Here is a 72089-nt window from a genome sequence, read left to right on the forward strand (position 1 = left end):
TAAAACTGAAGCATCTCAGCCACAAACCAGAACAGTACCTGTGATAACTGCATCGGAAGCCTTAGCCCCAGGCCTGGCTGGAAGAGCATAACTTGGGGCTGGGCCCCTCCACCCTGGACTACATCTCTAGAAGGGCCTGCAGCTGGCTGGCCTCCACCTCTAGTGGTCTGAGCTCCACCTCTAGCACCTCTATCTCCAACTCTAGCACCTCTACCCCATCTCTAGCTGGTTGGGTGGGCTGTGGAACACCTGGTTCCTGAACCATAGCGCGGGAACCCTGCTACTATGATTTAGTACCCACCAATCTCGGACAAGCCCTCCGGATATGACCATACTCACCATACTCAAAACATCTACCTAAGTGTTGTGGTTGAGAAAACTGAGACTGACCCTAGCAACCTGAATGACCACCCCGAAAACTCTGGAGAGGAGGTGCACTGATAGGAGCTGGTGGTGCACTATAGGATTGCTAATCAGAATACTGCATGTGAGAACCACGACTACCTGAAGTGCCATGAGAAACCTGAAGTTCTGACTGAAAGGGCCTAGGAGGATATCCTCTACCATACGAATTCCTGCCTCCAGATGAAGCACCACTGAACCTGCCTGAATGACGAGGCCACTTATCTGACCCATGACCACCTCCCTACGAAAAAACCATCTTCACTATCCTGGCCACATTGGACGCCTCCTGGAAAAAAATCTCACTCCATGTATCCCTAGCCATCTGAAGACGAATTGGCTGAATAAGTCCATCAATAAACCTTCTCACCCTCTCTCTCTCGATGGGAAGTATAATAAGAGCATGACGAGCCAAGTCGATGAATTTGGTATCATACTGGGTAACAGTCATAGAACCCTACTGGAGACGCTCAAACTGCCTCCGATAGGCCTCTCTCTGAGTGATGGGGAGAAACTTCTCCAGAAATAGCTGAGTAAACTGCTCCCAAGTCAAAGCTGGTGATCCGGCCGGTCTATCCAAATTGTAGTCTCTCCACCAAGTTTTGGTGGACCCCGACAAGCGAAAAGTAGCAAAATCGACCCCATTAGTCTCTACTATCCCCATGTTCCTGAGAACCTCATGACAGCAGTCTAGATAATCCTGGGGATTCTTAGAAGATGCACCGCTGAAAGTAGTAGTGAAGAGCTTGGTGAACCCGTCCAATCTCCACAAGGCATTGGCAGACATAGTTGCTCTATCACCGTTCTGAGCTACCACACTCGGCTGAACTGATCCAACTGGCTGAGCCGCTGGATTCTAAAACTGGGGAGCCATCTGCTCTGGAGTGCGAGTAGCAGGAGTCTGGGCTCCTCCTCCAACCTGAGAGATGGCTGATGATATAAGAAGCAAGCCTGCCCGGGTGACACTCTCCATAAGGCCTACCAGACGGACCAGAGCATCCTGGAGTACCGGGGTAACAATAAACCCCTCTAGGACCTGAGTTGGGCCCACCGGATCTGCTGGGGCCGAAACCTCATCCTCAAAATCAACCTGAGGCCTAGCCGCTGGTGCTGCTGCTCTGGGCTGAGCTTTGCCCCTACCTCGGCCTCAGCCTCGCCCTCTACCCCTCGTGGGAGTTGCTGCTGGGGGCTCGGGCTGTTGATCGGTGGATGAGGAAGCGCGTGTTCTTTCCATCTGCGAAAGAACAGACTAGAAATTTAATTAGCATTGAGAAACCAAATCGCACGACAAGAAAGAACAATTGTGAAGTTTTCGTAACTCTATAGCCTCTGGGGATAAATACAGACGTCTCTGTACCGATCCCTCAAACTCTACTAAGCTTGTCCGTGAATTGTGAGACCTATGTAACCTAGAGCTCTGATACCAACTTGTCACGACCCGGATGTCCAACCCTCGGGAGTCGTGATGGTGCCTACTCGTAGAATCTAGGCAAGACGCACAAATGAACAATCACTAACTCTTTCATTTTACCCCTTTTCAACTATTGAGATTAACAGGTAATCAACATTAAATATTAATGATAAATAAAACAAGCGGAAGACTTAAACTGATAAAATAACCAAAGCCGGTACTACAATACCAACATATTTCTCTACCCGGAATCCGGTATCACAATATTACGGACTGTATATGAGTACTACATACAAGTGTTTGAAAAATGAAATACAGTATGTCTCGGATACAAGTGAAAACAGAGCAGATAATAAGATAGAAGAGAACGTCGGGCCTGCGGACGCCTGCAGGACTACCTCGGGATCTCTAGTTAGACTAAAGGCAACCACCCAAATGCTAGGTCCAAGAGCTGCTCCGGGATTTGCACATAGTGCAGAGTGTAGTATCAGCACAATCCGACCCCATGTGCTGGTAAGTACCTAGCCTAACCTTGGTGAAGTAGTAACGAGGCTAGGACCAGACTACCAAATAACCTATGCAGTTATATAATATACAGTGGAAAATAAAACAGAAATAAATAAGTAAAGATGGGGGGGTACATGTTGCAGGGTATACCAATATCAACAGTAAATCAAGAGTAACAGCATAAAGATAACTTAGATTTCACAGCAAAACAATAAGAAATTTGTATCCAATCTATAAACACTTTGTATCAGCAATTGTTACAGCGCGCAACCCGATCTCAATATATATCAACACAGTTGTGGTGCGCAACCCGATCCATATTATTTATCACTGTTGCGGCGTGCAACTTGATCCACATATAATATTGTTGTGGCGTGCAACCCGATCCAAATATATCATTATTGCAGCGTGCAACCCGATCCAAACATATCATTGTTGCGGCGTGCAACCTGATCCAAATATATCATTGTTGCGGCATGCAACCCGATCCAAATATATATCATTGTTGTGGTGTGCAACCCAATCCAAATATATTATTGTTGCGGCATGCAACCCGATCCACATATACGATCAATAAAAATCATAGTAAGAGTCCCGGCAAGGGATCAATAAAGAACTACACTATCCCAGCAAGGGTATCGACAGTATGAGTAACAACATCCCGGCAAGGGAGAAACAGCTATAACCAACCTTGTTCCAACATCTAACTGTGATGACCCAGCCAGTCGTCTCATGAGTTACCGCTCCATTTCCCCTATTTCTGTCTCTTTATGCTTTGTTATCCGTGTTTTGTCGTATCAGGCTGGTCGTATCGAGTCCAGAACGATTTTGGTAAGGTTTGAGACACTTAGTCTCTTTTAAGGAAGCTTAAAGTTGGAAAAAGTCAACTAGATGTTGACTTATGTGTTAGAGTACTCGAAAGTGAATTCTGATGGTTTAGTTAGCTTCGAGAGGTGATTTGTGACTTAGGAGTATGATCGGAATGAGTTTTGGAGGATCGGAGTAGATTTAGGCTTGAATTGGCGAAGTTGATATTTTGGCGATTTCCGGTCGATAGGCGAAATTTTGATATAGGGGTCCGAATGGAATTTTGAGAGTTGAAGTAATTTCATTGGGTCATTTGGGATGTGTGTGCAAATTTTCAGGTCAATCGGACGTGGTTTGGTTGGGTTTTTGATAAAAAGCGGAATTCGGAAGATTTTAGAAAGTGTAGCTTGAATCCGATGTGTTTTGGGTGATTGGATGTCATTTGAGGTGTTTTGATGATTGGAACAAGTTTGAATAAGGTTTTAGGATATGTTGGTGCCTTTGGTTGAGGTCCCGGGGGCCTCGGGTGAGTTTCGGATGGTCAATCAGACCATTTCATGCCTTGGTGATGTTGCAGAATTGCAGGTTCAACTATTGCGGAGAATCCTTCTTCGTGATCGCGTAGGGATTCATGTGATTGCGTAGAGCTTTTTGAGGGTCAGTCCATTTTGTTCTATGCATTCGCGAAGGAGGAGTTGCGATCGCATAGTGTGAGGAGATGGGTCATCGTGAACGCGGGGAGGTAGTCGCGTTCGCATAGAGTTAAGTGGACCTGGGGTCTTTGCTGGATTTTGTTCATTGCGAACGCGGTAGGAAGTCTGTGATCGCGTAGAGTTAGTTGACTAGGCATCGCGTTCGCGGGGAATTTCATGCGTTCGTATAGAGTAATTTTTGGGAGCTGAGTTTTTGTGCTTCGCAATCGCGAAGGTTTTCCCGCGATCGCGATGAAGGAATTTTGCCTAGGCAGAAGGCTTTTAAACTCGTCTTGTCCGCAATTAGGGACTTATTTCCTCCATAGTTGGTCGTTTTTGGAGCTTTTTGAAGGAGATTGAAGAGGGATTCAAGGGTAATCACTTAGAGGTAAGATTCTTGGACTTAAAACTCGATTATTATGTGAATTCCACCTAGAAAATCATGGAAATTAAGCCAAAAATTGAAGAACTGGGGCTTGAAAATTTAGACTTTTGATTGGGGATTTGAAGGGTCATTTGGGGTTGGATTTGAGAACTTTTGACATGTATGAACTCATGGGGAGATAAGGAATCTATTGATGTAAAAATTATTGAATTCCGAGACATGGGCCCGGGGGTCGAATTTTGGAAATTTTGGGATTTGTGTAGTATTTTGATTGTTTTCGCTTGGGCTTCGTTCCTTTAGCATATTTTGACATCCTCATTCTGATTTTGGTTAGATTCGACACGAGTGGAGGCCGATTCGAGGGGCAAAGGCGTCGTGACTTAGAGATTTGACCGGTTTGAGGTGAGTAATGATTGTAAATGATGTTCTGAGGGTTTGAAACCCCGGATTGCACATTGTAGTGCTATATTGAGGTGAGGCATACGCTGGATGACGAGTGTGGAGTCGTGCACTATTGGGGATTGTGACTTAGTCCATCCCGAATGACTATTTTACCGCGTATTTGACTGAAATATATTTGCTATTATCATGATTTGGGCTGAATTCCATATTTGGGCCTTGTGCCAACTATTTGAACCCTTCGGGGATTTTTACTGGTATCTCCTCACTGTTTTGACTTTTTACTGAATTCAGTCATGTTATATTTCACTGTTTTTCGCACTCAGCCATGTTTACTCTGTTTTAACTCTTACATGATCTTTTAAATGATATTTTGGGCTGAGAAACATGTTTTACTACTGCCCGAGTGGCTTGTGAGGATTTTGACTTAGTAAGGCTGAGGGCCTATTTTGTGAGGAAACATTTGATATTGATTATGAGGTCGAGGTCCTGAGATATGTACGCCACGAGGTGGCTTGATTGATATGAGGTCGAGGGCCTAGTGATGATGCCACAAGGTGACTTGATATTGCGCTTGGCCCGTAAGGGGCCCCTCTAGGAGTTTGTACACTCTAGTGAGCGCGGGTACCCATTGTGATGTGAGATTGAGCCCGAGGGGCTGGTATTGTTCTATGTGATTACCCGAGGGGCTGGTACTATTCTGAGTTGTTGCCCGAGGGGCAGATTTGTTGATATTGTGCCCGAGGGGCGAGCCTTTATGTGTTTATTTTTCATATTTGACTGCCAATTACCTGCTTAATTATTGAAAAAAGCTTTTCATGAAACTACATTGAGTTAAACGATTTTACCTACCTTTCACTGATTTACTGATTCTAAATGGTTTTACTGCTTCTTTATAGAATGCTTTGTGTCTTACATGATTTCTTGCTTTCAGTCTTTATTTACATTTGTTACTCACTGAGTTGGAGTACTCACTTTACTCCCTGCACCTTGTGTGCAGATTTAGGCGTAGCTGGTTCCGCAGTGCTGATTCCTCCAGCTTCAGGAGGACATTCGGAGTTCACGAGGTAGCTGTTGGCGTCCGCAGCCCCGTGTCTCTACTCCTTTATCACTTCTATCTCTTTTCAAGCAGTTGTACTAGTTTATTGACTTAGCGAATTTGTATTATGACTTATAGATGCTCATGACTAGCGTTCTTCCGCCTATTTATGTTATCATTTGTTATTGCGGATTTATTTTACCATGTTTAGATTGCTTCTTAAATGCTTAACCATTAATAATTGGAAAATAGGAAGTGTCGGCTGGCCTTGTCTTCACGAGAGGCACCATCACGACCGGGTCCGGGTTAGGGTCATGACACTAACTACCTCAGTTAACACCAATACTCAGTCATAATTAATTTCTACGAGAATAATCACGGTCCTTGCTCGATACAGAGAGTCATCAACTTAAGCATCCGTAGTATTATTTAAGAACACAATAAATTACAATTCAAGACTCACGGTCATGCACGACACCAACGTATAGATACTCGTCACCATGTATATACGTCGTACTCAACAAGAAACAAGTAGCAAATAGGACACAACTCCTAATCCTTCAAGCTAAGGTTAGACCAAACACTTACCTCGAACTTTCACGGCCAACTCAAGCCTCAAACACCCCTTTTCCTTTTGAATTTGGCTCCAAATCAATTGTATCTAGACATAATTGACTTAATAACATCAATACACGCTAAACAATATAATTCCAATGCTTAATTATAACTTTCCCATCATTCTTCCCAAAAAGTCAAAAATTGACCCCAGGCCCGCTTAGTCAATACACGAGGTTCGGACCAAAACCCAATCACTCATTTACCCACGAGCCCGAATATATAATTAGTTCCAAAATTTGACCCCAAAATGAGGTCTAAATCACAATTATACAAAAAGCTCTAACTCTACCCAAATCCCTAATTTTCTACCCTTAAGAACATGATTTAAGCCTAGAAATCTTATGGGTGTTAATGGAAATTGAAGAAAATGAGTCTAAGATTACATACCTATGAATTGGTGGTGAAATACCCTTTCAAAAATCGCCCAATTTGGAGTTTGGAAGAAGAAGTTATGAAATTTTGGCTAAATCCCGTTTTGGTTCTGTTTTAAAATCACTGGACAGGCCTTCATCGTGTTCGCGATGGGTCAGGCCAAATAAATCATCACATTCGCGACAAAAGGCTCGTGTTCGTGGAGCTTCAGCCCTTAGAGCCTTCGCGTTCGTGTTCGTGTGGACACATTCGCGTAGGGTAAAATACCCCTCCCCCTGCCCAGGCCCATAGCCTTCGCGTTCGCGTTACCAGGCCCGCGTTCGCGAAGGGAAAACCCTCAAAGCTTCGCATTTGTGACCTAGGTCTCACGTTCGCATAGAAGGAAATCTCCTTCAGTCTTACTAACTCATCGCATTCGCGCGGGTCCTCCCACGAACGCGAAGAAGGACATACCAGAACATCAGAAACTAAACAACCTGCAACTTTTTATGAGTTCAAAACCTTCTGAAACTCACCCGAGCCCTCGGCGCTCCAACCCAAATAGGTACACTAACTCAAAAACATCATATGAACTTATTCGTGCGATCAAATCGCCAAAATAACCCCTTAAACAACGAATTAAACCTCAAAATCAATTAAATATTTTAAAACTTCTTAAAACATCAAATTTTGCATTTAAGGTCTGAATCACGTCAAATGACATCTGATTCTTACCAAATCATATCTTATTTCATATATAAGACCAGTACTAGGTTCTGGAACCAGAATACGGGCCCGATACCATCAAATTCTAAATGCATTTCATTTCCAAAACTCATAGAAATTTCCAGAAAACAATTATCTTTCAAAATTCATTTCTCGGGCTTGGGACCTCGGAATTCGATTCCGAGCATACGCCCAAGTCCCATATTTTTCCACGGACCCTCCGGAACTGTCAAATCATGGGTTCGGGTCCGCTTACCCAAAATGTTGAGCGAAGTCAACTTAAATGCATTTTAAGTCAAAAATTTCAACATTTTCAAAAAAAATCACATAATAGCTTTCCGGCTATGCGTCCGGACTGCGCACGCAAATCGAGGTGATACCGAAAGAGGTTTTTAAGGCCTCGGAATACAGAATTCATTTTAAAAACAAGTGATGACCCCACATTCTCCACCTCTAAAACGATCGTTCATCCTCGATGGACATAAGAAGGAAGTACCTAAGTCGGGGAAAAGATGGGGATAACGGCTCCGCATATCGGACTCGGACTCCCAAGTCGATGCCTCAGCAGGCTGACCTCTCCACTGAACACGAACAGAAGGAAAACTCTTTGATCTCAACTGACGAACCTGCCAGTCTAGAATAGTTATCGGCTCCTTCTCATAAGACAAGTCATTGTCCAACTGGACAGTGCTGAAATCTAACATGTGGGATGGATCGCCGTGATACCTCCGAAGCATGGACACATGAAATACTGGATGCATGGCTGATAAGCTCGGCGGAAATGCAAGTCTATAAGCCATCTCTCCCACTCGATCAAGAATCTCAAACGGGCCAATGAACCTAGGGCTAAGCTTGCCCTTCCTCCCAAATCTCATCACGCCCTTCATAGGCGACACTCGAAGCAATACCCGCTCACCGACCATGAAAGCCAAATCTCAAACCTTGCGGTCGGCATAGCTCTTTTGCCAGGACTGAGCTGTATGAAGCCTATCTTGAATAATCCTAACCTTGTCCAAGGCATCCTGAACCAGATCCGTACCCAACAACCGAGCCTCTCCCGGCTCAAACCATCCAACTAGAGACCGACACCGCCTACCATATAAAGCCTCAAAAGGAGACATCTAAATACTCGACTGGTATCTGTTGTTGTAGGCAAACTCTGCTAAAGGCAAAAACTGATCCCATGAGCCTCCAAAGTCAATGACACAAGCTCGGAGCATATCCTCCCAAATCTGAATGGTCCGCTCGGACTGCCCGTCCGTCTGAGGATGAAATGTTATGCTCAACTCAACCCATGTGCCCAACTCTCGCTGAACTGCTCTCCAGAAATGCGAGGTAAACTGCGTACCTCGGTCCGAAATTATAGACTCGGGCACACCATGAAGACGAACAATCTCCCAGATATAGATCTCAGCTAACTTCTCGGAAGAGTAAGAGACTTCCACAGGAATGAAATGCGCTGACTTGGTTATCCTATAAACAATAACCCACACTACATCGAACTCCCTCTGAATCCGTGGGAGTCCAACAACGAAGTTCATAGTGATCCGCTCCCACTTCCACTCAGGAATCTCAATCTTCTGGAACAAACCACCAGGCCTCTGATGCTCATACTTAACCTGCTGACAATTCAAACATCGAACCACATATACAATGATATCCTACTTTATTCTCCGCCACTAATAATGTTGCCACAAATCCTAGTACATCTTTACGGCGCCCAGGTGAATAGAGTACCTGGAGCTATGGGCCTCCTCTAAAATCAACTCTCGAAAACCATCCATATTAGGCACACAAATTCGACCCTGCAATCTCAAGACTCCATCATCACCTAAGGTAACCTACTTGGCACCTCCGTGTTGTACCGTGTCTCTAAGGACACACAAATGGGGATCATCATACTGCCGATCACGGATACGCTCCAATAAAGAAGAACAAGCGACCATGCAAGCCAACACATGACTGGGCTCAGAAACATCCAATCTCACGAACTGATTGGCCAAAGCCTGAACATCCAAAGCAAGCGGCCTCTCACCGACCGGAATATAAGCAAGACTGCCCATACTGGTTGACTTTCTACTCAAAGCATCGGCCACCACATTGTCCTTTCCTAGATGATATAAAATGGTGATATCATAGTCCTTTAATAGCTCCAACCACCTTCTCTGCGTCAAATTCAACTCTTTCAACTTGAATAAATACTATAGACTCTTGTGATCCGTGAATACCTCACATGCCACGCCATACAGATAATGTCTCCAAATCTTCAACGCGTGAACAATGGCTGCTAACTCCAAATCATGAACCGGATAATTCTTCTCATGAATCTTCAACTGCCGCGAAGCATAAGCAATGACATTGTCATCCTGCATCAACACCGCACCAAGCCCAATACGAGATGTATCACAGTAAACTGTATATGTCCCTGAACCTGTGGGTAAAACCAACACCGGTGCCCTGTCTTGAGCTTTTGAAAGCTCACCTCATATTCGTCCGACCACTTGAACTGACCACCCTTCTGGGTCAACCTGGTCATCGGGGCTGCTATGGATGAAAACCACTCCACAAACTGACGATAATAGCTTGCCAATCCCAAGAAACTCCGAATCTCCATAGCTGATGCTAGTCTAGGCCAATTCTTGACTACCTCAATCTTCTTTGGATCAACTTGAATACCCTCTGCTAATACAACATGACCCAGGAATGCAACTAAACTCAACCAGAACTCACACTTCAAAAACTTAGCATACAACTGATTATCCCTCAGAGACTAAAGAACCACCCTAAGGTACTACTTGTGCTACTCCCGACTGCGGGAGTATATCGAGATATCATCAATGAAGACCATCACGAACGAATCCAAGTAAGGCCTAAACACCCGATTCCTCAAATCTATAAAAGTTGCTTGGGTATTTGTCAACCCGAATGACATCATCAAAAACTCATAATGCACGTACCGAGTGCGAAAAGCTATATTAGGGACATGAGATGCCCTAATCCTCAACTGATGGTAGCCAGATCTCAAGTCAATCTTCGAAAATACCTTAGCACCCTGAAGTTGATCAAACAAATCATCAATCCTTGGCACCGGATACTTATTCTTGATTTTAACCTTGTTCAGTTGCCAGTAATCTATACACATTCGCATCGATCCATCCTTCTTCTTAACAAACAACACTGGCGCACCCCAAGGCAAAACACTGGGTCTAATGAAACCCTTCTCAAGCAAGTTTTGCAATTGCTCCTTCAACTCTTTCAACTCAGGCAGGGCCATACGATACGGCGGAATAGAAATGGGCTGAGTGCCCGGAGCCAAATCAATGCAAAAGTCAATATCCCTGTCGGGTGGCATACCTGGCAAGTCTGAAGGAAATACCTCAGGGAACTCACGAACAACAGGCACAGAATCAATAGAAGGAACCTTGGCACTAGAATCACGAACATATGCCAAATAGGTCAAACACCCCTTCTTGACCATACATCGAGCCTTCACATAAGAGATGACACTACGGGTAGAATGACTAGGAGTCCCTCTCCACTCTAAACGAGGCAAACCCGGCAAGGCTAAGGTCACAGTCTTGGCATGACAATCAAAGATAGCGTGGTAAGGTGATAACCAGTCCATCCCCAATATGACATCGAAATCAACCATGTTTAGAAGCAACAAATCTACACGAGTCTCAAGACCCCCAATCACAACTATATAAGAGCAATGGACTCGATCTACCACAATAGAATCACCCACCGGTGTAGACACATATGCAGGGGCACTCAAGGAATCACTATGCATGACTAGATACGGTGCAAAATAAGATGACACATAGGAGTATGTAGACCCTGGATCAAATAAAACTGAAGCATCTCGGCCATAAACCAGAACAGTACCTATGATAACTGCATCGGAAACCTCAGTCTCAGGCCTGGATGAAAGAGCATAACATTGGGATTGGGCCCCTCCACCCTGGACTACATCACTGGGATGGCCTGCAGCTGGCTGGCCTCCACCTTTAGAGGTCTGAACTCCACCTCTAGCACATCTACCTCCACCTCTAGCACATCTACCCCCACCTCTAGCTGGTTGGGCGGGCTGTGGAACACATGGTGCCTGAACCATAGCACGGGAACCCTGCTGCTGCGATTGAGTACCCACCAATATCGGACAAGCCCTCCGGATAAGACCATACTTACCATACTCAAAACATCCACCTGAGTGTTGTGGCTGAGGAAACTGAGACTGACCTTGGCGACCTAAATGACCACCCCAAAAACTCTGCAGTGGCAGTGCACTGATAGGAGCTGGTGGTGCACTATAGGACTGCTGATCAGAATACTGTATGTGAGATCCACGACCACCTGAAGTGCTGTGAGAAACCTGAAGTGCTGACTGATAGGGCCTAGGAGGATTGCCTCTACCATACGAATCCCTGCCTCCAGACGAGGCACCACTGAACCTCCTGAATGATTAGGCCTCTTATCCGACCCATGACCACCTCCCTGCGACAGAACTATCTCCACTCTCCTAGCCACATTGTCCGCCTCCTGGAAAGAAATCTCACTCCCTGTCTCACTAACCATCTGAAGACGAATCGGCTGAATAAGTCCATCAATAAACCTCTCTACCCTCTCTCTCTCGATGGGAAGTATGATAAGAGCTTGACGAGCCAAGTCGATGAATCTTGTCTCATACTGGGTAACAGTCATACGAATTCTTGCCTTCAGACGAGGCACCACTGAACCTGCCTGAATGACGAGGCCTCTTATCCAACCCATGACCACCTCTCTGCGACAGAACCATCTCCACTCTCCTGGCCACATTGGCTGCCTCCTGGAAAGAAATCTCACTCCCTGTCTCCCTAGCCATCTGAAGACGAATCGGCTGAATAAGTCCATTAATAAACCTCCCCACCCTCTCTCTCGGTGGGAAGTATGATAAGAGCATGATGAGCCAAGTCAATGAATCTGGTCTCATACTAGGTAACAGTCATAGAACCCTGCTGGAGACGCTCAAACTGCCTCCAATAGGCCTCTCCCTAAGTGATGGGGAGAAACTTCTCCAGAAATAGCTGAGTAAATTGCTCCCAAGTCGATGGTGATCCGGTTGGTCTAGCCAAAAAGTAGTCTCTCCACCAAGTCTTGGCGGATCCCGACAAGCGAAAAGTAGCAAAATTGACCCCATTGGTCTCTACTATCCCCATGTTCCTGAGAACCTCAAGACAGTTGCCTAGATAATCTTGGGGATCCTTAGAAGAAGCACCGCTGAAAGTAGTAGTGAAGATCTTGGTAAACCTGTCCAATCTCCACAAGGCATCGACAGACATAGCTGCTCCATCACCGGTCTGAGCTACCACACCCGGCTGAACTGCTCCAACTGGCTGAGCCGCTGGACTCTGAAACTGGGGAGCCATCTGCTCCGGAGTGTGAGTAGCAGGAGTCTGGGCTCCTCCTTCAGCCTGAGAGATGACTGGTGCTACAGGAAGCAAGCCTGCCCGGGTGACACTCTCCATAAGGCTCAGTAGACGGACCAGAGCATCCTAGAGTACCGGGGTAGCAATAAACCCCTCTGGGACCTGAGATGGGCCCACCGGAACTACTGGGGTCGGAACCTCATCATCAAAATCAACTTGAGGCCCCGCCGCTGGTGCTACTACTCTAGACTGAGCTCTTCCCCTGCCTCGGCCTTGCTCTCTGCCCCTCGTGGGAGCTACTGTTGGGGGCTCGGGCTGCTAATCGATGGATGAGGAAGCATGTGTTCTCACCATCTGCGAAAGAACAGAGTAGAAATTCAATTAGCATTGAGAAACCAAACCGCACGACAAAAAAGAACAATTGTGAAGTTTTCCTAACTCTGTAGCCTCTGGGGATAAATACAGACGTCTCCATACCGATCCCTCAGACTGTACTAAACTTGTCCATGAATTGTGAGACCTATGTAACCTAGAGCTCTGATGTCAACTTGTCATGACCCGGATTTCCCACCCTCGGGAGTCGTGATGGAGCCTACTCGTAGAAGCTAGGCAAGCCGCGCAAATGAAGAAGCATTAACCCTTTCATTTCACCTCTTTTTAACAATTGATATTAATAGGTAATCAACATTGAATATTAATGATAAATAAAACAAGCGGAAGACTTAAACTGATAAAATAACCAAAGTTGGTACTACAATGCCAACATATGTCTCTACCCGGAATCTAGTGTCACAATATCATGGACTGTATATGAGTACTATATACAAGTGTCTGAAAAAGGAAATATGGTCTATCTTGGATACAAGTGAAAACAGAACACATAATAAGATAGATAAAAACCGGGCATGTGGACGCCTGCAGGACTACCTCGAGATCTCTAGCTGGACTGAAGGCAGCCACCCAAATGCTATAGTCCAAGAGCTGCTCCGGGATCTGTACATAGTGTAGAGTGTAGTATCAGCACAATCCAACCCCATGTGCTGGTAAGTGCCTAACCTAACCTTGGCGAAGTAGTGACAAGGTTAGGACCAGACTACCAAATAACTTGTGCAGTTATATAACATACAACGGAAAATAAAACCGAAATAAACAAGTAAAGATGGTAGGGGGTACATGATGCGGGGTATACCAATATCAATAGTAAATCAAGAGTAACAGGATAAGGACAACTTAGATTTCACAGCAAAACAATAAGAAATTTGTATCCAATCTATAAACACTTTGTATCAGTAATTGTTGCGGCACGCAACCAGATCCCAATATATATCAACACTGTTGCGGCGCGCAACCTGATCCATATCATTTATCACTGTTGCGGCATGCAACCCGATCCACATATAATATTGTTGCGGCGTGCAACCCGATCCAAATATATCATTGTTGCGGCGTGCAACCCAATCCAAATATATCATTGTTGCGGCATGCAACCTAATCCAAATATATCATTGTTGTGGCATGCAACCCGATCCACATATACGATCAACAACAATCATAGAAAGAGTCCTGGCAAGGGATCAATACATGCTAAATAATCCAATTCAAATGCTTAATTATAACTTTCCCATCATTCTTCCCAAAAAGTCAAAAATTGACCCCGGGCCCGCTTGGTCAAAACACGAGGTTCGGACCAAAACCCGATCACTCATTCACCCACGAGCATGAATATATAATTAGTTCCAAAATTTGACCCCAAAACGAGGTCTAAATCACAATTATACAAAAAGCCCTAACTCTACCCAAATCCCTAATTTTCTACCCTTAAGAACATGATTTAAGCCTAGAAATCTAATGGGTGTTAATGGAAATTGAAGAAAATGAGTCTAAGATTATATACCTATGAATTGGTGGTGAAATACCATTTCAAAAATTGCCCAATTTGGAGTTTGGAAGAAGAAGTTATGAAATTTTGGCTAAATCCCGTTTTGGTTCTGTTTTAAAATCATTGGACAGGCCTTCATCGCGTTCGCGATAGGCCTGTCGCGTTGGCGATGGGTCAGGCCAAATAAACCATCGCGTTCGTGGAGCTTCAGCCCCTAGAGCCTTCGCGTTCGCGTTAGTGTGGACGCGTTCGCATTCGTGTGGACGCGTTCGGGTAGGGTAAAATACCCCTCTCCCTGCCCAGGCCCATAAGCCTTCGTGTTCGCGAAGGGAAAACCCTCAAAGTTTCGCGTTCGCGACCTGGGTCTCGCGTTCGCGTAGAAGGAAATCTCCTTCAGCCTGACTAACTCATCGCGTTCGCAAGGGTCCTCCCGCGAACGCGAAGGACATACCAGAACATCAGAAACTGAACAACCTGCAACTTTTTATGAGTTTAAAATCTTCTGAAACCCATCTGAAATTCACCTGAGCCCTCGGGGCTCCAACCCAAACAGGTACACTAACTCAAAAACATCATATGAACTTATTCGTGCGATCAAATCGCCAAAATAACCCCTTAAACAATGAATTACACCTCAAAATCAATGAAATAATTCAAAACTTCTTAAAACATCAAATTTTGCATTTAAGGTCCGAATCACGTCAAATGACATCCGTTTCTTACCAAATTTCACAGACTTATCTTATTTCACATACAAGACCTGTACCGGGCTTCGGAACCAGAATACAGGCCCGATACCATCAAATTCTAAATGCATTTCATTTCCAAAACTCATAGAAATTTCCAGAAAATAATTTTCTTTAAAAATTTATTTTCTCGGGCTTGGGACCTCGGAATTCGATTTCGAGCATATGCCCAAGTCTCATATTTTTCCATGGACCCTCCGGGATAGTCAAATTATGGGTCTGGGTCCTCTTACCCAAAATGTTGACCGAAGTCAACTTAAATGCATTTTAAGTCAAAAATTTCAACATTTTCACAGATTTTCACATAATAGCTTTCCGACTACGCGCCCGGACTGCGCACGCAAATTGAGGTGATGTCAAAAGAGGTTTTTAAGGCCTCGGAATGTAGAATTCATCTTAAAAATAAGTGATGGCTTTTTGGGTCATCACAGTCTTAGGTCATGACTAAACCAAGTGACATGTGGTTACTACTAATGGAAGTCTCCCACGCACTAGGTGTAATTCCAATTCTTATTTCCCTCCCTCTTCCCCAATCTTCTAACATAATGGGGAGGAAAACTTTGTTTGATATAGGGTGTGTTTGGTACGAAGGAAGATGTTTTTCATGGAAATGAGAGGATTTATCACTTATTTTCTCTTATTTAGTTGGTGAATGAAAAATTTATTTTCTAGTATTTAGTTAGAGAGTATAAAATATTTTTAGGAAAATAATTTTTTATCCTACTCTCCTCAACTCACCTTCCCCAAATCCCCATTTTTCATGTACTCCTTCACCCCACCCCCACCCTATCCTCTCTCTGTGACTCTATTTTCTTCAAGAATTTAATTACTCTTTTGAAAATTCACACAAACCCAAAAGAACTAATGTGCTACTTTACTTTTTCACACAATGTTAAAATTTGAGCTCGATAACTAAAAAAATACTTTATTTTGTTGAAAAAGAAAGTATCTTTTCTACAATAAGAAATTACTCATTGTCACGACCCTAAACCCAACCCGGTCGTGATGGCGCGACTCACTTCCAATCCACTTTAAGCAATTAAAATAATAACTACTAAGTCTTTAATCAAAAATAAAATCCCAAAATAAGCATTTAACAGTACAATTTGCGGAAATAAAAGCCAACACAGCCCGACATTGGGGTGTCACCAGTCATGAGCATCCAAAACAATACTACCAGTCTGAAAGTCTACTCCACTACAAAATAACTGAATTAGAAAAGAATAAGATAGAGGGAGGTTGCACTGGCCTGCGAATCGCCAAGCAGCTACCTAGTAAACCTCTAAAGATCTGTTGGGACTGTCAACCCTCAGTAGCAGGACCTGTAGCGCCCGAATCTACACACAGAGGTGCAGGGAGTAAAGTGAGTACTTCCAACTCAGTGAGTAATAAGAATAATTGAATACTGAACGATATAAAATCACGTTAAACACAACATTTAGCTATCAGAGGCATAACAAAATCAGTAACACAATTTAATGATGAAATCTCATAAAAACACCTTTTTAAGCAGTCAACAATAGATAGGAAAAACAACTAGGAATGGTAAACACATAAGAACTGCCCCTCGGGCATAATAACATCAAATCAGCCCCTCGGTCTATATCTCATGTCATAAAGGGTACCCGCGCTCACTAGGGTGTGAAGACTCTTGGAGGGGCCCCTTACGGCCCAAGCGCAATATCAAGTCATCTAGTGGCATCATAAACAGGCTCTTGGCCTCATATCAATATCAATCCACCTCGTGGCGTACAATCTCACGCCATCGGCCTCATTATTATAATCAGTGTATCACTGCTGCAACGTGTAGCCCGATCCAAAAGTATCCTCACAATACAAGACCTCGGTCTTACTCAGTCAGAATCTCATAAGCTCTTCGGGTAATAGTAAAAATATGCAACTCAGCTCAAAATATCTTTAAAACATCATTTAAGGTTTCTAAAATAGATTAACATAGCTGAGTTTTGAAAACATAGAAAGATCTGGCATGACTGAGCACAAGTATGAAATCAAACAGTGAGTAAAATATCATTAACGATCCCCTAAGGGTTCAAACAGTTGGCACGAAGCCCAAATATGGCATTTAGCCCAAAGTATAATAATATCAAACAATTAGCTATCAAATATACAGAAAAATAGTCATTCGGGATGGACTAAGTCACAATCCCCAATGGTGCACGACCCCACGCTCGTCATCTAGCATGTGTGTCACCTCAACACAATCGAACGTTGTATAATATGGGGTTTCATACCCTCATAACAGCATTTAAAATCATTACTCACCTCGAACTAGCCCGAAAAGCTACTCTGCAACACGCTTACATCTAGAACCAACTTCCGAGTGCTCCAAATCTACAAAGTTCAGATTTTTATCATCAAATTATGCTAAACGAATGAATTCCAATTGAAAAATATCATTTTAAGCACAAAACCCGAAATCAGTCAAAACACGATTCTCGGGCCCGCATTCTGGAACTGGACAAACTTTATACCAAAATATTCTCCATCGTCTCATGAGTCTGTACATATAAAGAACTCGAAAAACGGAGTTCGTTTGGCCCCTCAAATCATCCCTAGAAGGTCTCATAATCTCAAGCCCTAACTCCACCTTTTTCTACTGATTTTCATGAATTAAACACTGATATTGTGTTCCTTAATCACAAATAATCGAATTTTAGGGTCCAAAATCCTTACCTCAATGAAGAACAATGATTTCCTCTCTTCAAAATCGCTACAAAGCTCTTTTCCCGTTCAAAAATGGTGTAGAAAGGTTTAATGGTCGCAGAGGGTTTATTTAAATAGTGCTCACGCGTTTTACTGTTCACCCGAGTACAGTTCACCCGAGTTACTGTTCATGCTGCTGTGAAAAAATGCAGCAGCTTTTTTTCTAGTCTAAATTGATCTGTTAACCTTTCGAGATCCACCCGAGGCCCTCGAAAATCTCAACAAATATACCAGCACGTCCCATAACATCATTCGAACTTAGTCGAGCCTTCGAAACACCAAAAACAACATCAAAACACCAAAATCACATCAAATTCAAGCCTATGAACTTTGAAATTCCTAAATTCCACCAACGACGCCGAAAATATCTAAAACAACTCCGATTGACCTGAAATTTTGCAAACATATCCAAAATGACATTACGAACCTGTTCCAACTGCCCGATAGCCTATTTTCCACTGCCGACCGGAAATCGCCAAAAACTAACTTCGCCAATTCAAGCCTAATTCTACATCGGACATCCCAAAAATGTTCCGGACACACTCCTAAGTCCCAAATCACCTAACGAAGCTATTCGAGCCATAAAATCTGCATTCCGAGGTCGTTTACCAATAAGCCAACTTCGCTTGACTTTTCTAACTCTAAAGCTACTTTTAGAGACTAAGTGTCTCAAACCTTACCAAAACCATTCCGGATTCGATCCGACCAACCCAATACCACATAACAAGGATAAACAAAGCATAAAGAAGCAGAAATGGGAAAAACGGAGCAGTAACTCATGAGACGACTGGCCGGTCGTCATATCCTCCCCAACTTAAACAAACGTTCGTCCTCGAACGAGTCAAGAAACATACCTGAAGCCTCAAACAGGTGAGGATATCTGCTCCGTATCTCCCGCTCGGTCTCCCAGGTAGCCTCCTCTACGGGCCGACCTCTCCACTGCACTTTCACTAAAGCTATATCCTTTGACCTCAACTTTCGAACCTGACGCTCCAAAATAGTTTTTGGCTCCACATCATAAGTCAAGTCACCATCCAGCTGAACCGTGTTGAAATCTAGAACATGAGATGGATCTACAATATACTTCCAGAGCATAGAAATATGAAATACCGGATGCACACTCGACAAGTTGGGTGGAAAAGCAAGCTCATAAACCACCTCCCCAATCATCCTAAGCACCTCGAAAGGCCCAATGAACCAAGGACTCAATTTACCCTTCTTCCCAAATCTCATAACACCCTTCATGGGTGAAACCTTCAACAGAACCTTCTCACCAACCACACATCCCGAACCTTCCTCTCAGCATACCTCTTTTGTCTCGACTACGTTGTACGAAGCCTCTCCTGAATCACCTTCACCTTGTCTAAAGCATCCTGCACCAAGTCTGTCCCCAATAGCCTAGCCTCACCGGGCTTGAACTAACCAACTAGAAATCTACACTGTCTCCCATACAAAGCTTCATATGAAGCTATCTGAATACTCAACTAGTAGCTGTTGTTGTAAGCAAACTCTGCAAGCGGTAGAAACTGATCCCATGACCCTCAAAAATCAATGACACAAGCACGCAACATGTCCTCCAATATATAAATAGTAAGCTCGGACTGCCCGTCCATCTGAGGGTGAAAAGTTATGCTCAACTCAACCTGAGTGCCCAACTCTCGCTGCACAGACCTCCAAAATTGTGAAGTGAACTGAGTGCCCCTATCTGAAATGATGGAAACTGGGACACCATGCAACCGAACAATCTCCCGAATATAGATCTTTGCCAACTGCTCTGAAGAATAGGTAGTACACACAGGAATGAAGTGCGCGGACTTGGTCAGCCGATCCACAATCACCCAAATAGTATCGAACTTCGTCAAAGTCCGTGGAAGTCCAACTACAAAGTCCATAGTGATCCTCTCCCACTTCCACTCTAGAATATCCATCCGCTGAAGCAAGCCACCCGGTCTCTGATGCTCATATTTCACCTGCTGACATTTGAGACACCGAGCTACAAATTCCACAATGTCTTCCTTCATTCTTCTTCACCAATAGTGTTTCCCAAATCCTGATACATCTTCACAGCACCCGGATGAATGGAATACCTCGAGTTATGGGCCTCTTCCAGAATCAACTCCCGAAGCCCACATTGGGCACACAAATCCGGCCCTGCATCCTCAACACCTCATCATCGCCAATGGTCACATCTCTGGCATCATCGTGCTAAACTTTGTCCTTAAGGACAAGCAAATGAGGATCATCATAGTGGCGCTCCCTGATCCGATCATATAAGGAAGACCGAGAAACCACACAAGCCAACACCCGACTAGGCTCCGAAATATCCAACCTCACGAACCGATTGGCCAAGGCCTGAACATCAACTACAAGAGGTCTCTCCCCAACTGGAATATATTCCAGACTCCCTATACTCACCGCCTTTCGGCTCAGAGCGTCGGCCACCACATTGGCCTTTCCCGGATGGTACAATATAGTGATATCATAATCCTTAAGCAACTCCAACCACCTTCGCTGCCTCAAATTGAGATCCTTCTATTTGAACAAGTGTTGGAGGCTGCGATGATCAGTAAACACCTCACAAGACACACCATACAAGTAATGCCTCCAAATCTTTAACGCGTGAACTATGGCAGCCAACTCCAAATCATGAACGCGATAGTTCTTTTTATGGGGCTTCAACTGACGAGAAGCATAAGCAATAACTCTACCCTCCTGCATCAATACACAACCAATACCGACCATCGAAGCATCATAATACACAGTATATGAACCTGAAGCTAACGGCAAAACTAACACTGGAGTTGTGGTCAAAGCTGTCTTGGGCTTCTCAAATCTCTTCTCACACTCGTCCAACCATACAAATGAAGCACCCTTCTGAGTCAACTTGATCAAGGGTGGTGAAATAGATGAGAATCCCTGAACAAACCGGCGATAATAACCCGCCAAACCAAGAAAGCTGCAAATCTCTGTGGCTGAGGACGGTCTAGGCCAACTCTGAACCACCTCTATCTTCTTTGGATCAACCTGAATACCCTCAATGGACACCACGTGTCCCAAGAATGCCACTGGCCGAGCCAAAACTCACACTTGGAGAACTTTGCATAAAGCTTCTCCTCCCTCAATCTCTGCAACACAACCCTCAAATGCTCCGCGTGCTCCTCTTGACTACGCGAATATACCAGAATATCATAAATGAAGACTATGAAAAACGAGTCAAGACAAGGCCGGAACACATTGTTCATCAAATGTATGAACGTTGCTGGGGCATTAGTCATCCCAAAAGACATCACCAAGAACTCATAATGACCATATCTGGTCCTGAAAGCTGTCTTGAGAATATCTGAGTCCCTGATCTTCAACTGGTGATAGCCTAAACGGAAATCAATCTTGGAGAACACTCTCACTCCCTAAAGTTGGTTGAATAAATCATCAATATGAGGCAAAGGGTACTTGTTCTTAACTGTTACCTTGTTCAATTGCCTATAATCAATGCACATTCTCATACTGCCATCCTTCTTCTTCACAAATAGAACCGGCGCGCCCCAAGGTGACACACTAGGCTGAATGAACCCGTTATCAAGGAGTTCTTGAAGCTGCTCCTTTAACTCCTTCAACTCCACCGGTGCCATACGGTACGGCAGAATAGAAATGGGCTGAGTGCACGGCACCAGGTCAATACCAAAATCAATATCCCTATCCGATAACATACCCGGCAGGTCTGCAGGGAACACATCAGGAAAATCCCTCACAACTGGAATAGAATCAATATTGGGAGTCTCAGCTCCAACATCCCTCACAAAGTCTAGATATGAAAGGCATCCCTTCCCAACCATACGTTGGGCCTTCAAGAAGGAGATTACCCTACTGGGAACATAATCAGTCAAGCGTCGCCACTCGATCCGTGGCACACCTAGTATAGCCAATGTGATTGTCTTGGCATGACAGTCCAGAATAGCACGACACAGAGATAACCAATCCATGCCCAAAATGACATCGAAATCCACCATACACAATAATAACAGATCTACATTGGTCTCTAGACCCTCAATAGTCACCACACACGACCAGTACACACAGTCTACAATAATAGTATCACCCACCAGGATAGATACATGAACAAAAGAAACCAGAGACTCATGGGGCGTACCCAAATAACAAGCAAAGTATGATGACACATAAGAAAAGGTGGAACCGAGATCAAATAATACAGAGGCATCTATGTGGCAGACTGAAAAAATACCTGTAATGACAGCATCGGAAGCAATAGCATCGGGTCTAGCTGGAAGTGCATAGAAATGGGCCTGACCGCCACCTGATCGGCCTCCCCCTCTAGGGCAACCCCTAGCTGACTGACCTCCAACCCTAGCTCGCTGGGCGGGTGGTGATGAAGCAACTGGCGCTGAAGTCGATGACTGACCCCTCTGCTGAGATGAATTCGCGAGATGACGAGGGCACTGCCTCCACATATGACCCATCTCTCCCACTCATAACAACTCCCAGGTGCTGGAGAAGGGGACTGAAGGGAACCCCTCGCACCGGAGTGACTAGCAGATGCACCTGGCGTAGAGGAGCCCTGAACTGATGGAGCACGGGACGAACTCTGAGCTGGAAGGGCACTAAGTGATGACTGGCCCTGCTGAGAACTGTGATAACCATGACCCAATGACGCCCCACGATAACCTGGGCGAGATGGCTGAGCCTGCCTGAATGGACGGCCTCTGTCGTGCTAAAACTGACCTCTCAATGGAGCACCACTATAACTACCAGATCATCGGGGCCTCTTGGCCTCCCTCTCCTCTCGCTCTTGGCGACGAACAAACTCAATCTCATAGGCAATATCCACAACCTCCTCGAACGTAGCACCAGTCACCCTCTCCCGGGTCATAAGAATGTGAAGCTGATAAGTGAGGCCATCAACAAACCTCCTAATCCTCTCTCTATCTGTCGGGACCAACCAAATAGCATGATGAGCTAACTCAGAAAACCTCATCTCATACTACATCACAGTCTTCTCTCCCTGACGCAACCACTCAAACTCCCTACGCAGTTGCTCCCTATGAGACTGCGGCACATACTTCTCCAAAAAGAGAACGGAGAACTATTGTCAGGTAAGAGGTGTTGTACCAACAGGCCTATGCTTCTCAAATGCCTCCCACCAAGTGAAGGCAGCTCCAGAAAACTGATAAGTAGTGAAAGCGACCCCGCTGGTCTCCAGAATACCTATTGTACAAAGCATCCTCTGACACTTATCTAAGAAACCTTGGGCATCCTCGCCCTCTGCACCACTGAAGGTCAGAGGCTGAAGTCTACCAAACCTCTCCAACCTGCATTGCTCGTCCTCTGGCATAGTAGGAACTACATAATCCTGAGTAGCTGCAACCGGCTGGGCTGGATGTGCCTCCAGTGTCTGCACTCCCTGAACCACCGGATCGGGTGTACGGGCGGGGGGAGTCTGATAACCTCCCCCTACTTGAGAAGTGGTTGCGGGCAGTAGAAACCGTGACCGCCTGAGCAAGACTCGTACATACGATCAATCTGTGCTAAAGTATCGTGAAGACCCGGAATCACAATAGGCACAGCTGGTGCTTGAGCAGGTTGGTGGAGAGTTCACGGCCGGGACCTGATCCTGAACTGGGGCGGCTGGTGGATCTACAGGTGCTACCCCAGCTGCTGCGTGGGCTGCACCTCTGCCCCTACTACAGCCTCGACGGCATCATCGGCCTCTAGTGGCTCCAACTGGTGGTACTGGTGGTCGTCCATCCTGACCGGTAGCGCGTGTCCTCACCATCTGTGAGAGAATAGAATAACAAAAGTTTAGTTCTCGGATCAACAAATTCGTACGACAAGAATTTCAAGAATATGGAATTTTTCTTAAAGGTTCTGCAGCCTCTCGAGGATAAATACAGACGTCTCCGTACCAATCCGTGAGACTCTACTAAACCTGTTCATGACTCGTGAGACCTATGTAACCTAGGCTCTGATACCAACTTGTCCCGACCCTAAACCCAACCCGGTCGTGATGGCGCCTCTCGTGAAGACAAGTCCAGCCAACTCACTTCCAATCCACTTTAAGCAATTAAAATAATAACTACTAAGTTTTTAATCAGAAATAAAATCCCAAAATAATCATTTAACAGTATAATTTGCGAAAATAAAAGCCAACACAGCCCGACATCGGGGTGTCACCAGTCATGAGCATCTAAAACAATACTACTAGTCTGAAAGTCTACTCCACTACTAAATAACTGAATCAGAAAATAAATAAGATAGAGGGAGGTTGCACTGGGCTGTGAATCGCCAAGCAGCTACCTAGTAAACCTCCAAAGATCTACTGGGACTGTCAACCCTCAGTAGCAAGACCTGTAGCACCCGAATCTGCATACAAAAGTGCAGGGAGTAAAGTGAGTACTTCCACCTCAGTGAGTAATAAGAATAATTGAAGACTGGACGATATAAAATCACGTTAAACTCAACATTTAGCTATCAGAGGCATAACAAAATCAGTAACACAATTTAACGATGAAATCTCATAAAAACACCTTTTTAAGCAGTCAACAATAGATAGGAAAAACAACTAGGAATAGTAAACACATAAGAACTGCCCCTCGGGCACAATAACATCAAATAAGCCCCTCGGGCAATATCACAGAACAATACCAGCCCCTCGGGCAATATCTTATGTCACAATGGGTACCCGCGCTCACTAGGGGTGTGCAGACTCTTGGAAGGGCCCCTTACGGCCCAAGTGCAATATCAAGCCATCTCGTGACATCATAAACAGACTCTCGGCCTCATATCAATATCAAGCCACCTCGTGGCGTACAATCTCAGGCCATCGGCCTCATTATCATAATCAGTGTATCATTGTTGCGGCGTGCAGCCCGATCCAAAAGTATCCTCACAATACAGGCCCTCGGTCTTACTCAGTCAGAATCTCATAAGCCCTTCGGGTAATAGTAAAAATATGCAGCTCAGCTCAAAATATCTTTAAAACATTATTTAAGGTTTCTAAAACAGATTAACATAGCTGAGTTTTGAAAACATTGAAAGATCTGGCATGACTGAGCACAAGTATAAAATCAAACAGTGAGGAAAATATCATTAACGATCCCCTAAGGGTTCAAACAGTTGGCACAAAGCCCAAATATGCAGAAAAATAGTCATTCAGGATGGACTAAGTCACAATCCCCAACGGTGCACGACCCCACGCTCGTCATCTAGCGTGTGTGGCACCTCAACACAGCCGAATGTTGTATAATCCAGGTAGGGGTGTCAATGGTTCGGTTCGGTCGGTTATTTTATAAAATTTGCATCATACCAATTTTTCGGTTATTCTATTATGTATAACCAAAATTAGACTTTTCCAAACCGTCCCAATCATGTCGGTTTTTCTTCGGTATCGGTACGGTTCGGTTAATTTTCAGTATTTTTTTTAATATCATGTAAAATTCACCAGTAGAAGTAGAATTGCAATAACGTACGTTCTTTTATAGGACTTAGCAAAACTCTCTAGACATTTTTACTATTTAAAGGGTGATGAATTAAAAAAAGGAAATATGGCTAGAGTATAGATCCATCAACTATTCTACAACAGCATAAAAGAAATCAAACAAAGGCAAAGAAAATATTAATCACACGAGTTGAAAGATATACCAAGCTAGGACTCAAGATTAAAATCTATAGAAGATTAAGTATTCAAAAAGATAAATCTAAATTATATGAAAGGAAACATATTCAATACATTGTAGTTTGTTACTCATAATTGCTAGAATACTTTGTATCTTGCTAATAAAGATACTTGGAATAACTTAGTTTAAGTAGAAGTAGCATAATAGGTTTTAGGAATTAGTATTTTGAGTTTAATTACTTGTTGGCTTGTAATAGTTTTCATAATTCCAAGGCTCAAAGAAAATTTAATGCATTATTATTTTTAAACTTACTAAATAAGTATATTTTCTACATGTAAAATTTATTCGGTACGGTTCGGTTTTTTTTGGTTTATTTTTATAAAATAAAAAACCTACCCTAATTATCGGTGCGGTTATAGATTTATATAAAAACCTATGGTTTTTTAAAAAGAAACCTAAAAATCGGTTCGGTACGGTACGGTTCGGTCGGTTTAGTCGGTTTTTGAATATCCATTGACACCCCTAAATCCAGGGTTTCATACCCTCAGAACAGCATTTAAAATCATTACTCACCTCGAACTAGCCCGAAAAGCTACTCTACAACACGCTTGCCTCTCGAACCAACTTCCGAGTGCTCCAAATCTACCAAGTTCAGATTTTTATCATCAAATTATGCTAAACGAATAAATTCCAATTGAAAAATATCGATTTTAAGCACAAACCCCGAAATCAGTCAAAACCCAACCACCAGGCCTGCATACCAGAACTAGACAAACTTTATACCAAAATGTTCTTCATCATCTCACGAGTCTGTACATATAAAGAACTCAAAAATCGGAGTTCGTTTGACCCCTCAAATCATCCATAGAAGGTCTCATAATCTCAAGCCCTAACTCCACCTTTTTTTACTGATTTTCATGAATTAAACACTGATATTTTGTTTCTTAATAACAAATAATCGAGTTTTAGGGTCCAAAATCCTTACCTCAATGAAATACAATGATTTTCTCTCTTCAAAATCGCCTCAAGGCTCTTTTCCCATTCAAAAATGGTGTAAAAGGGTTTAATGGTCGCGGAAGTTTATTTAAATACTGCTCACACATTTTACTATTCACCCGAGTACTGTTCACCCAAGTTACTGTTCATCCGAGTACTGTTCATGCTGCTGTGAAAAAATGCAACAGCTTTTCTTCTAGTCTAAATTGATCCATTAACCTTTCGAGATCAACCCGAGGTCCTCGGAAATCTCAACAAATATACCAACACGTCCCATAACATCATTCGAACTTAGTCGAGCCTTCGAAAAAACAAAAACAACATCAAAACACCAAAATCACATCAAATTCAAGCCTATGAACTTTGAAATTCGTAAATTCCACCAACGACGCCGAAACTCTCTAAAACAACTCCGATTTACCTGAAATTTTGTAGACATATCCAAAATGGCATTACGAACCTGTTCCAACTGCCCGATAGCCTATTTTCCACTACCGGCCGGAAATCGCCAAAAACTAACTTCGCCAATTCAAGCCTAATTCTACATCGGACATCACAAAAATATTCCGGACACACTCCTAAGTCCCAAATCACCTAACGAAGATATCCGAGCCATAAAATCTACATTCCGAGGTCGTTTACCAATAAATCAACTCTCGGTTGACTTTTCTAACTTTAAAGCTACTTTTAGAAACTAAGTGTCTCAAACCTTACCAAAACCATTCCGGATTCGATCCGACCAACCCGATACCACATAACACGGATAAACAAAGCATAAAGAAGCAGAAATGGGGAAAAACAGAGCGGTAACTCATGAAACGACTGGCCGGGTCGTCACACTCATTTTGTTGAATGAAAGAAAATACTTTTTCTACATCATGAAAAGAAAATACTTAGTTTGTTGAAATAAGAAAATATTTTTTCTAACATCATAAAAAGAAAGTAATTGTTTTGTTAAATGAAAGAAAATACTTTTTCTACATCATGAAAGAAAATATTTAGTTTGTTGAAATGAAAGAAAATATTTTTTCTACATCATGAAAAGAAAGTACTCGTTTTGTTGAAATGAAAGAAAAATACTTTTTTCTACATCATGAAAAAAAAAGTATTTGTTTTGTTGAAATAAAAAAATACTTTTACTACATCATGAAAAAATATACTCATTTTGTTGAAAGAAAAAAAAAAGCACTCTATCTACAACATGAAAAGAAAGTATTCTTATTGAAAAGAGAATTCTCATTTCGGAAGCTTTAAGTTGAAAGAATTGACTAAGGTTGGATTTTTTAGTAAACGACCTCGGAATCGAGATTCGAAGGTTCCAGCAGGTTCGTATGAAGATTTTAGACTTGGGCGTATGTCCGGACTGGGTTTGGGAAGACCTGGGAACGTTTCGGCGCCTATTATGGAAGTTAGCATTTTTGGAAGAATCTCATAAGTTTGGATTGAAGTGCATTTTAGGGTTATCAATGTCTGTTTGAGATTCCGAGTCTGGGAATAGCTCCGTATGGTAATTCTGGTATTGGGAACGTGGTCGGAAGTGAATTCGGAGGTCCGTAGGTCATTTTGGAGCCATTTGGCTAAAGATAGAAATTTGAAGGTTTTTGAGAAGTTTGACCAGAAGTGGACATTTTGATATCGGGGTTGGAATCAAATTCCGGAAGTTGGAGTAGGTCCGTAATATCAAATATGACTTGTGTGCAAAATTTGAGGTCAATAGGACGTGATTTGATAGGTTTCGTCATCGAATGTAGAAGTTTAAAATTCTAAAGTTCCTTAAGCTTAGATCGGGGTCGATTCATGATTTTAGCGTTATTTGATATGATTTGAGGCCTCGAGCAAGTCCGTAATGTGTTTTGGGACTAGTTGGTATGATTGGTTGGGTTCTCGGGGGCCTCGGGTAAATTCCGGGTAGTTAACAGATGGAAAATGAAATTTGGAGAAAGTCTGAAGCACTTGCCTTCTGGTGTAACCGTACCTGCGAGGCTTGGGCCGCAGGTGCGAAGCTGCAGAAGCGGCCCTTGCATCGCAGAAACGGAACTGGATTGGTTAGGTTGGGATCGCAGATGCGGTCATCTTGCCGCAGAAGTGGGACCGCACCTGCGGATGGAGGAGCGCAAAATCGGAGTGAGGGGTTTGGTGATAGACCGCAGAAGCGGTGTGGAGGATGCACCTGCGGTACTGCAGAAACGGTCAAATGACCACAGGTGCAGAAATGCTGGAGGCAGTTAGTTCTTTTAAATCGGGGGTTGGGTTCATTTCAACCCCATTTCTTCCATTGGAGCCGATTTTGGAGCAGTTTTGAGGTGACATTTTCACCACCAAGCATGAGGTAAGTGGATTCTACTAGTTTTGAGTTAATACTTGGATTATATACGGATTTGAGCATGAAAATTTGGTAGAAATTGTGGATTTTTGGTAGGAGACCTAGAAATTTATATTTTGGATTTTTACCACAATTTTGGGTATGAAATTAAGAGAAAATCATATATTTGAGTTCGTGAGTTCATGGGTAAACCTTAACTTCGAAAGATTTCGGAATCCCGGCACGTGGGCCCGAGGGCAATTTTGTCAACTTTTGATCGGGGTTAGGAATTATTATAAATTGGATTGTAATGAGTAATTGGACATATATTAATGTATTTGCATAATTATTGGCTAGTTTTGGAGCATTGTGCATCGATTCGAGTCTTCGGAAGTGTGTGGAATGCCGGTTATGGATCTTCGGAGCGAGGTGAGTCTCCTTTCTAACCTTGTAAGAGGGAATTATCCCCATAGGTGATATAATTGGTTATGTGCTCCTATTTGTGGGGGCTACGTACGCACGAGGTGACGAGAGTCCGTGCGTAGCTACTATTATATGTAAGTTCGGGTAGTCTAGGACCCAAAAGCATGCTATACTTGGAATATCTGTAATCTTATTGGCAGTTGAATTGCTTAAATCCTATCGAATTGGTAAACGAATTTCTAAAAGGATTAAACTTTATTTCATAAAATTGTTAAAAGAGAATTGGTTTTCTTTGGATAATTGTTCCCTGTTGACTTCTTAATTGACTGTCTGTATGCGTTTAATTTCGGAACGGGCCGAACGCCTTGGGAAATTAAATAGATGTATCTATGGTTCGCGTCATTCGACCCTCTGGTAGTGCACAGTTTAAATATTGTTGGATCGGGTCGTATGACCTCGGCATGATTTGCGCATGCTTGTATTGCTTGCCTGGAGATTTATTGATATTGATATTTGCTCTCCCCGACTTGAGAAAATTGTTAATGAATGGGTTATGAATTCAGAGACTTTTAAATAAAAAGGAACTTTTACATGTTTCGTGACTTATTTGAATTGATTGTTGTTCTTAATAAATCTGTGATTCATCGCATTAATAATATTACAATTGGACCACTAGCAAGTGTCAAAGTCGACCTCTCGTCTCTACTTCTTCGAGATTAGACGGGATACCCATTGGGTACACGTTGTTTTCGTACTCATACTATACTTGTTGTGCATTTTTGTTGCACAGGTTCATATGTGGCTAGTGGCATAGCGGCATGGTTGATATGGAGACTTAGGTGAGCTGTATTTATCGAGACGACCCGCAGCCAGCAGAGTCCCCTTCAGAGTATTTTCATTTCTGTCCACTTGTATTCCGGACAGTTACTGTATTTTATTGGATTCTCTAGTAAATGCTCATACACTTGTGACACCGGGTTCTAGGATGATTATGGAGTATCTTGTATTAACTTCTTAACATTCATATTTGATTTGAAACGATTATCTTTTATTGGTAAAAAAATTGAAGGAAAAATCATAGTTTTCAAAATTATTAAAACGAGAATTTAACTAAGTATTATGGTTGGCTTGCCTGATAGCGGTGTCCGGCGCCATCACGACCCTTAGTGGAATTTGGGTCGTGACACATAGTCTATGAATTGTTTGGTCCCATTACTAAAAGCTTGACGTGAAGCTATGTGAGGGAAAATAAAATGGAGGTTATGTGGGATCAACAAGAGGGCGTGGCAGGCCGAAAAAATATTTGAGAGAAGTTATCAGACATGACATGGCATATCTCCAGCTTACAGAGGACATGAGCCTTGATAGGTGGGTGTGGAAGTCGAAGATTACGGTTATATGTTAGTGGTTGAGTTTATTTCCTTTTCACACATGTACTTCCTTCCCTAGCTATCGTACTAGTTGTAAGCACGTGATTTTTGCTTCACGGACAAGCACTCCAAAAGAAAACAAAAATAGTGACCAGTGACCTCGCTGTACAAATTTTCCAATTTTTCATGACATGTATTGTTAGTCATTTGTGGTTCATCCCATTTTTTTGCATTTTTTGATCTTATCAGTCAAAACACAAGGTATGTCTGTCATAGTAATCAAACCGTAATTCAGTAGTTAAAAAAAATCAAAAATATATGTGCATTGTTCGTTCTAGGTTGTGATTTAACTTACTTGAACATTTTAATTTGGTGTGATAATGGTGTTGAAGTGTTACATTGTTGTTTGTTTTAATTTCATTTGTTTTACTATTTATTTGTTATTTTTTATTTTTTGTTTTAAAATTAGAAGAAAAAAAAAGAAAAGAGTTTAATAAATTTCTCTCTTTTGTCCTATTTTAATTTTTGTTTTGTTCTTTTTTCTTTCTGAACAGTTCTCTTTTTACTGGTTCTAATGATATGGCATGCACAGCGGATCTTCGACCTAGTCTAATAAATCAATCTGAATCCGACTCAATGATGCAAGAGGTCGTTTGTGATGATGAATCTGAATGTGACGAAGGTGAAGCCTTCGAAGAGATAAACCGAGAACTGTGCCAATTTGAAGAGAAACCCAAGCCTAACCTAAATGACACTGAGGCTGTGAATCTAGGAGACGCTGATAACGTCCAAGAGACCAAAATTAGCATCCACATTGAGCCGAATGTCAGGGAAGAATTGATCAAAACCCTCATGGAATTCAAAGATGTTTTTGCATGGTCATATGACGATATGCCTGGATTAAGCACCAATTTAGTGGTTCACAAATTGCCCACTGACCCGGCATACCCTCCGGTCAAGCAAAAACTAAGGAAATTTAAAACAGAAATGAGTGTAAAAATCAAAGAAGAGGTGATTAAGCAGTTGCAGGCGAAGGTCATTCGGGTCACTCGATATCCCGAGTGGTTGGCCAATGTGGTACCAGTCCCAAAGAAGGATGGAAAAATCAGGGTGTGCGTCGACTACCGCAACCTCAACAAAGCAAGTCCCAAGGACAATTTTCCATTGCCCAACATCCATATCTTGATCGATAATTGCGCTGGGCGCGAGATCGGATCCTTTGTAGATTGCTATGCGGGTTATCATCAGATCCTAATGGACGAGGAGGATGCGGAAAAGACAGCGTTTATTACGCCATGGGGAACTTACTGCTATCGGGTAATGCCGTTCGGATTGAAGAACGTCGGGGCAACATACATGCGAGCAATGACTGTTGTGTTTCATGACATGATACACAAAGAAATCGAGGTGTACGTCGATGATGTGATCATCAAATCTTGGCGTCAGGAGGACCATGTAACAGACCTAAGGAGATTTTTCCAAAGACTCCGAAGGTATGATATCAAGCTTAACCCGGCCAAATGCGCATTCGGGGTTCCATCAGGAAAGCTGCTAGGATTCATCATCAGTCGATGGGGGATTGAGTTAGACCCATCCAAAATTGAATCCATCCAAGATTTGCCACCGCCAAGGAACAAAACAGAGGTAATGAGTTTGCTGGGTAGACTCAATTACATCAGCAGGTTCATCGCTCAACTCACCGCAACTTGTGAGCCCATATTTCGGCTGCTGAGAAAAGATGTTGCGATAGGTTGGACGGCAGAGTGTCAGGAGGCCTTCGACCAAATCAAAGGGTATCTGTCTAATCCACCCGTATTGGTCCCGCCTAAGCCAGGGAAGCCCTTAATTCTTTATCTGACGGTCCTGGAAAATTCATTTGGTTGTGTGCTGGGGCAACATGATGACACAGGAAGGAAGGAGCAGGCCATCTACTATCTTAGCAAGAAATTCACAGTACAAGACGCTAGTTGCTTTAGGCGCGCCTTTAACAATTTATTTTCCTTAATTCGGGTGCACATTTATGTGACCCAAATCCAAATCTCAACCGAGTCGAGATATATCGATAACCACGGGTACATTGATGTAACGTGGTTCGAGATATGTTTTCACGACGTTGCAATTCTCGTAAAAATAATAATAATGACAAAAGCGGTTAAAAGATAAAATTTGCACATGGTTCATAATTGTATTTAAAATCAGATAAATAAGCCGAATATAACAGTTGAGCGACCGTGCTAGAACCACGGAACTCGGGAATGCCTAACACCTTCTCCCGGGTTAACAGAATTCCTTATCCGGATTTTTGGTACGCAGACTGTAATATAGAGTCATTCTTTTCCTCGATTCGGGATTAAAATTGGTGACTTGGGACACCCTAAATCTCCCAAGTGGCGACTCTGAAATAATTAAACCAATCCCGTTTCGATTGTCCTTTAATTGAAAAAACTCCCCTGCCCCCTCGCGGGTGCAGAAAAAGGAGGTGTGACACTAGTGTCATCCTTGTGTTCATTATTTTTAGTTCAATATTTTTCTCTTTGCATCGTTTTATTTTTCTAATTGTTACTATTTCGCTTGCCATAGTTCTCTGTCGTAATTGCTGTGATTTGGTTATATTGAGCCAAGGGGTCTTTCGAAAATAGTCTATCTACCTTCACAAGGTAGAGGTAAGGATTGCGTAGATATTACTCTCCTCAGACCCCACTTGTGGAAATATACTAGATATTTTATTGTTTTCATTCGAAGCTGTTTTAGCCAGATTGCAGCTAAAATTCTTCTCATAGTTATATGACACCTTCATTTGCATTTAAGTCCTCATCGGATATCATAAAGGTCTTATTGTCATTGGTTGTGCAATTCTAAAGGTCGTACAGGTTTCAAAATATGAAGACAAACAGAAAGGCGACGCAGGCCTCAGCTCATTATACTTTGAGCTAAAGTAGGTCGAGAGACTTGGCAGCTCTTTAGCCTGGCTCTTTTTCGAGATTAGACGGGATACTCATTGGGTACACGTTGTTTTCGTACTCATACTACACTTGTTGTGCATTTTTGTTGCACAGGTTCATATGTGGCTAGTGGCATAGCGGCATGGTTGATATGGAGACTTAGGTGAGCTGTATTTATCGAGACGACCCGCAGCCAACAGAGTCCTCTTCAGAGTATTTTCATTTTTGTCCACTTGTATTCCGGACAGTTACTGTATTTTATTGGATTCTCTAGTAAATGCTCATGCACTTGTGACACCGGGTTCTGGGATGATTATGGAGTATCTTGTATTAACTTCTTAATATTCATATTTGATTTGAAACGATTATCTTTTATTGGTAAAAAAATTGAAAGAAAAATCATAGTTTTCAAAATTATTTAATCGAGAATTTAATTAAGTATTATGGTTGGCTTGCCTAACAGCGGTGTCCGGCGCCATCACGACCCTTAGTGGAATTTGGGTTGTGACACATAGTCTATGAATTGTTTGGTCCCATTACTAAAAGCTTGACGTGAAGCTATGTGAGGGAAAATAAACTGGAGGTTATGTGGGATCAACGAGAGGGCGTGGTAGGCCGAAAAAATATTTGAGAGAAGTTATCAGACATGACATGGCATATCTCCAGCTTACAGAGGACATGACCCTTGATAGGTGGGTGTGGAAGTCGAAGATTAGGGTTATATGTTAGTGGTTGAGTTTATTTCCTTTTCACACATGTACTTCCTTCCCTAGCTATAGTACTAGTGTCATCCTTGTGTTCATTATTTTTAGTTCAATATTTTTCTCTTTGCATCGTTTTATTTTTCTAATTGTTACTATTTCGCTTGCCATAGTTCTCTGTTGTAATTGATGTGATTTGGTTATATTGAGCCAAGGGGTTTTTCGAAAATAGTCTATCTACCTTCACAAGGTAGAGGTAAGGACTGCATAGATATTACTCTCCTCAGAACCCACTTGTGAAAATATACTGGGTATTTTATTATTGTCATTCGAAGCTGTTTTAGCCAGATTGCAGCTAAAATTCTTCTCATAGTTATATGACACCTTCCTTTGCATTTCAGTCCTCATCGGATATCATAAAGGTCTTATTGTCATTGGTTGTGCAATTCTAAAGGTCGGACAGGTTTCAAAATATGGAGACAAACAGAAAGGCGACGCAGGCCTCAGCTCATTATACTTTGAGCTAAAGTAGGCCGATAGACTTGGCAGCTCTTTAGCCTGGCTCTTTTTCGAGATTAGACGGGATACCCATTGGGTACACGTTGTTTTCGTACTCATACTACACTTGTTGTGCATTTTTGTTGCACAGGTTCATATGTGGCTAGTGGCATAGCGGCATGGTTGATATGGAGACTTAGGTGAGTTGTATTTATCGAGACGACCCGCAGCCAGCAGAGTCCCCTTCAGAGTATTTTCATTTCTATCCACTTGTAGTCCGGACAGTTACTGTATTTTATTGGATTCTCTAGTAAATGCTCATGCACTTGTGACACCGGGTTTTGGGATGATTATGGAGTATCTTGTATTAACTTCTTAACATTCATATTTGATTTGAAACAATTATCTTTTATTGGTAAAAAAAATTGAAGGAAAAATCATAGTTTTCAAAATTATTTAAACGAGAATTTAACTAAGTATTATGGTTGGCTTGTCTGACAGCGGTGTCCGGCGCCATCACGACCCTTAGTGGAATTTGGGTCGTGACACATAGTCTATGAATTGTTTGGTCCCATTACTAAAAGCTTGACGTGAAGCTATGTGAGGGAAAATAAAATGGAGGTTATGTGGGATCAACGAGAGGGCGTGGTAGGCCGAAAAAATATTTGAGAGAAGTTATCAGACATGACATGGCATATCTCCAGCTTACAGAGGACATGACCCGATAGGTGGGTGTGGAAGTCAGATTAGGATTATATGTTAGTGGTTGAGTTTATTTCCTTTTCACACATGTACTTCCTTCCCTAGCTATAGTACTAGTGTCATCCTTGTGTTCATTATTTTTAGTTCAATATTTTTCTCTTTGCATCGTTTTATTTTTCTAATTGTTACTATTTCGCTTGCAATAGTTCTTTGTCGTAATTGCTTGCAATAGTTCTTTGTCGTAATTGCTGTGATTTGGTTATATTGAGCCAAGGGATCTTTCGAAAATAGCCTATCTACCTTCACAAGGTAGAAGTAAGGATTGCGTAGATATTACTCTCCTCAGACCCCACTTGTGAAAATATACTGGGTATTTTATTGTTGTCATTCGAAGCTGTTTTAGCCAGATTGCAGCTAAAATTCTTCTCATAGTTATATGACACCTTCCTTTGCATTTCAGTCCTCATCGGATATCATAAAGGTCTTATTGTCAATTGGTTGTGCAATTCTAAAGGTCGGACAGGTTTCAAAATATGGAGACAAACAGAAAGGCGACGCAGGCCTCAGTTCATTATACTTTGAGCTAAAGTAGGTCGAGAGACTTGGCAGCTCTTTAGCCTGGCTCTTTTGCCCCCCCCCCCCCCCCACCCCCACCCCCAGTAATGGAACAAGAAGACTAATCGAGACAAAATTTAGTTAGACAGAAAGGCGCAGCACAACTTAAACCTTCTCTCTTACATAACAATCCAATCTGGTATACAACGGAAGACGATAAGATGAACAGGACACACAGATAAAAATGCGCAGCAACTCAAAACCTTTAAAACTCACGACCTGAATGTTTTCAACGAAAGCACTGCTCAAAAGATTGGGACATCCTAATTTGTAAGCTCCATGATAGCAGAGACAATATCACCATCAGCAGCCTTGAGAGCTTTGACTGCTTTAGCTCGGGACACTCCTGCTTGAGTCATCACCAACTCTATATCCTTTGGTTCTACACCAGTCTCATCGACATCCTCGTCATCCTGAGCCACAGTCGATGGCTCAGGCTTCGATATAACATTGCTCAGGTTAGGAGCCTTAAACTGTTCTGCAGCTTGAGTCTGCAACTGCGAGCTCAAATCCTCAATCTTTGCTTCACCAAATATGACATATGTGTCTGAATTTGGGCTCTTGAAAACATCTGGTTTTGAGATGACAAATAGAATCTGAAGTAGAAGTCAACAAAGAATCAAAAGAAAGTTATAGCTACAACATAAGCAACTAAAATAGAATTAAAAGAAAACAAGGGAAAAAGAGAAGTGAGAAAATAATAATGTCAACTAACATTTTTGCTCTTCTTGACAGTTACACGGCTGACCCCAGGGATTGGCTTCATTCCTAGCTTTAGCATAGCTTTGCGACTCTTCTTCTCACTCCTGCTCTGCTTTGACCTGCCACTACCATCTCCGAGGTCTGCCCACAATAATACATTTAAGCATTACCACAATAACCAGAGATGAAGAAACTCACCTGGCCTTTCAGTTGCATCGGGACAGAGAAAAATATGTAGCACTCCTATTTAAGCAAAATGCAACTTCCAACATTAAGATCTTGGTTCTTGAGGATCCTTTTTATGAGCCACGGGAATGCTATTAGGCGAACACGATGACTTTTGTTTTTTTTTAATTAATGACTTTCGTTAGTTTCTGATACAATCTCATTTGTATGGGTTTAGCTTGCCCATATGTAAAATTAACTCATTAATCCTGGTACCTATCAAACTGCATATTAAAAAATCAAGACGGGAATAGGAAAAAAATATAGAACAAGAAAATTACAATAAAGTCATGCACACAAGATTTTATGCAAGCGGTGTTGGTCTATTATCATAATTCTGTGTGTGGGTTAGGGTCTAGGACTATGTTGGTTTTAAGGCTTTACTTCTTGTCCCATATTGATATTACTTTATATTATTTTAAAGATTTGTTATCCTATTATATGCATACAATTGTTTCTTAGAAAAGTATTTTCACACACATGAATAAGAAACTTATTTTTTTGTGAAGCGGCGTCAAATGACATCCCTATCTAAAGGGCATCTCCGCCACTGCTGTCACTGAAATGTTGAATAATAACATCTTTATGTGAACTGACAGAATATTATACAACCTAAGTAAGACTCAGAATTAACATTTAGGTTCTACAGTTACCTTCAGCATCATCATCATCTTTGTCATCATCATCATCTTCATCATCATCATCTTCTTCATCCTCGATAATAGGTTCCTCAGACTACAAGAGAACGAATTATAAACATATAAGCTTACACAAGGAGCAAAATGACCTGTTCTCTTGAGAAAAGATATTTTAATGCCAAACAATGAGAATACACTTAAAGTTTATCACTTCTAGCATCCACATATGGACCAAAGAAGCTTTTCCTCTATTTCCTTCTTTCTTTACACTTCTGTTCATAAATTAATCCTACTAATTCTGTTAGTAGCCTTGAAAGTTTCAAACTCTTACCTCCTTATAACAAAATTCAAACTTTCACTTAAAACATCATTTAGAATCTCGATGGCGAACAAGCAAATTAATATTTGTTCTCCAAATCTTTATTATTTATCATTTCTGAACAATTAATTAGCCTTCCAATGCAATTGTAACACACAGAAAGCTTCTTTTTTTTGTTTAACCAACTAATCCAGATTGAGCAGGTCCCATTTGAAGGGGCTCAGAAAGCTAATTCAATATCTCGATACAGACGTAGGAAAAATGTTCAATCTTTCAATTGGAAAGATCATTCAAAATTTCTGGAGGAAAACAGTGAACCACTAGTCTTTTTACATATCTTTGCCTTTTTCAATTTCCAAACTGAGAAGTACCCAGGAATTTAATAACCTCAAAAATCAAAATTTTACCATACGAACTTGTATATTAACAGGTCTTTTCTCAAAATTTTAATTTATCTTCCCATTTCTCTACAAATACCAATATTTCTATGTCACTTAACCCAGACAGTCACAACACAAGCATGTAAGTACAACAAAATAAAAAATTAAAAGAGTATGACATAAATCTCAAGCAATAAACGAATCTTACAAAACAATAATCGAACTATTAAATCAATTTAAACAGAAATTAATGGAGAATTACCTCAATCTTTTGTTGTTCGAGATGAGCGGCTAAGAGCTCTTCTTGCGATTGAGCAGCAGTCATGGCTGAGAATTAGTGAGGAATTTGAGAAATTAGGTTTTTTGAGAGAGAGAGAGAGAGAGATAAGGAAGAGTCCTAAAACCCTAAAAACGGCGGAGAAAAGCCTTTTTACCTTGAGATCTGAACACCTTGCCACTACTCAAATCTCGAGAAAATTACAAAAATGGTCACTTATGTTTTGAAATAAGTAATTTACCATTCTCATAGTTTTAATTGTTTTTTCCAATGAACAGTTTGGTTGTTTAAGTTCGTTAAAAATCAGCAATTTTTATTTTAAATCAAATATCTAATGAACTTTGAAAGTTAGATATAACGAAATTGTGGGGGAAAAACTTATAATTACTACTTATATATAGTGGCTAAACCTTAAATAGGTATTTAAAACTAGCTATGTTTTAAATGATGCCATTACAAGCGGCTGCCCAGTGCCATTGCCTACCTTACGTGAAAAACTCTTGGGCTTGGGCGCTTGTTAAAGATTGTTAGTAAGTATATTATGTTCTTCAATCTAGAAGAATTAACTCAATAGTCGCCACCTAATCTCTTAAACTATAAATAGCCAGCAGATGTATGATATATGTATAATATATATATATATATATATAAACTGCATATAATCTATGTATATCGTCTAGAAAAAATAAACATTAAATTTGACCGGCTATTTATGTAATAATTCCTTTTTATTATTTTTGCCTAAAATCTATTCTATTGAAAAAATTTGTTTTCTTTTTAATTAAAAAAGATAAACACACAAATACATAAAGGTATATGTAAATATTTGAATTTACATTTTTCATTAGAAAACAATAAGGGTACACGTAAATTTCAGTTGAGAGTTTTACGGGAAGAAATTCAAAAATAGTCAGATTTACAAGTGGTCATTCAAAAATAGCCACAGTTTCAAAAATAATCGAAATTTAGTCACTTTTTATGTAAAAATAAATTTGAACGAAAATACTATTCAAAATTCAGAAAAACTCCAGTATAATATACTGGAAATATACTGGAGTTCCAGCATAAGTATATTGGAACTTCAGTATATTATACTGGAGTTCCAGCATAATATACCGGTCCAACATAGAGATTGGAGCACAGGTTCCACCCATCTTCTTTCCCTCTTCTTCCTTCCCCATTCTACCCATCTCTCTCGAGAAAAGATCTACTAATTACTAATGTAATGGCAAGGACATTGGCTGAAATTAACTCAAAACCGAGGTGCAAACAAATATGTAATTCAAATGACTCTAATCAAAGTGAGTAAAGTGTTAATATAAGGGGAATGAGCTTGATTTCCAATAGCAAAGTGTTAATATTAGGGGAATTAACTTGATTTCCTAGATACTCAATTAATTTTCAAAATACTCAATTATTGAAAATTATCGAACACGTTGTTCGCCTGCATAAGTGTATATGGTAGAAATTGGGCTCGTCTACGATATGGTAGATCAGGCTCGGAACATGAGGGACTGAAAATCAACCCCAAGTCCCATTGAGCCAGTACTAGAGATTAGAATGTCTGTCCTCGAGAACATTGAATTTGTGATCTCAAAATCGACCCTGACCCCGAACGAGCTTGAGGAAACATTGTCAGCGTAATCAACAAAAGAAGAAATAGCAAGAGGCCAAAATATCTGTGACCGATCGAATATTACGGCAGGAATCTCGGCACGTATCAATAAGGAACCGATATTTCAGCGAATCAAGAGGTTTTAACTTTTATAGAATTGTACCTAAAGTAGGACTCCCCTACTATATAAAGGGGGTCTCATTACTTGTAAAACACATTGTAACACGCATCCCAAAGCAATATATTATTATTTTTTGTAAGATATTGTTCTTTTGTATCTTGACATCACTCGAATTGCATCCAATTCAAGTGTGACCGACTTTCCAAGTCTATGATTGTTCAAGTTGTGTGGTTTGAATTCACTTTATCATTGCTTAGTTCAACTGCATCTTTAATTTATCGCTTTGTGTCAATTTAATCCATGTTTCCTTAAAACAACTTACAAATTTAATTATTATCTGATTTTGAGGGTAAACAGTTTAGCGCCCACCATGTGGCTAAGGAAAAATAATGGTTATTTGATACAAATTTCCATAACACACACTATTTTACACTTATTCTTTGAAGTGCCTCCAATTTCAGGTTAAAGCTCGAAATGTCAAACTCACAATTAGCACCCCTACCTGTTGATGATGAATCCGGTCACCACGATGAAAATAACAACATAACACCCGGTAATGAGGTACCTCCCCTTGATCCTATCGGAAATCCAGTCGCGGACCTGTTGGACGCTAACTCGCATGTGACTATCGACACAAATCTGCCTACCGACCCCGAGAATAGCATCTGTAGTAGAGCCCAATCAACAGCTTTAAATACTCAAAATAATAGAGAAGACGGGATCAATTTATGGATGATCTTCGAAATGTTACAGGCTCAACAAGCAACGATGACTCAGTTATAGAACCAAAGCTGCGCACCAAGCAGAATTAAACCTGATCCATGACGGGAAATCACTTGCATGAACGAACCGGTCGCAGAAAGGTCGAATGGAAACGAGTTTGGGACCAACCCCGAGATCATAAAAATGCTCGAAAATCTGACAAAACGGATAGAATCAAGGGAGAAGAAAACTGAAGCTAAGGACAAAAGGGTAGACACCTACAATTTCAGGGTCGACCAAATCCTAGGAGCACCGTCGATACTGAAAGGCCTGGATTTCAAGAAGTTCATGAAAAAACCTTTCCTTCTGAGTGTGGCTCCAAAGTCGATCCCTAAAAAATTCTGCATGCCCGGGATTCCTAAGTACAATGGAACGACTGACCCAAACGAGCATGTTACCTTATACGCATGCGCCATCCAAGGGAACAATTTGGAGGATGATGAGATCGAGTGAGTCTTATTGAAGAAATTCGGACAGACCTCGTCAAAGGGAGCTATGATATGGTATCACAACTTACCTCCTAATTCTATTAACTCATTTTCTATGCTTGCAGACTGTTTCGTGAAAGCATACATCGGGTCTATCAATGTCACGACCCAAACCGATAGGCCATGACAAGTGCCCAAATCTTACTTGTCGAACACCCCTAAGCATATATCTAAGACATAACATAAAAAGGGTAGATCATGCATAACATGTGTCAATAAACTGTTGAATCATGTGAATAACATACGCAAGGAAAACAAGCCCAAAAGACATATATATACATATACATGCGGAATACAATAGTGCGAGCCGACAAGGCTGTTATAGACAACTACATATCCAAAACTAGAAGCCGGTAAGGCCACATACTATCAAACTATACATGACTGTCTACAGACCTCTAATAGAGTATACAATTGTATAAAGGACGGGACTGTGGCCCGTCGTACCCATATCTACATACAAAAATAGTGTACCAAAATCAATAGCAGTTCCAGATCAAATGGAGCACACCAACTCTTGCTGAGCTAGAAACCTAAGAAGGGGATTGTCAGTCTGTCTACCTGCACCTGGGCATGAAACACAAGCCCCAGGAAATAGGGCATCGGTACGAATAATGTACCGAGTATGTAAGGCATGAAAATCAGTACATACAAGACATAAAAGAACCATGAAATAAAGGAATCCACCTATAAGTGTAAATAGCTATGTGAATCATGAAACATTTATAATGGCATGCATGTGCGTATAAATGTCATATCATGCCTAGGTATGTGCGTACATAACGTCATAAAGTATTTGAGGGCATCCTATCATATCATCTTGGCATCAATGGGCGAAATCATCAATGTATTCCAATTGATCATGTGGTGGTGCGTATATAACATTGTAATCTTTCCCCATATCCCATATACATATAATATATGTGTATATAACGTTATCTGGTCATGGGTTAATATACATATATAAATGAATGCAATGCATAAGGAAGTAAGTCAATAAGATCTCTCGGAATGTCATAAGATCAATATGCCCTCAGATAAACTTTATCAACTACATGTTTTTCTGAGACCTATGAACAGAAGATATAATAATAAGGTACATGGGGAATCAAGAACATAGGCACCCCTAGAACTTCTATAAATAGAGTAATTAATGAAAGTTGTGCGTTTGCTCGTATCGTTTGTATCATATGGATCATGCCAAAAGAAAATAAGGGATAGCCTTAACATACTTGAGCCGATTCTCTTGACAATACCTCTAACACGTGTCAATTGCGATAAAACACGCAATGGTGGATCGAAGTAGGGAAAAATCCATATGATATTCTTGAGAAAGGTTGTACCGTACTCCCTTAGAATTGCAACTCACGCTGTTATAGCACTACGTAGTTTCATATGAATTCTTTTGAGGCTTTCATCCATTACTTTACAAACACATACATCTCCCTTTAATAAATTAGGGAGGTCTTTTATCATAGTGGGTTATGGGCCCCACTTGATGTGGATTGCTTTGCCAAAAATCTCCTAAATATGCCACCTACCTCCATATACCAAAGAGTCACTATTAGGTTTTGATCCATAATTCCACTTGCTGCCACGTGGGGATAGTGTTTCCACTAATTGCTTTCCATAATTTCTAGTTAGTTTGTTAATCTTACACTAAAAACCAATAATTAACCCATTTCCCACATAATTAGGAATTATCTCAAATTGCTTAAAATACTATTCACTTTTTAACATACTTTATATACCTTACTATTATGGTCATGTGGTATATTGTATGGCACTAGTCCATCAATATGGGATATTATAGCTTGGACCATATTTTATCCCAAATTATCAAACTTTAATGAAACTCATTTTCTTTGATTTGTTTACCCTCTAACTTTGATAACACTTACTTATCATCTGTTATAAATAGCATAAATACTTATAACCTCAAAAATAATCTCATTCCCGAGCTTGCGTCGATTAACTTTGACAAAACTTTAACGTACAAAAATGCAGGCGTCATTCCCCCCTTAGAAATATTCATCTTGGATGTTTGACTCCCCGAGATCTATATAAATTTTGGCAGAGTCTCCTCTATAACAGTACCACAATCATCCATAACGACAATGGCCTCACACGACCAATGATAATAACTAATACAAGAATCTATACACGCATATTAAAGCTGTGATGTCTCGGTCTGATCCTCCTCTAGAAGCGGAAATAAGTGAGGATACCTAGACTTCATGTCTTTTTCAGCTTCCCAAGTCGTCTCTTCCACATTATTGTTTCTCCAAAGTACTTTAACCGAAGCTACGTCCTTAGTTCTCAATCTCCGAACATGTCTATCCAGTATAGCAATAGGTGTTTCCTCATATAATATATGCTATATGACCTAAACATCATCAACTGACACGACTCTGGAAGGATCTCCGATATGCTTATGGAGCATAGACACATGAAAGACTCGATGTACAAACTCCAAGTCATAAGGCAAGTCTAACTCATATGCTACCTAGCCTACCTTGCGTATGATCTTATATAGTCCAATGTACCGAGGGTTGAGTTTTCCTTTCTTACCAATCTCATAATGCCTTTCATCGAGGATAACTTTAGGAATACTCAGTCGTCAACCTGAAACTCCAAGTCTCGTTGTGGATTATCCGCACAAGACTTCTGATGGCTTTGAGTTATTAATAGTCTTTCCTGTATAAGCTTAATCTTCTTGATTGCCTGTTGTACCAACTCTAGTCCTACTAACTTAGTTTCCCCAACATCGAACCATCTGATATGTAACCTATACTTCCGTCCATAAAGACCTTTATATGGAGCCATCTCAATACTAGAATGATAACTATTATTATATGCGAACTCAACAAGCGGCAGATGATCATCCCAGCTACCCTTGAAGTTTATCACATAAGCCCATATATCCTCAGGTGTTGAACAGTACGCTCAGCCTGTCCGTCTGTTTGGGGATGAAATGTTGTATTAAGATTTACCTGGGTTCCCAATCCTTTTTGGAAGGACCTCCATAAATTAGCTGTAAACTAAGCACCTATATCTGAGTTAATAGATATAGAGACACCATGAATTCGTGCTATCTCCTTAATGTAAAGCCTTGCATATCCTCTACAGAATATGTAGTCCTAGCAGACAGAAATGGGTTAATTTTGTAAGTCTGTCAACAATCACCCATGTAGAATAGAACTTACACTGGGTACGAGGTAATCCTATGATGAAATCCATATTAATTACTTCTCACTTCCAAGTCGGAATCTCTATAGCCTGCAATAATCCATCAGATTTTTTATGCTCAGTCTTAACCTGCTGACAGTTAGTCCACTAAGCAACAAACTCTGCTATATCCATTTTTATTCTGTCCCATCAATATATTTCCCTGATATCATGATACATCTTTGTTGCTCCTAGATGAACAGAATAACAAGAATAATGAGTTTCTCCTATAGCCTGTCGGCGCAGCCCTGCAACATTGGAGACACATAATCGTCTTCGATTTTTGAGGACTCTATCTCCTGTAATCTCAAATGGTGTCTTCTCCTTCTAAGGGGCAGTATCTCTGTAATGAGCTAACACATGATCCTCGTACTGGCATTCCTTCACTTCAGTTACTAAAAAGGATGTTGTCGTGTCCTGAATAGTAACTCCAGTATCACCTGAGTCCAGTAATCAAACTCTAAGAATAGCTAGCTGATGAATCTCATAGGCTATCCCCCTCTTCTCTAGCTGTAAATATGATAGGCTACACATAGATCTACGGCTGAGGGCGTCAGCTACTACCTTCGCCTTTCCTGGATGGTATAGAATATCAACGTCATAGTTTTTTCAGTAGCTCAAACCATTTTCTTTAATGTAAATTCAATTCCTTTTGCTTGAAGATATACTGAAGGCTCTTATGATCCATATAGATATCAATATGAATGCCATACAAATAGTGCCTCCACATCTTTAGTGCACGAATCATCGCGGCTAACTCTAAATCATGGGTCGGGTAATTCTTCTCGTGCTCTCTTAGTTGTCTATAAGCATAAGCTACAATATTACCATGCTGCATCAGTACCCAACCTAATCTAACACCCGAAGCATCACAATAGATAGCATAACCATCGGTTCCCTCTGGAAGTGTTAGAACCGGTGCTGAAGTTAATCTGTCCTTCAATGCCTGGAAACTCCGTCTACAAGCATCAGTCCACTGAAACTTAGCTCCCTTACGAGTCAACTTTGTCAATGGTGCTGAAAGAGAAGAAAATCCATCTACAAATCTCTTGTAATAACCTGCTAAACCGAGAAAGCTACGAACCTCCGTCGGTGTCGTGGGTCTAGGCCAAGTCTTTAATGCCTTAATCTTTTGTATATCAACCCAGATACCTTCACCTAAAATAATATGCCCAAGGAAAGCTACAAAATTCAACCAGAATTCACATTTAGTGAATTTTGCATACAACTTCCCTTTATGTAGAACTCTGAGCACAATACGCAAATGATCTGCATGCTCAGTCTCTGAATGAGAATAAACCAATATATCATCGCTAAATACAATCACAAACAGATCTAGAAAGGGTCCAAACACACGGTTCATCAAGTCTATGAATACTATTGGGGCATTGGTCAAATCGAATGACATAACACGAAACTCGAAGTGCATGTATATGGTCTTGAATGATATCTTCGGAATATCTTTCTCCTTAACCCTTACCTGATGGTACCCAAACCTCAAGTCTATCTTCGAGAAACACTTGGCACCTTGCAACTGATAAAACAAATTGTCAATCCTCGGGAGCGGGTACTTATTCTTGATCATCACCTTATTCAACTGTCTATAATAAACACACATCCGCAATGAATCATCTTTCTTCCTCACAAATAAAATGTCACGCCCACAAATGTTTGGTCGTGATGGGGCCTATCACATTATTAGGCAAGCCAACCCAAACCATTAACCACGCCAAATTTCTTTTATAAAACCATTTTTCTAACACGGATTTAAATCCCAACTTTTCATAGTAAATGTATAAAACAACTAAAAATGTGTAGACATCAATAAAATGTTAAACCAACAAAGCCCAAACATCTGGTGTCACGAGTCTAGAGCCTCTAAATATACAAATCTGACTGTCTAATACATAACAAGTCTAAAATACGGGAAAACAAGGATAAGAGGAAGAAAGCAGGGCTGCGGATGCCATGCAGCTACCTTGAAGTCTCCGGCAAACTCTGACAATGCTGAGGACCCTCGCTCTACCGCTCGGGCACCTGGATCTGCACACAAGGTACAGGGAGTAACGTGAGTACGCCAACTCTTTAAGTAACTAAAGTAAGTAAGGTCTGAAAGTAGTGACGAGCAGTTTAAAAATCACATAGAAGGGTAAACGACAGAATATCAAGTCAAACCCAACAGTTTTAAAACCAGTTTCTTCATAAAGCTTCAGTTTCAATTGAAATACTTTGAATTCATTTATTTAGCAATTTTCAACAGAGGCTTATTTTTGAAGAAAAGTGAAATCAGCTAAAATATCATAAATGGGCCCCTCGGACAAGGTATCATTCATAAATATAGCCTCCCGGGCAAGCCTCTCAGTCACTCGTGACTCAGCTCTCGTCACTCAGTATTCACACTCAGCACTTAGGCTCAACAATATTTTATAATAGTAATAATCATAATAATTGCTGAGGCATGCAGCCCGATCCATAGTTTATAGTCGACTACGCTCACTAGGGGTGTACAGACTTCGGAGGGGCTCCTACAGCCCAAGCGTCATATCGCTGCGGCGCACAACCCGATCTAATATATATCGCTGCGGCATGCAGCCCGATCCATATAAGTATTACTGCGGCGTGTAGCCCGATCCATTATATATATATATATATAATATTGTTGTGGCGTGCAACCCGATCCGTAATATTTATAATCCTCACCATTCGGTCCTCAACCTCTCTCAGTCATTAACCTCACAGCCACTCGGGCATAATAGAAAAATTAAGGGAACTCAGTCCAAACAGTTCTCACATTTAAGAAGTAGAGTGATAAAACCAGTTTTACATAATAAACAGGTAAAACATGACTAAGGATATACTTATAATCAAATAGAGTGAGGAAAAACAGTAAAAATGCCCCTAAGGGTCTCAATAGGTCGGCACAAGGCCCTAAACATGGCGTACAACCCATAATACAGTATAAATTTCTAAAATGCGGGATATCATAATATTTCAAATCAAGTGCATGGCTTAATAGTCGCTACGGGATGGACCAAGTCACAATCCCTACCGGTGCACGCCCACACGCTCGTCACCTAGCATATGTGTCACCTTATTTATCCAAACAATTCGAAATACCGGGGTTTTGTACCCTCAGTTCCAGATTTACAATGGTTACTTACCTCAAACCGGGTGAATTACTACTATGCGACACCTTCGCCTCTCGCGTTGGCCTCAACTCGCGCCGAATCTACCCAAAATCAAAATCATAACATTAGAATATGCTAAAGGATCGAAGCCCAAGCGAAAATAATCAAATTATGCCAAAAATCCCGAAATTGGCCAAACCCGACCCCCCGGGACCACGTCTCAAAACTCGATAAAAATCACATCAATGGAATCTTTATCCTCCCACGAGTTCATACATACCAAGAATACCAAAATCCGACCACAAATGGCCCCTCAAATCCCTAGATTAAAGTCTCAACTTTCCAAGCCTAACTCCCCAATTTAGGCTTCAAATTCCACAAATTTCATGTTTAATTAGGTAGAAATCACAATAGGATCGAGTATTAAGTCCTAAATTCTTACCTCCAACAAGTTCTCTTTGATTCCCTCTTAAATCTCTCTCAAAAAGCTCCAAAACCGAGTCAAAAATGGTGAACTTAAGCCAAAACTCGCTAAAATGGCCTTTTAAACATTCTGCCCAACGATCTGAAGTCCTTCTTCGCGAACGTGGTCAAAACCTCGTGTTCGCGAAGCACAAAAATACCATTGACCAAAATCCTCCTACGCGAACGCGATGCCTCAGCCTCTCCAACCATCGCGAATGCGTCAGGCATCTCGCGAACGCGATGCTTCCTATTCCGACCCTTCGCGAATGCGGGACCCCCTCGCGAATGCGAAGGCCAAATCTCCAGCCTCCCTTCCTGACCCTTCGCGAACGCGAAGAACAAATTGTCTGCAACAGCTGAAACCAAAATCTGCAACTTCCTTTAACTTGAAATGGTCCGTTCAACCATCCGAAACTCACCCGAGGCTCTCGGGACCTCAAACAAACATGCCAACATATCCCGTAACCTCATTAAAACTTGTTCCAACCTTCGGAATGCCCAAAACAACATCAAAACACCAAAATCACATCGGATTCAAGCCTAAGAATTCCAAAAACTTCCAAATTCCACTTTCGATCAAAAAGTCTATCAAACCACGTCCGAATGACTTGAAATTTTGCACACACATCCCAAATGACACAACGGACCTACTGCAACTCTCAGAATTCCATTCCGACCCCTATATCAAAATCTCACCTACCAACCGGAAAATGCCAAAATTCCAATTTTGTCAATTCTAGCCTAAATCTACTCTGGACCTCCAAAACACATTCCGATCATGCTCCTAAGTCCCAAATCACATCCTGAAGCTATCTGAACTATCAGAATTCACATCTGAGCCCTTTTCCACATAAGTCAACATCCGGTTGACTTTTCCAACTTAAGCTTACTCAAAAGAGACTAAGTGTCTCAAACCTTACCAAAACCTCTTCGAACCCGAACCAATCAAATCGATAACATAAAATGCAACTGAACAAAGCAATAAGAAGCAGAAATGGGGAAAACGGAGCGGTAATTCATGAAACGACCGGCCGGGTTGTTACATAACACAGGTTCTCCCCACGGTGATGTACTAGGTCTGATAAAACCTTTTTCAAGAAAGTCCCTTAGTTGTTCCTTCAACTCTCTCAGCTCTTCAGGTGCCATTCTATAGGGAGGAATAGATATTGGTTGAGTATATGGTAATATGTCAATAACAAACTCAATTTCTCGCTCTGGCGGAAGACCCGGAAGCTCATCAGAAAAAACATCAGGAAACTCATTAACCACATGGATAGATGAACGGTTGGTGACTCTACTTTCACATCCTATACCCGAACTAAGTGATAAATATATCCCTTTCTAATCATCTTCCTTGCCTTGAGATAGGAAAAAAACCTACTTCTCGGCGATCCCTTATTACCTTTCCACTCCAAAATAGGCTCCCATGGGAACTGGAATTAAACTACATTTGATCTACAATCAACGTTAGCATAACAAGAAGCCAACCAATCCATGCCAATTATAACATCAAATTGTACGATATCTAACTCAATTAGGTCTACTATTGTAGATTGACTATGAACTACTACTATACAATCTCTATATACCCGCCTAGCTATCACTGGATCCCCAAAAAGTGTGGACACCTCAAAAGGTTTAACCAACTCAGATTCTATCCCAAACTTACTAGCAACCAATGGAGTGACATATGATAAGGTGGAACTTGGATCAATCAATGCATATACATCATATAAGGAGATTGATAATATACCTATAACAACATCAAGTGACGACTCCTGATCTTGTCGACCTACTAATGCATAAATACAGTTCTGAGGACTGCTCGAGCTAGATGCTCCACCTCTACCTCTACCACGACTAATTGGTGCTTGTGAACCTTGCCCCTTGGGCGTACTAATAATGACGAACTACCTACAGATTTCGCTGGTTGAACTATACATGTACCACCTCTTGTCGGACAATCTCTCATAACGTGGCCTGGATAACCACAAATATAACAAACACCCAACCCCATAAGGCACTACCCAGCATGATACTTACCACCTTGAGCACATCGTGGCAAGGGTGGCCTCATATGACTTGACTCACCCCTATACATATAACTTGAGGCCCTGAAATTCTTACTAAGTCCTGAATATGTGGAACGATCAAATCTCCTACCGATAAACTGAGGGTGTGTGCTAGCCGATAGTTGGGTTGGTACCTCGGGTATTGTTATCTTTGACCACCTCGAAACTTACCAGGAGGACTCGAAGATCTCGCTCTCTTACTCTGGCCCCTGTCATGCTCACGATCGGCCCTCTGCTTCTGCTTACGGTCCTCAACACCCTTAGCATATACCTGAATACGAGAAATATACATGCCTGACTGAAGTGAGACTGACATGTAGTCATTAAGCAGGTACGGATCCAACCCAATCCTTTATCCTATCTACAATAGTGGGAGCATACCTAGCCAAAGAATCAAACTGAAGGTTGTACTCCTGAACACTCATATTACCCTACTAAAGGGTCAAGAACCTATCAACTCTGGCCCGTCTAAGGTCTAATGGCAAATAATGACAAAGAAAAGCCTCTGAAAACTCTTGCCATACCGCTAGAGTGGTATACTCACCTCTGGACAACTCTCAGAACTCGTACCAATTAACTGCAATATCCCAAAGTCTATATGAAGCTAACTCAACTGACTCAGTCGTGGTGGCCTTCTTTACCCTCAAAGTCCTCTACATCCTATCGATAAATACCTGAGGTCCTTGTTTGGATCTACTCCAATGAATACCAGAGGGTCCAAATTAATGAAATCATGAACCCTCGCACTGATGGCCCTATCTGCATGACCAATGCCTACCTTCTGATATCGAGATTGTATGGCTACTAATCGAGTCAATAGTTGAATAACATCTCTAATCTCCTGACCTGGTGCATCTGGCTGGGGAGCTAGGTGTACAAGGGCAGGCGCTGGAGCTGGTGCCCCTCGGAGCACCTCTAGAGAGGGTGGGGTATGTGAAGTTTGAGATGGGATCTCACTATGAGACTCTCCCTAAGCCCTAGTAATCGTGGCTCTCGGCTATTAGTCTCATCAGCCACGGACTTGCCCTTCTGGGCGGCTGTAGCCTTTAGAGGCATCGCTGAAAACATAACATATCGTTAAGAAAATGAATTCTTATATCGCACGATCTAAGATAAAAAGAGAGGATAACATCCTATATGTCCCCTGTTTATAAATGTGGTACATAACACACTCATAAAAAAGACTCTACTAGACACGGTCTGCAGACAACCCTAGGACAGAACTGCTCTGATGCCACTTTTGTCATGACCTAAAACGATGGGCCATGGCGAGTGCTTGAGTCTTACCTGTCGAACACCTCTAAGCATATGTCTAAGACATAACATAAAAAGGGATAGATCATGCAAAACATCTATCAATAAACTAGTGAATCACATGAATAACATACGCGAGGAAAACATACACAAAAGACATATATACATATACATGCGAAATATGGTAGGGCGAGCCAACAAGGTTGATATGGATAACTATATATCCAAAACTAGAAGGTGACAAGGCCATATACTATCCAACTATACATGACTGTCTACAGAGCTCTAATAAAGTGTAAAACTGTATAAAGGATAAGACTGGGCCCCGTTGTACCCATATCTACATAAAAAAATAGCATACCAAAATCAATAGCAGCTCTGGATCAAATGGATCACATCAAATCTTGCTAAGCTAAAATCCTAAGAAGGGGGACCGTCAGCCTATCTACCTGTACCTCGGGCATGAAACACAGGCCCCAGAAAATAGGGGCGTCAGTACGAATAATGTACCGAGTATGTAAGGCATGAAAATCAATACATACAAGACATAAAAAAACACGGAGTAAAAGAATCCACCTCTAAGTCTAAATAGCTCTGTGAATCCTAAAACATTTATAATGTCATGCATGTGCTTATAAATGTCATATCATACCTAGGTATGTGCGTACATAACATCATCAAGCCTCTGAGGGTATCCCATCATATCATCTTGGCATCAGTGGGCGAAATAATTAACGTATAGATCAGGTGGTGGTACGTATATAACGTCGTAACCTTTCCCCATATCCTATATACATATAATATACGCGTATATAACACCATCTAGTCTTGGGTCAATGTACATGTATAAATGAATGCAATGCATAAGGAAGCAAGTCAATAAGATCTCTCGGAATGTCATAAGATCAATATGCCCTTAGATAAACTTTATCAACTAAGTATTTTTCTGAGACTCATGAACAGAAGATATAATAATAAGGCACATGTGGAATCAAGAACATCGACACCCCTATTACTTCTATGAATAGAGTCATTTATGAAAGTTGTACGTTTTCTTATTTCGTTGTACCATATGGATCATGCCAAAAGGAAAGAAGGGATATCCTTAACATACATGAGCCGATTCTCTTGACAATCCCTCTAACACACATCAATTACAACAAAATATATAACGGTGTATCGAAGTAGGGAAAAGTTCGTATGATGTTCTTGAGAAATGTTGTACCGTACTCCCTTAGAATTGCAACTCACGCTGCTATAGTACTACGTAGTTTCGTATGGATTCTTTTGTGGCTTTCATCCGTTACTTTGCAAACATATGCATCTCCCTTTAATGATTTAGGGAGGTCTCTTATCATAGTGGGTTGTGGGCCCTACTTGATGTGGATTACTTTGCCAAAAATTTCCTATATATGCCATCTAGCTCCATATACCAAAGAGTCACTATTAGGTTTTGATCCATAATTCCACTTGTTTCCATGTGGGGATAATGTTTCCTCTAATTGCTTATCCACAATTTCTAATTAGTTTGTTAATCTTCCACTAAAACCCAATAATTAACCCATTTCCCACATAATTAGGAATTATCTAAAAGTACTTAAAATACTAATCACTTTTAACATACTTTATATACCTTACTATCATGGTCATGCGGTATATTGTATGGCACTAGTCTATTAATACATGGTATTGTAACTTGGACCGTATTTTATCCCAAATTGTCAAACTTTAACGAAACTCATTTTCTTTGATTTGTTTACCCTCTAACTTTCACGGCACTTATTTATCATTTGTTATAAATAGCATAAATACTTATAACCTCAAAAATAATCTCATTCCCGAGCTTACGTCGATTAACTTATGATGAAACTTTAACGTATGAAAATGCAGGATGTAACAATCAAGGTCGAAACCAGGAAGTCAAACCTTTTCAAATTAAGACAGAATCCTGATTTCAAATGGAACAGATGGATTTGCCATCGGTCGTTGATGACTGGGCCATTTAAGCTTTCACCTAAGGACTCAATGTTCGAAGCTCGATGGCTTTACAGTAGTTGAAGCAGAACCTGATAAAATATCTTGCAGTTACTTGGGCCGACGTGCATAACCAGTATCAATCAAAAATCAGAGTCGAAGATGATCAACTTGAGGGCAGTGCCCTCATCTTTGCACAAAGTGTAAAAATTCCCAACACCGGGGGGAGGGGGCGATTAAAACAGCAGCCAACTGCAAAGGAGATGACTGCGATCGAAGAGGTAATTCCGATATCCGCACTTACAACGACAAAGGGGCCAAGTTCGGCCACAAAGTAAGAAGATAAATAGCAATTACCGACAACAGCTTCGATCCAACCGGAGAATTAGGGGACTGATGAAGATTTTGTCTACGGAGTTCCCAGGTCTTTTATAACACCCGATAATTTTGACGCCACTAAATCGATGTTCGAGCAGCTGGAACAGGTCATATTGATTGAGTATCTACCCGATCGATAGGTATACCTGGGCACGGGGTTAAGCCCCAAGCTCAGGAAAAAACTCATTCAATTCCTTATAGCTAACATAGACTTTTTTGCTTGGTCCCACCTTGATATGACAGGGATTCCGCCGGAGATAACCACTCACAAGCTGAGCCTGGACCCGAAATTCCACCCAGGCAAGTAGAAGAAGAGACCTCAGTTCGAGGTTAAACATGCTTTCATCAAGGACGAGGTATCTAAACTCCTTAAAATAGGGTCTATTCGGGAGGTTAAATACCCGGATTGGTTAGCAAACGTAGTGGTGGTCCCTAAAAAGGGAACAAATAAAAAATGTATGTGTAGACTTTAAGGATTTGAATAAGGCATGTCCCAAGGACTATTTCTTTTTGCCCAACATTGATCACATGATCGATGCCACGACCGACCATGAGATCCTCAATTTTCTCGACGTCTACTCCGAGTACAACCAAATACGAATGAACCCAGATGATCAAGAGAAAACTTTCTTCATCACTAAGTACGACACATATTGTTATAACGTGATGCCATTCGGATTAAAAAATGACGGTACTACTTATCAACGCCTAGTAAACCAGATGTTCGAGGAACAAATAGGAAAATCAATGGAGGTTTACATTGACGATATGTTGGTTAAGTCCCTGCGAGCAGAGGACCATTTAAAAAATTTGCAAGAAACCTTCAACATATTGAAGAAGTATAATATAAAGTTGAACCCAGAGAAATGTGCGTTTGGAGTCGGATTAGATAAGTTCCTCTGATTCATGGTATCCAACTAAGGAATCGAGATCAACCACGACATGATTAAAGCCATTGAAGATATCACAGTTGTGGACAACGTAAAGGTCGTGCAGCGATTAACCAGATGCATAGCCGCCCTGAGGCAATTTATCTCGATGTCTTCCGATAAAAGCCATCGATTCGTCTCACTACTGAAAAAGAAGAATAACTTTTCGTGGACCTCGGAATGCCAACAGGCCTTGGAGGAACTCAAACAGTATCTATTGAGCCCATTGCTGCTTCAAACGACAAAGATAGACAGACAACTATACCTATACTTAGCAGTATCGAAAATAGTAATAAGTGGAGTCCTGGTCCGGGAAGATCAAGGTACACAATTTTCAATTTAGTATATTAGCAGGACTCTAGGTGAAGCCGAAACTAGATACCCTCACCTAGAAAAATTAGCACTCGCCTTGCTAAGTGCCTCTAGGAAGCTGAAACCATATTTTCAGTGTTATCCTATATATGTTATGACCACTTACCCATTGCGAAATATAATGCATAAACCCGAGCTCTCAGGGAATTTGGACCTATGGAAATCAGCGGGTACTATATTGAATATTGACCTCGAATAGCCATTAAATCTCAACTTTTGGCAGATTTCGTGGCCAAATTTAAGACGACCCTAATACCCGAAGTTGAAAGATAGTTGTTAGTAAACTCGAGAACGACTTCGGGGATCTGGACCCTCTTTATGGACTGCGCCTTGAACGTAAAAGGGTCCGGACTTGGCATCATATTGAAGCCACCAACAGGCAATGTAGTTAGACAATCTATTAGGACTGTGAAATTAACTAACAACGAGGCCGAATATGAAGTCGTGATTATAACCAAAAGCTTGGGGACGGAGGTGATCAAAGCTAAGTGTGACTCCCTCCTCGTGGTAAACCAAGTTAATGGGACATTCGAGGTTAGAGAAGAACGAATGCAAATGTACCTAGACAAGTTGCAATTGACATTATATTAGTTCAAGGAGTGGACTTTGCAACATATACCTCGGGATCAAAATGGCGAGGATGATGCGCTTGCTAACTTAGGGTCGTCGGTCGAGGACGACGAGCTCAACTCAGGGGCAGTCGTACAACTCATGAGATCGGTAGTGGAAGAAGGCCATGCCAAGATACACTCAACAAGCCTAACTTGGGATTTGAGAAACAAATATATAGAATATTTAAAGGCTGGAAAACTGCTCTCGGGTCCAAAGGAATCGAGAGCCCTGCATATGAAGGCAACCCGATTTAGCATGTCTGAAGACGGAACCCTGTTCATAAGAGTGTTCGATGGCCCACTAGCAATATGATTGGGACTAGGAGATACCGAGTACGTTCTGAGGGAAGTTCACGAGGGTAACTGCGGAAATCATTCAGGCGTCGAATCATTGGTTCGAAAATTAATCAGAGCCGGCTACTACTGGATTAACATGAAAAAGACATGCTCCGATGATTCACCAACCCGGGAAGCTTCTGCATTTGATTTTATCATCATGGCCATTCATGAAGTGGGGAATGGACATTGTTGGCCCTCTTACATATGCACCCAGTAAAGCTTAATTTATATTGTTTATGACTGACTATTTTTCTAAGTAGATTTAAGCCCAGGCATACAAGAAGGTTAGGGAAAAGGAAGTCCTTGATTTCATTTAGGGCCACATCATATGCCGACTCGGAATGCCATCCGAGATAGTGTGCGATAATGTGAAACTATTTATCTACACCAAAGTAAGCAAGTTTCTCGAAGATCATAAGATCAAAAGGTTCCTTTCAACCTCGTATCACCCTATAGTAGGAACGGACAAACAGAATTGACCAACAAAACCATACTCCAAAACCTTAAAAAGAGGTTAACCAACACCAAAGTAAAATGGAAGGAAATCCTACCCGAAGTCCTATAGACATACCGTACGACCTCAAAGTACAGTACCAGGGCCACCCCGTTCTCATTGGTTTACGACACCGAAGCTCTAATACCGGTCGAAGTAGGGGAACCAAGTATCAGATTCCAATATGCAACAAAGGAATTGAATGACGAGTCCATGAGTGTGAGGCTGGAGCTATTAGATGAAAGGCGCAAAGCCTCCCTTGTTCGATTGGCCACCCAAAAATAGTGGATCGAGAGATATTACAATTGAAAGGCCAACCTTCGGTACTTCAATACAAGGGACTTAGTGTTAAGAAGGGTCATACTAAGCACCCAAAATCCGAATGAGGGGAAACTGGGGCCGAACTGGGAAGGACAGTATCAAATTATCGAGATCACTGGAAAAGGATCCTACAAACTCGGAATAATGAACGATGAGCAGTTACTGAACAACTGGAATATAACTCACTTGAAACGATATTACTGCTAAGATATGGCCACACTCATTTCTTTTATTTACATTTTGAACTAACGCTTGCATGTAACTAATAAGGAGCGGTACAAATTTTTAGGTCTGAAAGCACGCGTTGCACTCTTTTTCCCTTGAACCGGTTTTGTCCCAAATGGGTTTTCCGGCAAGGTTTTTAACGAGGCAACAATGGATTGTGCTAACTTAGAATTTAAGGTTGGTCATGAATCGGTGTCAAAGATCGCATCAATAGTATCAGAGGCTTCTCTATATGATCAACCTCGAATATTGAGGGGGCATTACCGACGGATATCGACTTTAGTAAGGGAAGAAACTTCGTGATTGAATGGTCTCGATCGATAGAATTTATTGTAAGGGCCAAATGGTCAAATGAACTATGCCCGCATAGACTGCTTGAGCCCTGGCACAAAGCATGTACACATGTATAACTATCATGCACAAGAATAAAAAGAAGTCTCTTCCTTGCGGATAAATATCTTGTCCCTTAAATATTTTCTTGCATTTCTTAAGGAATTTCCTATATCTGATCTCCTAAAGGTATCAAGCCCAAGGGCCACCTTAATCCAAGTTCGAACAATCACTCTCACTCGGGGACTACCGTCCGAAAATAAACTGGGATGGTCAGGGCTATCGGAGCTCGGGGGCAAAAGACCTGTTAGACAACGCCCGAATTTTAAAGGCTACGGCCATCCCCATTCGGGGACTGTTATCTTAGGCAAGTCCGGATAACTAAGGGTGACAAGCCCACTGGGCAGCACCCGAACTAAAAAGGCTACGGCCATACTAAAATGGCTCGGAGACGTCTGAGACCCATAATAAAAACAACAAGGCCTTAAAATTTCTTAACCGGCCCTAAAGGCTACTCTCGGCAAACTACAATCTAAAAATTATAAGTACGTTGGGGAAAAATTTCCGGTCACACCGAAACCCCACGATGCCTTAAACAAAATAATGTTAAAGGCAAGGCTTGTTCGAACCTCCGAACATAACCTAACTATTTCGTGCTAAGGCATTTTAATATGTGCAAAAAAGCAAAGGAAAAAACTTAGAAATTGTTGGAGGGAAAAAAGCTTTATATACATATCAAAAGATTTTTACGAGGGCCAAAACAGCCTCGAGCCCTCGAATCTCGGCCTGATACTACTTTAGCTCTTCTCAATATCGGAGAAAAGTCTCTATGATGAAGCATCGAGGCCTACAAACACAAAGAAAAGAGTTATGATCGTCTATAAATTAATCTAAGTACAAATTAGAAGTCATCAAGAAGTATCTGAAGTTACCCGATTTAGCATTTGTTGAGCTTCATTGAATAGGCAGAGCGCTTCCACCTCGTTCATCTTGGCTTGGTATTTCTCGGTTACCAAGCACCGAAGGTAACTGGCCACCCTTAAGGGGGCAAAAAGAATTCGGGAATCTTACGGAATGGACATGATGATCGACCGCTTCCGATCAGGATTTGCATTGAAAACCGGTTGACTAGTTTCGAACTTCAGGAAAGCCCACTCGTTCCCGATGATGGACTCTTCCTTGGCACAGGTAAATCACCCAACCCAGTGACGTCCTCCGTGGAGGTAGAGTCTACGCCATCAAAAAAGTTGTGAAAGGGGTTTGCCTCCCTTTGGGGCCCCTGGTTGGGGAGTCCTTTCAGCATATGAGCCTCATTGAACATAGACTTAGTGAACGAAGGAGACTTGAAGAGGTCTATCACACCGAGTACGTCCTTCGGGGCACTGACTAGTACCCGGGAAGCACCAACCACATCCTCCTTGTCGGCCTCCCTCACTTAAGGCAAAATGGCCTCACCTTCTTCTGGTTCGGAAGCTTTGGTTGTGGCCTCCTCGTCGGTCTCCCTGAGTTGAGGCAATTTAGTTTTGCATCTCACTAGTTCGGAGGCCCTTTGTCCCTCGAACTGTGATCGCATGCGGGCCACCAATTCAGAGGCTTCTTCTTCTTCTTCTTCGGATTTGTCCGGTGGAGAGAGTCCGTTGATGGCGCTCGGGAAATAGTGTTTTCTTTGGATTTGCGTACCAGCCTCCTCCTTGATTTTTTCTTCTCCGAGTTCGGAGAACCCGAAGCCCCTTTTCTCTTCTTCTCCTCACCTTGTATCGAAGCTGGGGACTCGACGGGACAATCCTCATCACCAGATAGAGGCCTCATTGCGATATCCTTGGAAATACCTACAAAGGGAAACAAAACGAGTAAGAACTCACCGATACAAAAGAAACCCAAATGTTATTCACTCAAGAAAGGAATATCACCGTAAGAACGAGCCTCCCATTGGCCCTTCGAGATTTCGCACCATGCACGCTCGGAATATGATTTTTATGACACGATGCCCTCGACCCACTCCTTGAGTCGAGGGACTGTATTCGGGACCCGAGAACAGCTGCACCACCACTGAGCACCGATAAAAAAGAAGGAAAGGAGAGTAAAATAAAATTTTTGAAAAATGAAATTTTACTTACGTTTAGTGTTCCACTTCTCGTGGAACGACATGCACTCAGCTAGGATCAGGTCCGAGGTCCTCACTCAGATAAAACGGCCTAGCCAGCCTCGATCCCGATCTTCATCGATACTCGAGAATGGGGCTTTACTAGCCCAGCACACAAGTTTGATCAGTCCCCCATCGAAAGAGTCGGGGACTGTATAGGCACATGAGGTGGTCGATGATGAATGTACATCCATCGATCTTGCTCACGAAGAGCCGAAAGAGGATCACGATCCTCCAGAATGAAGGGTGAATTTGACCGAAACATACCTCGTATCTTTTACAAAAGTGCATGATAACCAGATCCAATGGGCCCAGCGTAAAGGGATAAGTGTAAACACTTAAGTATCCCTCAACGTGGGTGGTGATATCTTCACCAGGTATGGGAACCAACATGTGCTTATCAACCCAGTTGCAATCCTTTTTAACAACAGGGATGATCTCTTCGGTGTTTGAGCACATGTATCTCGAGACCTTCTCATATCGGCCAGGTAGAGAGGGAGGTTTTTCAACCTTAATCGACGATTACCGAGAACCCACCGGGTATGAACGTGCTCAAGGGGGGGTCAACTGCTGGTTCCTCTACAGCAGTACGTACAACAGTCTCCTCGGCAGTTGGGCGCGATATAGAAGGAGTTTTTTTTGGGGGACTGTTTTTGAAGTTTTCACCATTTCTTTTAGAATAGAGGGAAAAAGATGACAAAAGAGGAAGTTAAAGAGATACACTTGATGGTTTGGATTGAAGAAAAGCGAAAGTTCTTACAAAGATCTCCAGAAACCAGGATACAAATGCTAGAAAATGTAAAGATTTTTAAGGAACAAAAGTAGAGAAGGTGTGGATGTAAAGTTTGAATGAATGAAGAAGGAGGTATTTATAGTTTTCAAAAGACGGCTCGCATCTAAGAGTAGTCGACCGGTGACTGACAAGCATTTGATGCCATTAAGACGTGACTGATGATGCGTTTTGTTCATTTTGTCATTTCTGACGCGGGGTATCGAGGTGAGAATAAGAAACTCATATCGTTTCTCGTTGTCTACTCTCTGAAAAACGAGGGGACTATCTGTATACGGTAAAAATGGGGCTTGTCTATGACATGGTAGATCGGGATCGAAACGTGAGGGACTGAAAATTGACCCCAAGTCCCACCGGGCCAGAACCCAAGATCAGAATGTCTGTCCTCGAGAACATTAAATCCGTGATCCCATAATCGACCCTGACCCCGAACGAGCTTGAGGAAACATTGCCAGCGTAATCAATAGAAGGACGAAATAACAAGAGGCCGAATATCTGTGACTGGTCGGATATTACGGCGTGAATCTCGGCATGTATCAATAAGGAACCGGCAAATCATCGAATCAAGAGGTTTTTACCACTTATAGAACTGTACCTAAAGTTGGACTCCACTACTATATAAAGGGGATCTGGTTATGTAAAACACATTGTAACACGCATCCCAAAGCAGTATATTATTATTTTTGTAAGTTACTGTTCTTCTGTATCTTGACATCGCTCGAATTGCATCCAGTTCAAGTGTGGCTGACTTTCCAAGGCTATAGCTGTTCAAGTTGTGACTTACTTTATCATTGTTTAGTTCAACTGCATCTTTAATTTATCGCTTTGTGTCAATTTAATCCACATATCCTTAAAACCAGTTACAAATTCAATTGTTATCCGATTTTGAGGGTAAACAATAAGATTTGAAGTTTGTCATCACCATATCTTTAATAGTCATTGACATACATTAAAAATTTTCGAAACTTTGAATTCGAAAATTAATTTTTGTGAAATTATTATTTATTTGGATTGAATGCTATTGCAAATGATTGTTAATATCCTCTGGAATTTATATCTCAAATTTGAAAAAAAAATGCTAAAGATTCAAGGTGACTTTGGTTAGAATTTCAGATTGAACGTGAAGAAGACATAAACAAATTATATACATTTTGTATGTCGGATGTAGAAAAAATATCAAGTTGTGGATAAATTGTAGACCTTGACCAGATTTATATATATTTTGTAAATAACTTTAGTTACTTTCTATAAATAGGAAAACACAAGTAAACCAGATAAATAAGTTTGAAATTTTTATATATACAAAAAAGTCACTTTTAGTTACAAAGTCTTTTACTCCTTATAGCTTACTATTAAACTAGTGTTAATCTAAAACATTAACACTATGTTTGGATCATTGTTACCCATCGTTTTATAATGTATTGTATCGTTTTATAGATACAACGTTTGAATAGATAGTATCGTTTGTTGTTGTTAAAAATATTTTTGTTGTTTGATTTGATTATATCACAATGTACTATTACTGATAAGTTCACTAAAATACCCCAATATTTTAAATAAAATTTATCAAGCACATAAAAATAATTTAAGAAAACCTCTTTCTACTAATTTATCAATAATTACGTAGCTTGGAAACAAGAGCAAAAACCTAAAAAAAGGTTAAATAATATTAGCAACAAAAAGAAAAAAATTAAAATGATGGAAAGAGACAAAGAATCGAACGGAGACTTGAATAAAAAGAATGGGGAAAAGCAAATCTAGAAAAGATGGAAGAAGACAAAGTAGGTCAATATATTGGAGATTTGGAGTTAAAATAAAAAAATAGTGATAACATAGAATATGAAGTAATAAGTAGGGCATAATTGGAAAAGAAAATATGAAACGATCCCACTACATCAAATCGGTTGTTTCATAAAATGAGGTTTTTGGTTGTTGCGAAACAATGGATTAAACAATACGATACAAATAATTTTAAATAAACAATCAAAATAAATATTATTTTGGGATAACGATACAATGCGATACAATTGGTAACAACCATCCAATCAAGCTGTAAAATTAATACTTTTATGAAAGTGCTCAATATAAATATTCATCAAATCAATATTTTAAAATTTCAGTTGATTTGTTTTGGAATAACAATACAATGCGATACAGTTGGTAACAACCATCCAATCAAGCTGTAAAATTAGTGTTTTTATGAAAGTGCTCAATATAAATATTCATCAAATCAATATTCTAAAATTTTATTTTTAATCAACTATTTAGAGCATTATAAATTCATTGCCAATTCGCCTCATCAAAATAAACAAGTCCCGTAGCTCCTGCCTGCCCCTTTGCATTGCCTTTTGCTACTGTGTCAGTGCCCCGGACCGCCATAGTACTTACTCTCCTCACGCGACATATATACACATATTTGTCCATCTTGTATATAATTTCAGCACCTTTTGCTGTTGAGTAGCAGGGAGAGGAATCGAAGCGAAAAGCCTAGGGTTTGGTTTCAATTTCCACATAGTTCTGTGTGCAAACTTTGTGAAATACTAGGGTTTTCATTGTGTCCTAAGTTTCGTCTTCGCATTTTGAGAAAATGGCTGGAAAAAACGTGATCTCCGATGACGAAGGTTGTTTTTCTTAAACTTATTTTTTCGAAATTTTTCGAGAAATATGTTTCTTATATTAGCTGAAAAATGTTACTAGTAATTATATGCATGTATTTTTTATGCTATTTTATTGATAAAAATCAAATTTGGTGAGCAGACGAAGTTGGAATTGAGGAAGAAGAGAGGGACGAAGAGCCTGTTGATGGAGACGCAGTAGATGAACGGGACGAGGAGGATGAAGACGAAGAAGAAGACGGTATTAACCCTAATTTTAATATGGTTGAATTTTCATATTTTTTTAAAACTTATTATAATGAAGATTGACTGTGTTTTACCTTTGTTATTGCTTGAATTGTGGAATGAGACGGGCCACAACGGAATTGGAATGTTTATAGAGGATTCATACTAGACCCAACTAGTTTAAGATTGAGGCTTGGTAGTTTTTGTTTTGCTAATGCTTGGTTGGAGAAGGATTAGATTTAGTGAGTTCAAGACAAATTATTGAGTATTTAGATGAACTTATCCTGAATATAGGGGTCAATGGAGTGGGTAAAAGTCGTGGGAGATCGGGGTTCAGACTTATGCTGAGTCTAAAAATGCCAGGTGATTTTTTCCCATCTTCCCGATTCTTGATGAGCAGATTTCCGGGTATGGCGGTACTTGTGGTGGTGGTGGGAGGTAGTGGGTACCGTTGGAGTCGTCGAGGCGAATGCTAGCTGGTCCAGGCACCACCATTGTTAAAAAATAAGATCCCAAATAATTGTGGAGTGGATATACAAGTTTCATAGAGCCGCATCAACTAGTTTGGTACCAAGGGATTGTTAATTGATTGCTAATATTTGTTTTGGAGTTCCAAATCACGTGGATTAAGGTTTAAGGATGCATGGTTAGTCGAATCGGCATTTTGTTTTTGTAAGGAAGTGGATCAACTTACCTTGAGGATGTGGATTTGGTGGCTACACTGTTTTTTCTGTTCCGGTTAAGTGCAGTTATACTCAGTAAACTCACCCCCCCCCCCCCCGAAACAGCAGTTACTGCTCCCAACATTAAAGGCTTTTAGCCTGTTATTAGAGTTATCAGATGGACTAATAATACATGATGTTGATATTATGGAGGATAAGATAGGGAAGCCTTTATGGAATAAAACAATTTATCTTTGGCTGTTTTCTCTTGTTTGTAAAGTTTCGCTACTTGTTTTGAAGGTTTCTATGTACTTGTTCTAATCGGGTATTCTGGTGCTTTATTTGGGCAGAAGAAGGTCAGGATGAATATGAAAAAGATGGGTTTATAGTAGATGATGTGGAAGAAGAAGAGGAAGAGGATGAAGAAGATAGAGCTGACAGTGATGATGAGAGGCAAAAGAAGAAGAAAAGGAAGAAAAGGTGAGTTATTTTTTGTAGTATTGCATATTTTTTCTCGTGTATGGTTGCCTTATATATTGCTGTTTCAGGGAGTCAGAGAGGAATTACATGCTTGACGAAGATGATTATGAACTTCTCCAGGAAAGCAACATTGCGGTGCCTCGTCCGAAACTTGTGAGTTGTCATTTTTGCTTACTGATATAAACACACAGACAAACACATGTATATACATTTCATATGTAGTATATTGATTTGTCAGTCATTGTTCACACCTTCTGATTTTCACCTTGGCCGATCAGGAGAGCAAAAAGTTCAAGCGGCTAAAAAAAGCTCAGAGGGATATGGATGATGCGCGTTCTGGTTTTTCTGAGGAGGAGGAGTTTGACGAAACTGGGAGGCGTGGGCGTACAGCTGAGGAGAAGCTCGAGCATAGCTTATTTGGTGATGATGAAGGTAAATGCCATTTTAATTGTCTTCTTTGTTGGGGTCTTTCTCATGATGTTAATTGAACTCCCGGAATATTTCCAGGGCAACCACTCGAGGATATTGCTGAGGAGGAAGAGCGGCTGGAGGAAGAAGAGGATGCTGACATTGGAGAGGAAGATGAAATGGCCGACTTTATTGTTGATGAAGAAGAAGTTGATGAACATGGTGCTCCTATTAGGTATAGCATTTGAAATATATGTGGCTGTAGGATTCATCTTGATGTTTTATTAGCTCTCTGGTTTATCTCACATTGTTTTTTTGCCCCCTCTTAGTTGCTTACCTCTTAATTTCTGATGCAGAAGGAAGAAGGTGAACAAAAAGAAGTCCAGGCAGGCATCAGGAGTTTCGTCTTCTGCTCTCCAGGAAGCCCATGACATATTTGGTGATGTTGATGAACTTTTATTGCGTCGAAAACAAGACCGGGCAAAATCAGGCAAGCACGACGAATCTGGTGAATGGAGTGAAAGGAGACTTGAAGATGAATTTGATCCTACTATTCTAGCTGAGAAGTATATGACAGAGAAGGATGAGCACATTCGGAAAATAGATGTCCCTGAAAGAATGCAGGTGCAACACAAACATTTTCTTTGTGATTGCTTTTACACCTTAGTTTTCTTGTCTGGGTCGATTGTGTTATTTTTCTTGTTTGCTATGATACTTTCTTAACAGTAGAGTTTCTTGTTAATCGTCGTAGTTATCTGAGGAAAGCACTGGTCCTGTGCCACCTGAAGCTATTAGTGTGGAAGAGAGTAACTGGATCTACAATCAGCTTGCTGCTGGCGTTGTGCCTTTCTTTAAGATTAAGAAGAAAGATAGTGGGAAAAGTGATGAAGAGAGTGAGCTACCAATAGATAAAGATGACATTATGAGATTTCTGGATTTGATGCATGGACAGAAGCTTGATGTGAGTTCTAAACCTTAACTAGGATTTGATCTTGTCTGTGCCTGACATTTGAAACTCCGCAAATTTTTGCTTTTTTATTAGGTCCCATTCATTGCCATGTACCGGAAAGAGGAATGCATGAGCTTATTAAAGGATCCAGAAGAGGATGAAACTAGTGATGATGGCCCCAATAATTCTGACAAAAAGCCTGCTGTAAGACGGCAGAAGGTGAGACTTGTTGTCAAAGTATTGTGGATTGTCCCATGTCGAGAAACTTGGGAATATGAAATGAATATTGAAAGAGATTATGCTACAGGTGCTTTGGGCAATCCAAGATTTAGACAGAAAGTGGCTCCTCCTTCAGAAGCGGAAGTCTGCGCTCGAGTTATACTATAAGAAGCGCTTTCAAGAAGAGTCCCGTAGGGTGTATGATGAAACACGTCTAAAGTTGAATCAACAACTCTTTGAATCAATTACAAAATCACTCCAGGCGGCTGACTGTGAAAGAGAGGTTGATGATGTTGACTCAAAATTTAACTTGCACTTCCCACCTGGAGAGGTTGGTGTGGATGAAGGACAATATAAGAGGCCAAAGAGGAAATCACAATACAGTATTTGCAGCAAAGCCGGCTTATGGGAAGTTGCAAGCAAGTTGGGATATAGTGCCGAACAATTTGGTTCACACATGTCTTGTGAAAGTATGGTAAGTGTGGTCTTATAAGTTCCAAATCTGCTGAATGTTGGAGAAAGTAAATTTGCTTTCATGTTAACTATTGCCTTGATCGGGGAATCACTGGAGGGGGTACCGTTTACTGATTGCACCAATACATTTGAAATCACTTTTAGAACATCATTACTTCTGAACTCTCGATCTGCTTGTTGACATACAATCAGAAATGAGATGTGTTCAACTATGTAGACAGTAAAAATGATGACCTGAGTTAATTTAAATATGCAATCTCTCCCACATAGACATGCATCTTATTTGCAAAGGATGACATGCTAACACCCATTTATTTATGTTGGATACCAAGCTATCTTATCAATATATTTTCAAAAAAGCCTTCGATGTAGTGATGAAATTGTGATACATAATCAATCCTATTTGTTTTGTTCATTACTAAAATGAAAACAGGCTCTTTTAAACAGGGTTAGAAAAGCCAATCCAGTTGTTTACTTGCAGCCAGTGGATGAGATGCCCTTACATGTAGTTCCAGTTCCTTTAGTTAAGACCTTTAAATCACAGAATCCTGAGACTTATATTGCAGCCCCCAAATATTCTCCAAATAGCTGGTTGTTCCCTTCTTTTCCTCATTCCTGTTGCTGGAGTTGTGTTTAATTTCTTTCTGAAGTCATCTCTTAGTTGCAAAGGGAGATGAGGATAACATTTGACCTAGTTGGAACTAGGAAATGACAGTGAAGCTGTGAATTTTCTTGCAGGGGGATTTGCTGGAGGATGCTAGGGAAACACCAGAGGAGATGGCGTCGAACTTCACCTGCGCAATGTTTGAAACACCGCAAGCTGTGCTTAAAGGCGCTAGACACATGGTATGAGGATGTTTATGCAATACTTACTTTGGGACGATTTTGTTGCCATGTTTGACTGTAATAGCTAACTCTCATTGAGCTATTTTAGGCGGCAGTTGAGATAAGCTGTGAACCTAGTGTCCGGAAACAGGTGCGTAAGACCTTTATGGATGACGCCAAAGTATCAACGAGTCCTACTCCTGATGGGAATGTGGTGATTGATTCCTTCCATCAATTTGCTGGAGTAAAGTGGTTACGGGATAAACCTCTCTCTGATTTTGAGGATGCACAGTGGCTTCTCATACAGAAGGCTGAAGAGGAGAAACTCCTCAAAGTTACTATCAAGTTGCCCGAAGTTGTTCTTGACAAGCTGATAACTGACTCGAGAGATCATTATCTCAGTGATGGTGTGAGTAAATCTGCTCAGTTATGGAATGAGCAGAGAAAGTTAATACTTGAGGATGCATTTTTCAATTTTCTTCTGCCTTCGATGGAGAAGGAAGCTAGGTCGTTGCTGACGAGTAGAGCTAAGAGCTGGCTGCTTTTGGAATATGGAAAATTTTTGTGGAATAAAGTGTCTGTGGGACCATATCAACGCAGAGAAAGTGATGTCGGCTCTGATGAAGAGCTTGCGCCCAGGGTTATGGCTTGCTGTTGGGGCCCTGGAAAGCCAGCAACTACTTTTGTGATGTTGGATTCGTCGGGAGAGGTTCTGGATATCCTGTATGCTGGGTCTCTCAGCCTTCGTGGGCAGAATGTTAATGATGAGCAGCGGAAGAAGAATGACCAGCAGAGACTGTTAAAATTCATGATGGACCACCAACCACATGTTGTGGTGCTGGGAGCTGTAAATCTATCTTGTACACGGCTTAAGGAGGATATTTATGAGGTGTGCATCCTTGAATTTTATTTGATTGCAAATGTCTGATTAGGGATAAACTGGCGGTATTCTGGTAGGATATGGTGCCATATTATAAACATTTTCTTAATCAGCATAATTTCTTTATTGAGGTGGCTAAAGTATTTCTTGACTGTTTTTGTGGTTCAGATAATTTTCAAAATGGTGGAGGATAATCCAAGAGATGTTGGTCATGAGATGGATAATTTGAACATAATATATGGAGACGAAACCCTTCCACATCTCTATGAGAATTCCCGCATTTCAGTGGACCAGCTCCCTGGGCAGTCAGGTAATTACTTTCCTGTGAACTTTTATACAGCTATTAGGATTTAGCAGCACTTATCCACTCCAGGGTTTTAGGTATTGTTAGGCGCGCTGTGGCACTGGGACGTTATCTTCAAAATCCTTTAGCAATGGTAGCGACATTGTGTGGACCAGGCAGGGAGATTTTATCTTGGAAGCTGAGTACTTTAGATAGTTTTCTTACACCAGATGAGAAGTATGGGATGGTTGAACAGGTTATGGTTGATGTAACTAACCAGGTGGGTGTTGATCTTAATTTGGCTATAAGTCATGAATGGTTGTTTGCCCCTTTGCAATTTATTTCGGGGCTAGGTCCCAGAAAGGCAGCATCTCTTCAAAGATCCTTGGTAAGACAGCAGACAATCTTCACTAGGAAGGATATCTTGACTGAACATCATCTTGGTAAAAAGGTATTTGTGAATGCAGTTGGCTTCTTGCGAGTAAGGCGTAGTGGATACACTGCTAACAGTAATACATATATTGACTTGTTGGATGATACAAGGATCCACCCAGAATCCTATGGTCTTGCACAGGAGTTGGCCAAAGATATTTATCTTAATGATATCGGTGAAGAAAATAATGATGATGATGAACTGCTTGAAATGGCAATAGAGCATGTTAGAGAGAAGCCACATCTGGCGAGGTTACTTAAAGTTCCAAACTACGCCAAAGCCAAAGATCGTCAGGACAAAGAGGAAACTCTCAACGATATAAGGTTAGAGCTGATGCAAGGGTTTCAAGATTGGCGTAGACAGTATGTGGAGCCAAGCCAGGATGAGGAGTTCTATATGATTTCTGGCGAGTCTGAGGAGACACTTTCCGAGGGAAGAATTGTGCAGGCAACAGTTCGCCGAGTTCAACCTCAGAAAGCTATCTGTGCTCTCGAGTCTGGATTGACTGGCATTCTTACCAAAGAAGATTCTTCAGATGATTGGAGAGAGGTCAATGATTTGACTGAAAAAATGCGTGAAGGTGATATCTTAACTTGCAGAATCAAGTCGATCCAAAAAAATCGGTACCAGGTTTTCCTTAGCTGTAAAGAGAATGATATGAGAAATAATAGGTATCAGAATAATCAGAACTTGGATCCATACTACCATGAAGATCGCAGTAGTTTACAGGCTGAAAAGGATAAAGTTCGTAAAGAAAAGGAGCTTGCAAAGAAGCATTTCAAGCCAAGGATGATAGTTCATCCTCGATTCAAAAATATAACGGCAGATGAATCAATGGAGGTACGTTATTGATTATCTTCACAGATATTGAATACAAACTTGGTGCATAGTTCTTATGATGCAACATTGCAATAAAACATCTTTTCTTTTGTGACAAGCGTGAATTAAGCGTTTTTAGAATGGCGATTCTAGCATTTGATGCGTAAGCTATCTTGATACTCTCTTCATACTTTGTGCAGTTCTTGTCGGACAAGGAACCGGGTGAAAGTATCGTACGTCCCAGCTCACGCGGACCATCTTATTTGACTTTAACTCTCAAAGTGTACGATGGAGTTTATGCTCACAAGGATATTGTGGAAGGTGGAAAGGAACATAAGGACATAACAAGCTTGCTCCGTATCGGAAAAACACTGAAAATAGGAGAGGATACTTTTGAGGATTTAGATGAGGTACTTTGACAATTTTTCCAGTTATTTTATATATAATGAGAGTTGTTCCTAATCTAGTTTTTGGTATCTGTTTTCGTTTGGTTTTGTGGGAGGGAGCATTGCAGGGAATAGAGAACATATGTTCCCCGTAGTCAATATGAATTGCGGGATCAGCTATCTTCACAGGTCATCCAGCTGGAGAAAAGAGTTGTATAAAGCAACAAATAAACAAACAAATTAATAAGTAGTAATAAATGGAAATCCTTAAGATGATGATGGTTGATGCTCTCTGAAAGTAGAACTAGAACATAAGTAGGAATGCAGTTAGCTTGCATTAATGCCATTGTTGAGAGGAAATAGAATTTGTTCTCTCTCTCTCTCTCACACACACTCTCTCTCTCTCTCTCTCTCTCTCTCACAGAGTCCTCTTCTCCATATCTCTTTCTTTACATCTCCTTGTGCAGAAACAAAGGTTTTGTGCTCAAATAGTGGACAAATACATTGGGCAAGAGAGGCTGAGTTTGATGAGTGAAGGACCTGGATTTGCTCACTTTTTTCTTACTATTGTTAGAGCTGGTTGGAGTACTTAATTATTTGCTACTTCCTTTTTATTACCAAAAAAGTATTAATTGCTCCCAAGCATTTTGCTTGTTGGTATTTAGTTGGTGGTGGCTTTCTCTGATATGTTTATTATCTTGGGTTGATTGGAGCTAGAAACTTCATGGGGATTTATTGTACATTTTGTGGTCCTTGGCAAATTTTCTTAGGGCACTTGTTTGATTACTTTATTCATCTCCTGGTACAATACATTTCTTGGGTGTATTCTATTTTATTTTCTTGGAAACACTAAGAATCTCATTCGTTTTGTGTTGTGTTTATTTGAGGTAATGGATCGGTATGTCGATCCATTAGTAGCTCATTTGAAGGCAATGCTGAATTACCGCAAGTTTAGGAAGGGATCAAAGGCAGAAGTTGATGAACTTTTGAGAATTGAGAAATCTGAGTACCCTATGAGGATTGTCTATAGCTTTGGTATTTCTCATGAACACCCTGGGACATTCATTTTGACTTACATACGGAGTTCCAACCCGCACCATGAGTATGTTGGTCTGTACCCGAAAGGATTTAAATTCCGCAAGAGGATGTTTGAAGATATTGATCGCCTTGTGGCATATTTTCAAAGACATATTGATGATCCCCATGACTCTGCACCATCAATACGATCAGTTGCAGCGATGGTACCTATGCGCAGCCCTGCAGGTGGGGGCTCAGGATTTGGTGGCAGTTGGGGTGGTTCATCCAATGATAGTGGTCGAAGAGGTGGTCAGTCTGGGGACAGAGATTCTAGACCAGGTAAAATTTTCTGTTTTTGTCCGTCTCTATTCTCTCTTTGTCTGTTCTGTTTCTGCTTCCCCTTTGTTTCATGATGAAAGGTTGCTCTTCATCAAATTCTGAAAGCTCTAAACCAACCTTATTGGTGACTTCTCTTTAGACACCTGCTTTTTCTTCGAAATAGGTGGGGGCCTGTATTTGCAGCTAGTAGGAATTCCTTTTTTAAATACATTCTCTCCAGCACTGTTT

General features: G+C 41.1%; 2 protein-coding genes and 1 long non-coding RNA gene across 3 annotated transcripts in view; 1 reads left to right on the forward strand and 2 right to left on the reverse strand.

The window, feature by feature from the left end:
- Window positions 1-16636: 16636 nt before the first annotated feature.
- LOC138884293 (uncharacterized) lies at window positions 16637-18960 on the reverse strand. Its single transcript, XR_011404458.1, has 3 exons — window positions 18946-18960; window positions 17651-17719; window positions 16637-16704 (listed from the first exon to the last, which is right to left on the reverse strand). It is a non-coding gene; the product is annotated as an uncharacterized lncRNA (long non-coding RNA).
- Window positions 18961-36364: 17404 nt separating this feature from the next.
- On the reverse strand, window positions 36365-39013 carry LOC104249460 (nascent polypeptide-associated complex subunit alpha-like protein). The gene is made up of 4 exons (XM_009805894.2): window positions 38795-39013; window positions 37849-37930; window positions 36984-37111; window positions 36365-36864 (listed from the first exon to the last, which is right to left on the reverse strand). Exons 1-4 carry the CDS (start codon window positions 38855-38857, stop codon window positions 36532-36534), a joined length of 606 nt encoding a protein of 201 aa, XP_009804196.1. The 5' UTR covers window positions 38858-39013; the 3' UTR covers window positions 36365-36531.
- A 24078-nt stretch (window positions 39014-63091) lies between these two features.
- LOC104249461 (transcription elongation factor SPT6 homolog) overlaps window positions 63092-72089 on the forward strand; it is a 9997-nt gene continuing 999 nt past the window's right edge. The window contains exons 1-16 of the mRNA XM_009805895.2: window positions 63092-63468; window positions 63605-63703; window positions 64700-64829; window positions 64898-64982; window positions 65108-65261; window positions 65337-65472; window positions 65594-65861; window positions 65989-66198; window positions 66280-66405; window positions 66494-66880; window positions 67618-67725; window positions 67814-68593; window positions 68753-68894; window positions 68966-70140; window positions 70320-70529; window positions 71393-71861. Of these exons, the coding sequence (XP_009804197.1) occupies window positions 63435-63468; window positions 63605-63703; window positions 64700-64829; window positions 64898-64982; window positions 65108-65261; window positions 65337-65472; window positions 65594-65861; window positions 65989-66198; window positions 66280-66405; window positions 66494-66880; window positions 67618-67725; window positions 67814-68593; window positions 68753-68894; window positions 68966-70140; window positions 70320-70529; window positions 71393-71861 (4513 nt within the window). The 5' untranslated portion in view covers window positions 63092-63434. The remainder of the gene's footprint in view (window positions 63469-63604; window positions 63704-64699; window positions 64830-64897; window positions 64983-65107; window positions 65262-65336; window positions 65473-65593; window positions 65862-65988; window positions 66199-66279; window positions 66406-66493; window positions 66881-67617; window positions 67726-67813; window positions 68594-68752; window positions 68895-68965; window positions 70141-70319; window positions 70530-71392; window positions 71862-72089) is intronic.

Source organism: Nicotiana sylvestris, chromosome 12 (genome assembly GCF_000393655.2).
Source record: "Nicotiana sylvestris chromosome 12, ASM39365v2, whole genome shotgun sequence".
Taxonomy (NCBI): domain Eukaryota; kingdom Viridiplantae; phylum Streptophyta; class Magnoliopsida; order Solanales; family Solanaceae; genus Nicotiana; species Nicotiana sylvestris.

Bases quoted from the DNA above. Each gene is read 5' to 3' on its own strand.
- LOC104249460 (XM_009805894.2), bottom strand. From the start codon at position 38,857: ATGACTGCTGCTCAATCGCAAGAAGAGCTCTTAGCCGCTCATCTCGAA. The intron at 37,931-38,794 runs GTAATTCTCCAT...GTTCTCTTGTAG, and splicing joins TCGAACAACAAAAGATTGAG to TCTGAGGAACCTATTATCGA. The intron at 37,112-37,848 runs GTAACTGTAGAA...TATTGTGGGCAG, and splicing joins AGATGATGATGATGCTGAAG to ACCTCGGAGATGGTAGTGGC.